Below are 71908 nucleotides of genomic sequence, written 5' to 3'. Positions count from 1 at the left end.
GAAATATGAGTCCTATCTTTTCTTTACAGAGATAACCTGGTTTAACTGAGTGAGAAACAGGTCAGTTGACCTCAGAAATCTTACGAACTATTCACATATTTATCCACACTATTGTTTGGAGCAATTTTGTGGAGCTTGAATATGGAAGAATTTACTGGATTGTTGGCTCTGGACAAATTCTTCACCATCCATATAAGCAACACACAAAATTATAAACCTGGGGAACACAGGTTGTTTAAATCAGAAGTTTTTCAGTGCCCAGTAACAAAGTTATGGACAGCACACAAGCAGAATCACAGATAAACTTTCTAGATAAAAACACATTAGCACATTCGACACTATGCCTAAAAAACACAGAGGGATTTCCTTAATTGCTAGAATTGTTCTGTGCCATTGGAACATTAATTGCTTCTCTACTTTCATATAATAACCAGTGTCTGTTCATTAACTTGGCTATCAAAGTTTATGTGCCATTTCCTCTTTATGCAGTCCTCTATTATAGCCCTTTTGGCTATCCTTTTCAGAAGTGTTAGGGCTGAGGTTAAGCATTGTTCCCTAACTACCTTTCATAAACTTCATTTAACAACCAAAGTCCACAAAAATGTTGCATTTGCCTGGATCATTGCTTTGCTCCATTTCTAGTCCCAAGGCAACTCTTTAAATATTTCTCCAGAAATAATTTGCCAGTGAACATGTTCAGAGTTTTTCAACAAAAGTTTACTCACTTTTGAATTAACAATTTACCTCTGTCGGTTTAAGTATACCCATCTTTGTCAAACCCAATCTCGCAGCACTTTTTTTCCAGGAAAAAAGGTCTTCTCTTGAAGAGAAATATAACAAACATGGGAGAAGTAGGAGGTTAACTTTCAATGTTAATAACTTTACTTTTAAGTAACTCAGACACAACATGGAATAATTAAATCCAGAAATAGATCAACAGATAATCATGTTACCTGCATTTTAAGAATTTGATTCAATGTATTTGGAAAAACCAAAAACAAACCCACCACCTTCTAAAAATAAATAAATAAATAAATAAATAAATAAATGTTTTTTATCTGTGTTGAAAACAATAAAATTTGTCAGCAGATAGTACTTATTTAAACTTAAAATAATAATAAATAATTATAATAAGAAAAAGAATAACTTATTTCTTTCTGTTTTTGGAATATTTGTACACTTTTAATCCTGCTCTGAATTTTCTTTCTATGAAATAGTGATAATAGTCCTTTGCCTGATTTTCAGCTTTTTACTATTGTATTTTCTTTGTTATGTGACTTTGCTGAAAAAAAATAATAATAATAATTTAAAAAAATCCCTCTTAATGATGTGGTAAAGTTTATTAAAAATCAAAAGATAGACAGACATGAGAAAATGCACTACAATTTTTTTTTTCTTATTTTTATTTTTTATTTTTAAGGGTAAAAGGGAGGTCTAGAATATTTGGCATTTGATTCATTCTCTTTTTAGAGTTGGAGGCAGCAATAAGGTCCTTCCTATTAAAAACAAAAGAAATGTCAAGTTCAATATCCTACATCCCTATGAAAATGACTACTGCAAAGAGATTTCAATTTCTGCTTGATATTTATGTAATGAGTATGATAAACCTGAGAAATCTGTCATTTACCTCCTTAACACTATGCAGCAGAAAAAAACACCCTGTAGATTTATGGCTAATTTAGTGAATTTAACTACTTGCTTCCTCCTCAGTATCTCTAGCTACTTGTTTTTTACTAAAAACAAACATACATGTGGAGGTATAAACATGTTTAAACATAATATCTAAATGACAAATCCATGAAGTGTTCCAAGAGTGTCATACAGACTCATGGAGTTAGGATTATAAACAGGATTCTAATAAATGCTGATAAGAGTTAATGTCTTGGTCAGTTTATGAGAAAAACTACATTATTCCTTTCTAATTCAGTTCAGATAGCCTCTTGTCTTATTGTCTTATTATATTATAATAATTCAAAGGACTCTAGTCTTCTAAATCATGTATGTGAGATTTTTAAAGAAATAATCAGACATAAGCCACACTTGGAAAAAAAAAATCCTACAATTTTTAATGATGATGTATCCATGTATCTTTTAATATTTTAATTTTGGGAGTTTTGTTTTAAAGGAAAAAAAAAAAAAGGTATAATATGAAAATATTATAGAGGGATATTTGACAGACACCTACAGTAAGTACTCCAGATTTTCAGGTCAGTTGTCTGTTGTTGAAGTTTACAGTTAATTGCTAGGCTGCTTTATTGCTAAGAAGAATACCCTTCCGGTTCATTTTAAAGAGATGACATTTCTGTTCTTGCAGATGTAATTAAAATGAGTTACCTAGGTTACAAGAGATCATTAATATGTGGAATCTAAATGATATTTTGTATTGGGTCATTAAGAACTGGGGCTTGCTGCAAATAACTCCCATAAAGTGCTTTTAGAAGGTCTTTTATGCTTTAGTCACCTTGTAGTCTATTAGAGTATCTCGAGGTTATGAAGTGTGACCTGTGACCATGAATTCAAAGTACTTTTCACAGGAAATCTACAACACTGAAATTAAACGCAACAAAATATATGTAGCAAATAAAATACAGTTACAGAAATTGTAGTGCATTATGCTAAAGACAGGTGAGAAAGGCTGACTTAAAGTAATTGATGTATATAATAAGATCAGATAAAGATGTTGTGATCATCAGAAAGTCCTCATTCTATTGACAGGAGTAGCCCTAGAATATGCTTCAGTCAACATATAGTGAACAGATGTACAATTTATTTTGGCCTGTTTTCACTTTTCCTTTTCATCTCAGTCTTTTCAAAGAGTATGATATTCCCTGGCAATCTATTAGAAAAATCCAAGAATGACATGTAGAAATCCTAAACTATCAAGATGGGATTAAGTTGGTAAAATTGTCCAGGCTCTAAAGTGAGTTTAGGGAAAGACAGAAATAAAGTGTGTATTGCCTGAAGGCTGGTTATCTTATTCTAAGTTAGGTATTTAAGTTATTTCAGGTGTCTAAAACCAAAAATGTGAAATTTCATTGCCTTGCTCCTGGAAGAGGCAAGTCACATAAGTGTGATTTGCATTTATTCCAGCTGAATGAAAATAATCTTTAAAATGAAAACTTGTCTCAGTGTCTCTGTCTCTCTGTTGACCTAGATGGCATAAGGCAATAGAGTAAAAATGCTGGTTTCACATTGATTATTCAACACTAAATCACTTCTAGCTTTTATCATCGTGGAGAAATAAAGTGATTTTCTATTTCAGTCATCTCTTCAGCTCTCCAATAACCAAGCCTTTATTTTTTTTACTAGTTATATTGCTATTCATGCAATATTTAATACAGAACTTAGTCTATTCCCATAGATTGGGAGACAGATATCTTCTTTATCCTAATGCTTTGCAGAAAAACGTATTTATCTCTGCTGGAAACTACAACAGTATATGCACAATGATGCTATTTAGGAATCCATTCTCCATTTGCCATACAGCATATATTTTTTCTTCCTAAGTTTGCATACCCTCTCTATCACAGGTGTTTTATTTCTTGCTGGGAAACCTTCCAAGATGTTCAATTTTGCTCCTGCTCTCTTTTTATTTTCAAAGGCTATTCCCTTCTATTCAGACAATGACATTTTATTGTTTTATAAACTGAGGAAACAGCAAAAACTGACCCTTGCTGAAAAAGTGGATATCTCTTTGTTTTCTATAACGTGCTGATGAGGCTGATCAACATTTGGCTTACTGGAGTTGTGACTCTTTATAGAAGCTGAGAGAGTCTTGAGTATGATTTCTGGTATCCTTTCAGAAAAGGATACGTATGTCTAGGAAATGTCCCAAAATATCGTATTTTGCAGAAAGTAACTCAAGACAATTTTAATTTAGAGAGTAACAGCTAACCATCATCCAATAAAACATTTAGAAATATAAGTTAATAACATACCTTTCCATCTGAAAATCTCCATTACAGAAGTGCTGTGATGTCCATTTTTCAGGCCAGAAGGTGACAGACCACCAAAGAAACCACTTAAGGCTTAAGTACTGATCCAAGGATTAATTAATTGGCCTACAATTAGTGTCTGTGGAACATATTTAAAGGTTTATTGGATTATGAAGATATGACAGTTGTAACTCAGTTTGATGTGAATTTCTGAACACTTGCTTATGAGGAACACAAGTCCAGATTTATTTATTTATTTATTTATTTATTTTGGGGTGGGGGGTTATGGTGAAATTAGTAAAGGGAAATCCTTAAGCTTTTATTAGTTCTGCAAGTTTTTATGAATAAATACTCTGTGCTAACACCAGCTGAAGGTAGTTACACAGATAAGTTTACATTCCTGGAATAAGCAAGTTGATTAGGTAGGATTTTATATTTATATATATATATGGTTATGGTAGCTTAAAATTTGAGATCAATGTTTTGTTTTTTCCTTTCTCACATGATCCTCTTTGTGACTGGAATATAACTTTACCAGAGAACAACATCAACAACAAAGAATCTGAGAGACTGTTACAGACATTTCAGCTGTTGTTTGAGACCTAAAGTCTGTCCATTTACAAGGACAATGGCCTAAAAGAACAGTTATTGTCACCTAATTGGTCTTGCAGCAACAAAGATTGTTTTTAGGGGAAAAAAAATATATCAGGAAAGTAAAGCACAAGCAAGAGAATATCTGCTCCCCTCTTAGTTCCTACCATCAAAACATCTGAAGCTATCTGTCCTTGCCTGGACAGTCCATCTGGAACAGAGGAAATGAGACTTGAATCATCAGCAAGTCTGATGTGCTCAGTTTGCACCCTGATAAGAAAATCTGAATGCATTGCAAGTGAAACTTGAGAGCTGACAGTTCCAAAATAATAAAAAAGCCTTTGTTATCACTTTATTTTAATGACAACACTTCCACTTTTCATTTGTCCATTAGTGTAGTGCAAGACTGATTTAATAGATATGTATAGCAATATATAATAGTTGTTTATAGCAGTCAGTTTTTATGGCAGTAGATACATGAATAAAGGTTTAGAAACACAGCCATGACTAATGAACAAGCAGAAAAGGGAGTGAAGGGGAAAGGGGGAGGAAAATGCTAGAATGCCAGTGTCTTTCTTTGTCTGTTCCTGTCTGATATGCTGGTGCAGCTTATCACCTTAGAGCACACTATTCTAACCATAGATCCTAAGAGCAAACAAAAAATATTCTCAGAAGAGTCAGTAGATCCTTCTGGAATAAAAAGCAATAATTTAAAAGCTATTATTCTATGGTGTGCAGCCATCATTTCTGTGCTCAGGTATGGGAAGCTTCTGTCTTATTTCATGAAAGTTTGGAAAAACTATTACAGTAGTGTTTGAAAAGTGTTAGTTCAGTTATTTACTTTCTCATCTTAAACCAAAAGATAATTGTAACCTTGTCAGCTTAGCTAAAACAGTGTCTAAGAACAGAATGGATACTCAGATGCTATGGATACTCCTATCCTATTTCTGGGTGCAGCCTTCAGCAAGGTGATAGAGCAGGCCTCCAAGCCTAGAGGAAAGAAGAACCAGTGTGTGGACCTCCTGCCTTCAGTGAATGGATGAGGCAAGTTTAAACACCTTTTTCTGTAGTAGACTTAAGGAGACAATTGAAAGTGGAGAGTTACAAACTCTTCTATGACAGGAACTTAAAGGGCTTTCTTCTTCTGATCCCTGTTCTCCAGTAAAAGGAGAGGCCACCTTCCTTTCTTCTATCATCCTCATTTGGGCATACACATTCATGTATACCAATAGACTTGCAGACAGAGCTGCCTCTAGACACAAAGGTCACCCATAAGTAAGGAGGGAATCATGAATCTAAGCTTTGACACCTAATAAGATTTCTGAACAATAAAATGGCACTGACATTGCTGTGTCTAATCAGCTGCAGAGAACACAGAGAAAGAACAGGCAACTCCAAGTTACCATGCCTTGGCTTAGCATTTCCTATCATAATGCATTTGCTGGGACTAGGACTGCATATGTATTCAGTTACTGTACGCCATCCTAATGTCCAGACAGTTACAAATTCAGTAATGTGGGTTATAAAGCAGATCTTTAGATCTACATCATCTAAGTTTTTTTTTTTTTTTTTAAAGTAATCTCATCATTTAAAGTGATTACCTTTTGTATTTTTTTTTTTTTTTCATGTGCATGCTGAACATAATGGTTGGATATGAACTGTAATCTTTAATCACTATTATATTATGTAAAGCTATACTTGTTTTGTTTTTCCAGATTTCTGGGTCTCAGCAACTTCTTAATGTGGCTCCTGTATGTGTGAAATAACTCTACTATGTTAAGAGCAGTAAATAGTTCACAAATTTAGGTTCAGAGTTAAAATGCTATTTTATAGTATTCCATTAACAGAACATTTATTTGCTTTATTAACCTGCTGTGATTGTTTATACAGCAAATTTTTTAAATGCCTATAATGGTTGGGATTCATTTATCTCACTCTGCTGTCCAAGACTGAAGGACTATTTCAAAAAAACATGGCTATATTTGCTTCTCCATGACACAGAAACCTCTCATCTTCTGGGGTCAGCAGGTTGGGGATTGTTGTAAACAGAAATTCAGACAGCACCACTGAGTCCAACAGTAATTATTAGACTTATATGAGTTTGACTCAATTTTTTCTTAAACCATATTTGCCCCTATGACCCACTGTGGCAGTGACCTCTGAAATTGAGTTTTGCATTATATGAAAATACACAGTTTTTGTATGCTTTAAACTTGTAACCTGATCATTTAGTTGAAGGATTGTTTCTGTGTTCAGAGGAAAAAAAATGTAATAATCTTTCACTTATTACCTTGTTGTAGCTGTCTAAGGTTACAGACTGAAAAGTCCTGACCCATTCAGTTTCTCTTGGATGAAAGCCACCCACAGCTCTACCTGTCTTTTTTAACTTAATACTTCCACCCCTTAAATTATTTTTGGAGGTGCAATGATCAGAACCACAACCATGAATTTACCCATTAAAAACTAGAAGTTTTTAAGACTACACATAAAAATATTTATTTCCTACTTAATTCCCAAACTGTCAATTAAACCTGTGCCTATGCAAACACCACAAAGTTCACTGTAGGACTGTAAGAGCATATTTTCTGGATGCTTTCATCTCCAACTTTCTGAAAATCCCCTATGCATCTAGTATAATGAGAACAGCCCTGGAAATTTGACAGGGTGTCCTGTCTTGGAGCATTTGGGTCATCTAAACTCTTTCTAAACTTAGCTGAACATAAGGAGCTCTAAAATCATCAGCTAAGGATTTTGAACTAAGAATACAGAAATAACTAAGATGAAAGCATGATTTTCAGGAAATTAAAGCTAGAAACTATTTTCTGCTTAACCACAAATATTATAAATTATTAATTTTCTGTCATGTTATGGGATTATATATTTTCAAATGCCTGTTTTTTCCCCATACATATTTATTTGCTATCTTTTGTACTTATTGAAGAATTGAAGACTACGCAGGAAAAAGAAACAGAAAATGAAGAAAACAGAACTTTGAAGAAAGTAAGGCAATGAAGACAGTTACTGAAAGCACAAATATCACATCTAGCCCACTGAAAAACATCTAAATAACAAAGAGGAAAAAAATAACTAGAAATTTTAATTAACAGACCTCATAGATGTTGGGTAATCATTTCAGTATTGGTTGGTTTCTTTGTGGATAGTTTTTCCAAAGCAAAGTTGTTCCTATGACTTTTTGTGTGCTTTCAACAGAAGTTACATTTTTTCATTATGGAATACTTAATTGGATCCTTCTTTGGGACAATCAGCTGGAAACAATGGGGAGGGTACTCAGCAGTATAGAAAGGGTAGCTGCAGAAAACCTCATGACACACAGAGAAAGTGAAAACTTCAAAGTAAATCAAATGCCTAAGTTATCCTAAGGGAATATCTCCCCCACCACAGGAAGAAAAAAAAAAAAAAAAAAGGAAAAAAATGGCAGAACAGAAGGGAGTTAAGTCTTTTAAAACAGTTTATGATAACTTAATTAGGTAATCTCTGCCTTCTTATAATGTCATGTCTTAATTCCTACCAGCACTGAATCTCAACATTCTCTTCAAAAAGGTGTGTTAGCCATGTAAACGAGATGATAAATAAACTAGAAAGCACATCTACATTTCTATCATGAATGAAAATATCTTCTCTCAGTGTAACAAAACATTCTAGATTATATTTGATTGTATGTGTGCTCGGATTTGCCATCTTGGTGCTATGTTACTAGTTTTCAAATTCAAACTATCTCATCCTCACACTTTGGTCTGTTTCATTATCTCCAATACCGTTCTGAAATGCAGAAACTTTTTTCCCTTGTACCCTTTCATTTTCTCTTCTTTGCAGCTTATATTTAAATTCTTGTAATGTCATTCTGCCATAAGATCTTAGGGAAAAGAGAATATAGTGGCTCAATAGCTGCTTAGGTTCAAAAATGTCTCTAAGATACTGTTTAGTTCTTGTTGTTTTCATTTAATCTTTATTCCTTAATAATTAAATAAAAAATAAGTTTAAATACATTTAGGACCTTACTGCTTTTGGTTATATTTAAGAACATAAAAATAAATTCAGTCCATAAAAATTCAGTATTTCTTACTGCTCTTACTACAGGAACTTGGGAAAGTTCAGCTCACTAAGTTTTCACTTGTGAAAAAAATCTCTGAACATCTATAGACAACTACAATATCTAATCAGCTTTTGGCAGACTGATATGCACAGTGGTTTTTGGTTGCTCTTAAGCATATGAAGATCCATGAACTTCCAGTTTATCATTGCATTTCAGATCAAGTTAAATTACTAGCTTTGAGAAGTATGTGAAAGATCAATTTTACAAGTTGTAAACGTGAGTGTGTATGTGGATATGTATAACGGAAGCACCAGATGCTGAACATAGGACAGGTGTAAATTCCTGAAGTTGGGCTTATTTTCATTTTTTGTTTATACAGACCACAGGACAATCCTAGGGTTCTCTTCTGTGGCTGGGACTTTCAGGCACCATTGCAAGACCAATAAATAACGGGAATAGACAGCTCTCCTAAGACTGCCTTAGAATTCTGTAGGATACTTGTTCTTCTCTGGAAAAGGAAGAATACCACTTCTAGAAGAATATTGTGGTAAATTTTAGAGATCCTCAGATAGTAGTGCTGTCCTGGATCAGCTCTCAAATTGCTGCAGGCAATGCCAAAAGCTATTTTAGACTTCTTTAGCCTTATTTCTTTTACTGATACTATGGCCTACAGCCTGGAAAGTTCTCATAGCAGCAGATCTCCACTAATCTATAAACTGTCAGACACACTTAGAAACCAACTGCATGGAAGTTATCTGCAGAGGTAAGGAATTCTAGCTAACTCTAGCAAAGGTATGACAAAATTGTGGTTCAAAATCTATTCTAAATCTAGACTTAACTATGATTTTAAAAAAAAAGGCTCTTTCAGTTTGGTTTTCTTCTTTAAAGTGTCTGGAACATTCACTTGGAATTTGCAGCTATTTAAGCTCCTTATAGAAGTTCAATAACTGTGTGTTTGTTGTATCAGGTATAATATATTAAGTATCCTTTCCTCCCAGAATGTCTCATTTCACCAAGGAGTAACTGTTAGAATTCTTGAGATTGTTATGAAGAATATGCTTATGATCAGTTCTTGAAACTCGGAGAGGTTGGCATGCTCTAAGGGTGTAGAATTTTTCCAATTTCACTTGTTCTAAGAAATTGACTGTATTTTTTCAAATGCTTACTATTTGGCAACATTTGGGAAGATGTTTGTGAACAAAACTGAGCAAAAAGACAATATAAAACACCACTATTTTTCTTTCAGAATATAGATAATTTAAATTATGATCAAATGGTGTCTTTGTTTTTCTCTTGGAGAGTGAGAGAGGTGAAGAGCTTGGGGTGTGTGTGTGTGTGGGGGGGGGGGTGCTTCTGTCTTTTGCTTCCTAGTTTGTTTGTTGTTGTTTTTTACATAAATAATTTTCACTTTTTTTTTTTTTAATTTTAACAGATTAATGGTTACTTAAACTATAAGCAAATAAATGGAGATTTTGTAGTGGGAAGAATAAGCAACAACAATAATGGTCATCATTGTCATCTCTACACAATTGTCAATAAGTGACCCTCTATGTAAATGAGACTGTATTAGTAAGAATTCATTTTTAGCACTTCCTTTTTGCATAGTAGAATCAGAATAGTAGCAAGATGACATTTGAAGAAAACTTTAGACTCTATTATTTAGGTCTGGAGAATACCAAAGAGTTTTTCTGTGGACAAAAGAATTATTTCAGCTGTTAAGAGGGTGCAAACTATTTAAACACCATCTCACAAACTAGATAAAGCTGGTATTAAGAGCTGAAAAAAGCAGTAAAATTGCACCAACTGTAAACTTTGCTAAACTTATCTGTGACTTGTGCACTTTCTAAATGAGGCTGCAATAGAAAGCTTAATCACAAAACATCTGTCTTCTAAGATGTAAGACTCTGCTGTCCCTGAAGTCTGTTTAACAAATTCTGATTGCTTTTTTCCTAATTGCAATGGAAAGAGTGGGACCAGATTGTTTCTATTTATATATGCCAAGGAATTGCATCTCTGAGGATAAGATTGTAGTCATGAAAAAGAAAGCAAAGTCCTCAAGCCTTCCACAAAATCTATTATTTCACCACTGCAGTGATTAACAGCCAAACTGCATGATGCAGTTTTGTACTCTGACTTTTAAGACTTAAATGACATCTTTAAAAGTGAGATTAAGGAAGGAGTCCAAGAGTGTAAGCTTAGCTCGCAATCCGCTCTTGGTATTCCTTAGTCATACTCCTTTTTCAAAATGTTTCACGGAACATTACTCCAAATGCACCCAACTGAAGTTTCAAACTAATTGAGATCTCAGTAATTCAGGCCATTTATAAATTCTGATATCTGTAAAAATAGTACTTTATATTGTTAAGTGGTGATTATGTCTCTTTTGTATGTTTGTTTATTTTATATATATATATTTTTTACCTCAGTAAATTACAGTGAAATAATTCACAACACACGAATATCAACCCTACTGTTTTATCCATCTCTCTTCATAATGTACTTTTACAGCAATAAAAATAATTTCACTTAAACATTACCTATGAAGATTTCAAACAACTGTGTGCATCATCAATATACGATCTAATGCAAGACACTATATTTGCTGCATAAGCAAGTTGTTGCATCTGTAGCACTGAAAAGTTTGCAAATTGCTTAATCTCATGATCATAATCCTTATACTAAGTATGAAATTCATTTTTTGATATAGAGTGACAGCATTGGTTAAGACAATGAACATTTTGCCAGAGTGATTATTTATTATTTGTGATTCTGGGTATTTCATATACTGTCATAACAAAGCCTAGTTAGCTGAGGCTCCTTAAACCTATATCATCTAGATTATGCACTTTTTTCTCCCTGTGGTTAGGTGAGAAAGGCTAAGATTATAAATTGGAATTATCCCCTTTATAGAATTGCACAAGTCTCTAATATCAATAAAGGACTACACAAGATTATATGTTCTGTGGCTCCTCTGTTCTGTGCTATGGGTACAAATGCTAGGCGTATACACCACTGAGTTAGCTGATGTGTAAAGATATGATAATTACTTATTTGATCATATGCTACCCTGAAATGTCTATCTACCTGTTGCTACTAATTTTGGTAAAAGACTTATCTGTAAATCCAAAGGCGACAATTAATTCTTTTCTTTACCTTGTCTCCCTTTATTTGCCCCTTTCAATACTACAAAAGTTTGTTAGTGATAAAAACTACCAGCTCCAAAAAGACTCCGAGAAATTGAACACAACTACTCTATCATTGGAAACATAAGACAGGGAAGACTTCCTAATCATTATCAAATTATAAAAATTCCAAAAGTTAGAGGACACCAAAGCTCAGCCCTGCAGAAACAAGAGTCTGCAAAACATTCTTGTTCTGTAATGGAACGGATGCGCATCCATGCAAACAGATATATGTTCCTGAAATTCTACAACTGCCAAATTGTTGCCAGATGTTTACTGTTGGATACTCACCTGCAAAATTAGGGAAATAAGAATTTGAAACCTCTGCAATGACATTCTCAACTTCAGACACATTTTCCAATAAAAGTTTACCAAAGGTAGTATGTTTCAATGCTTTTCTGTTGATCAACTGATCTTTTATTGATAGAAAATTATTTGTGAATTCTAAAATAGGAATATTTTAACTTCATTCTTTACTTTTCTTAACTATTACTGAAATTATCTTATTTTGGGTTACCAGCAATGCTAAAACAGCATGCGATCCTAGAGTGAATCTCTTAATGAAAATTAACAGCTGTCACGCCACGTCTGTATGTAGTTGTGTAAGGAGTTGAATGGGTTAGTTCTAGAATGGACAATGCTTGTGACCTATAGATGCAAGATTAATAATATTAGAAAAAGTTGCCTTTCATACTCTTTCCTGAACTAGTAACTGAGGCTTTTCATAGGAAATAGCATCTGGATCTACTTCAAACCAAAAAAAAAACCACACAATATTAACCAAAAAAAAAAAAAAAACTAAATATGAGTGAAATACGAATTTAATTGTTATCTATTACTATAACTGAAGATAAAAGAGGAAGGAATATTGGAAGTAAATAATACAGGGCTATACCTAATGTTTCATTTTTTCATTGCACCTGTGAGAGAAAATAGGTTCATTCATAAACCCTTCTTGCTGGGTAATACTTTCTTATGGTATCAGCTACAACATACTTACAAATGAATTTTTGAATAGAGAACTCAGAGATGGTAATTATTAAAAAAATAAGTTTTGTGTCCAAAGTTATACTACCAGAAAAAAATCCAACACATTCTCATAGTATTTCCAATTTGACATTTGATTTAATAATGGGATTATAACTGATGTAAGAAATTGGAAAGTAAGAAAGTCCCAAACTTGAGTACATTGCTCTAGTTCTCAGTATGTACTGGTGTGAACTTTATATGTTTGTGTGCCACAAAGAGGGACACTAACTTTTCTTGCTTGGTCACCCTGAAAAAAATTGATTTAATCTTTAAAAATCTTAATTACCATAACCTCACACAGCCTGTGAATTTTCTTGAAACTGTCAGACAGGCTCCTGTGCTTCTTACTCTGAGCTTTTAACCCAACATATTTTAACTATTTGTTGACCTTGCAATAAGGATTACATATCAATGGTTGCACAAGATCTTGAAATACTGCTGCCCTACACATCAAAAATGTTATTAAAAATTCAAGCTTCTAAGTAAATAAAAAAAAAAAAAACAAACAAAATACTGGTCCTCATGAACAATACTAACAAAGTAACTATTTGTATTAATAATGAAACCATGTTATTCTCCATTTACCAATTTTTATTTTTACCATTTAGGAAAGCAGAAAATGCAAGGAAGAAAACCAAAGCCATGATGGCTAAAGATTTAAGAAGCCAAGCCATGGGGAAGATTTAATGGAATTCCCTTTGGTGAGGTGATAGCTGACTGTGTTTATGCATGTGGATCAGGGGAGTGTTTGGAGCTTGTGGCTTGGCAGCAATACACCTGGCTTGTTTGGGACAGCACATTTATTATACATGTAATGTTTGAACCCCCAACTCTAACAAGTTATTTAAGCAGAATACTTTCTTCCTCCTCAACCAGCGGCAGGTCACTGAGATAAGGCATGGGGCTACAAGGGAAAGCTTTTTAAAATAAAGCAGCCATACTTTAGGATATAGAGTCTTAGAATCACTTAGGTTGAAGAAGACCTCCAAGATCATCAAGTCCAACTATTAACCTAGCACTGCCAAATCTAACATTAAACCATGTCCCTAAACACCACACCTACATGTCTTTTGAAGACCTCCAGGGATGGTGACTCATCCAGTTCCCTGGGAAGTCTGTTATGATGCTTCAGAACACTTTCAGCGAAAAAATGTTTCCTAATATCCAACCTAAACCTCCGCTGGTGCAACTTGAAGCCATTTCCTCTTGTCTTATCGCTTGCTTGTTGCTTGGTAGAAGAGACTGTCCCCCACCCCACTACAATCTCCCTTGAGGAAGTTGTAGAGAGCAATAAGGTCTCCCCTGAACCTCCTCTTGCCCAGACTAAACAACCACAGCTCCTTCAGTTTCTCCTCATAAGACTTGTTCTCTAGACCCTTTCCCAGCTTTGTTGCCATCCTCAATGTCCTTGTAGTGAGGGGCCCAAAACTGAACATGTATGACAAATACAGAGCAATCTCCAACTTACACAATGCAATTTCTTGAGTTTGGCCTGGTTTTACTAACCAATTAGAACAAAAAGGTAAAAGGGTTGATAGTAAAAACAAAACAAACAAACACACAAACAAACAAAAACAGAAAAAGGTGTGAGCCTTAACATGTAATGTAAGTTCTGAATTGTTATTGTTTGCCATGGTATTGCACTTGGAATTTGAAGGTACTTTGTATCCTCCTCCAAAGGAAAGGGACTGAAATATTTGACATAAAGGATGTTCTTTCCAAAAGAACTGGGCATTGATATCTTTTTTTGATAGCGTGAGTCCATTCTGCTGTACATTGGGTAGTTCAGTTTCACTCATACTTCCTGTGGCATCACTTGTTGGGTTGGATAAAATGTATAATATGACCTTTTGGAATGACTGATAGATGTGTTGAGGAGAACCTTGATTATTGTGTCTCTGGTGTTGTTGATGGTATTGCAGTTGTTGCCATAGTGAGATCTTGTTTGATTTTGTTTGCTGATCCATAGAAAATTCACTTTTAGATTGTTAGATAGAAAACAGGAATGAGGAAGAAGGTTTTTGTTTGTTTGTTTTTGTTTGTTTGTTTGTTTTAATATCTTCTTCCAGAGCAAGCTAAAATTCTTTAAGAACTTTTCTGTGAAAATTCAATTGCAGTATGAGATATGGCAAAGCCCAATATATATTCAATGGAATTTCTCCTTCTTACTCTAAGTAAATTCCAATATTGTGGCTTATTCAAATAAGTGGTCAAATTATTGGGGAGTAATTTCTTCAGTGAAGAAATTAATATTCAAAGAAGATGGAGAGTGTTGTAAGTATTCTTTTCAGAGCTGGCACCTGGGCCTAGCCACCTCCTATAACCGTGTATGAGTCACGCTGCTGCTCCTGCAATGTCCTGCTGCTGGAAATTCAATTAAACATGATACATCCAACTCCTGAGCTTCCATTTTGACATTCTTCCACATATATCTCTACACATTTAAGTTAATATTCAACAGATTTTCTCAAGCTCGTTACAATAGCATTTAAAGTCTTGCAAAGCGTTCCTAGAGGTCTAAACAGTTAAAACACTATTAAAACCATTGAGCTGAAGACATGCCACTTGCTTTTCGTTATGCAGAGCCAGTGATTTGTACAGCACCACTTATTGTTCCTCCACACAAAAGTTAGGGCTAATCTTAAGATTTCAAGTAGTATAAAACTCACTCTTGTCTCTGACAAGATTTGGGATTCTGCAAGTTGTCATTGTGCATTTTTGCTGCTCTTCTCTATGTTTACAGCATAGAAAAAAATCTTCTAAAACAATATATACATATAAAACGCAAATAAAAGTACAATAACAGAGAAGCATGACAATTAATAATGCATCTAAAATAGATTCTACTTTAATGTGAGACAGTAACAAGACATAAAGATACAGTATGTTTTTTCTTCATAAAACTAAGTTCATGCCCACTATATTACAGCCAGCTGAAGCTTCAAATTTAAACCATGTATATATAGTTCAGTGTTGTATTTTATACTCTGCTCAATAAAACAATGACATAAATCAATTGCACAGCTGCTACTGGCATTTCAGAAACAATTTAGTGACAAAATGAATCACCCAATCTATCCATCTATCCAATACCCATTGCAATAACATTCATCAGAATATTACTGACAAATCCGCTTCAGAGCTGATGGAGCAGATTTCTCTCTCTCTCTCTTATGGAAACACTTACTGGGAAATTCCTGTCTCTGCTCTGCATCAGAGGGACAATCGGGATTTTCCCCTGTGGCTACAAACTGTTACTGTGCATACTGTATTCTACTGCACAGAGAAATGTCCCTTTTCGACATCTAGCAATACTGGAGGATAGAATAGTTATCTTTTGGCTGTGTAACCAAGGTGTTTTAAGCCAACATATGGTTTGTTATTACTCTGGTTTGTTATTACTATCAGTTACCTGCATCATTATTTCACTGATTGACCAATAACTCCGTATTTCTAGCAGTGATGTTCATATCTTGATTGACTTAGGCTTTTTACACATACAATATAATATATATATTATATATATATACACAATATACATATACTCATATGGAAGCCTGCAAAGTGTTTGGAAGCAGTTTGCTTGTGACTGAAGTGGTGGAAGCGATACGGTTGTCCCTGTAGTCCGAAGGGTAAAATCCAGTTGGCCATGAGATGTGGCGGGTGAACAAAATACTTGTCTTGATTTCTCTGAAACAAAATGAAGTTATTGATAAGGCCTAATGCATAAAAACCATAATGCAAGCACAGTGACTGAGGCAAAATTGTACTGGAAGGGGGTTAATTCCCTATTTATGTTTTTCTTACCCTATGCCTGAATAAACTTAATATATTTTAACAATACAGAGATGTATTCTCGTGGAACCTGCTGCTGCTGCCGCCTCAGGTGAGCTTGGCACGTCCTGGCTGCCTGCCAAGCCCTTGGCACCCATCTTCCCCTCACCGTGAGCAGACTGGGGAGGAACGTGGAGATCCCTGAACAGACCCTGAGCGGACCCAACGCGTGGTGGTGGCCAGCGTCGGCTGGCGCTGCAGGCTCCATTACTCGCCACGGCGCTGGCCTCACACTAACACACATTTACTATTAAACGGGCCGCACGGTAAGCTGCTCGTGTGTTCGGAGCACGAAGGACACTGCCCTCGGCCCCACAGCCCGAGGCGGAGGGGCAGGGCGGTACCGCCCGCCTCGCCGGGCACCTGGGGACGGAGCCCCCCCGAGCCCCAACGGCTTTTCCCGCCGCGCCGTCACGTGACGCCCGGTGCGTGTGTGGGGCGCAGGGGGGTACCCTGGCGGCCCCTGCCCGGCCCCATCCAGGCCGCCCCGCGCCCCGCTCTCTCCCCAGCCAATGGGGAGGGCGGGTTTAGCCTCCCCCCGCCTTCCCATTGGGCCGCAGCAAGCAGCGGCAGCGGCATCGCGGCGGCACCGCCGGCTCCCTCCCGGCCCCCCTCCGCTGGAGCGCGGGGCGGGCGGGCGCGCGCTTCCCGCCGCCACCGCAGCAGCTCTGCAGTCTGCTGCCGCCGCCGCGCCGGGGCTCGCGCACGCTCCAACCGCCGCAGTAGCCGGCGGGGCGGGGCGCGGAGGCGGTGCGGTGCCCGCCCGCAGCGGGGATGCTGCCGCCGCCGCCCGTGAGGGGACAGCGGGCGGCCGCGGCGCCCGGCGGCGTGAGCGGCCCCCGAGGAGCCCCTTGGCAGCGCTAGGGCCGGGGAGGGGGGTGGGGGGGGGGGGCGGCTCCGGCCGCCACCTGCTCGGCAGCGGAGGCGCAGCGCCAAGGCGGGGGCGGCCGGGCCAGCCGCAAAGGGCCGCTGCCCTTCTCATCCTCCTCCTCCTCCTGCGGGCCAGGCGCTGGGCACCAGCCCCCGCTGGCGGGGAGGCAGCGGCAGGGAGGGGGAGTGTGGAGCCCCCCCGTCCCCGCCCGAGCCCCTGCGAGGCGCCGCCGGCATCGCGAAAGGGGCGGCCGGCTCTGCCCCACGGAGGGAGGATGCCCGTGCTCCGCAAGGCGCTGCGGGTCTCCAATCGTTCCATGCTCGCCTTCATCTTCTTCTTCTCCTTCTCCTCCTCATGCCTCTACTTCATCTATGTGGCCCCCGGCATAGGTGAGTCCGCGGGGCTGGTCCCCTCTGAGGGGAAGAGGCGAGGGGCGGGAGGGGAGGGATCCTTGGCCCCTCAGCAGCCCCTCGGCATCCCCTGGGCACCCCCAGACACCCCCAGCCGCCTCCCCCGGCTCTCCCGTGCCCACCCCTCGGCCTTCGGGGCGAAGCGCGGCCCCCGCCGCTGCTGACGGGGGCTCCCTGGCGGGGGAAGGCTGCGAGCGGCCAGCGCGGCGCTGCCGGCCGGCGTTAACCTTGCATCTTTGTTCTGTCGATTTCCAACGCTCTAGAAGATTCAGCTGCCGGCGAGAGGTAGGTTGGTGCTGCTCTTGCTCCCCCCAGGCCGGGAAAGTGAGGCGCAAAAAAGCTGCTCGGCGTTTCACCGTGTTAGGAGCTAATGGCAGGAGCCAGGGAAGAGCTGCAGAATGGCCTGCTGGAGCCGCTTGAATGCGTCTTTTAAGTCACGAGTGACTGCGTTCATAATAAAGCACACGTGAATGGAAATTGGGAATCAATTAGAATACTTGTCATTTTCGTCTGTCAGTGGGATCTCTCCTCACAGGCTTTGCAGTTGCTTAGCTTCCGCTTCTGAAAGCTCTGCTGCAGTGGGGAGACAAGCTGTGTAAGAAATGCCACATAAAATAATTGCAAGTCTGGGTCAGATTTAAAAAACAAAACAACAACAACAAAAAACCTCACACACATCACAATACACTAGTCAATGTGCTGTTTTCTTAGGCCAGTCTTTATGTTGTTTCTGGGAGGGCATCAGGCTTTTTCTCACTGAATGAGCCTTTCAGAACAATTTACTGTCAACCCTGAGATTATCTCAAGGATTCTGTGTGGTGCTGCATGTTTCACTGTGTTGTGTGTCTGTTGGCTAGGCTGTGTTTCCTCTTTTTCCCAGGGAACGTTGACACTTTCTCCTGCACTTCTGACTCCCAAAGTATCTGTATAGCCATCTCACTGTATTTCCTCAATGCTTAAAACTCCTCTCTGCAGTCATTGCAACGAAATGTCCACACTAATTAGGTAGCTGAATCCCTGCAGTAATTGTTTCCTGCTGGCTGCTGTTTAGCTTCCTCATGTTCATAATCCGTGTAGCTTGTAAACCACTTCAGGGTGCAGCTACTTCATCCGTACTTACTCATTCCTGTGATGGAATGATGCTGCCAGGGTCCATTTAGACATCTTAGTTCTCTGAAATGCTTGTGTTATAATAGACTGTAAATACAAGCACTTGGCTTATGATTTAGAAAGCAAAGTGCCATTTCCACATTTTTGTAATAAAACTATTAACAGACCTAATAGGTGTAGCTGGCGTTTTACTGCAGAATCATTTAAATGTTTCTTCTTCAGTGGATATTGTCTTAGCAGCATTTGTACGGTACCTTGTCCAGAATCAGAGCCTCTAATAACTAGGCTCTTAACTGACTTCATCTTGCTGTATGGCTATTGGGTTAGATGTTTGTTCAGTTTACTTTATACCAGCAGTGAAATGAAATCAACAGAATGCACCAGTGGAATTCTTGGGGTCAGTTACTTGGGCCTGATCAACATTTAAAAACAAAACACACCATACTCACTTAAATTGGTCTCTCTTGCTCTCTGAAATGTATATACAGTGGTCAGCCCTTACAAGCTGTAGTTTTGCAATACAAAAATCTTCAGTAGTTAGATGCGTTTGTGAGGTTACAGCTCTTTCCAGCTACTGTTCAATGGTGTGCTGCCTTGTGTATGCAGTTGTGTTGTGAACTCATCCAACTTAAACAAATAAAAACTCTGCAACATTTTGCCTCTGCTACCTCACATACAGTTCAGAATGCTGCTGTCCTATGCTGGTCTTACTGGGGGTAGTGAATATATAAAATGGTAAAGAAAAGGAAAATAGGAAATCTTACGCTGGTAATCTAAGTGTGTCAGTTTGCAGACATGATGGTTTCCCAGGGATTTGCTCCTGGAAATGTTGCTGTGTACAATAGAGAGAAAGAAGATCAAATACCGTCTTAGAATAAAACCAACAGACATCGTGGCAGTATTTTTTTGGAGGGGAATTGTGTGGGTCAGCAGTGTGCTGGAAAGTGGGAGAAGTATAAGTGGGTTATGGAGCAGAATGGCTTCCTGAAATGACAAAACTGAGTGAAAATTTGAATTCTTACTGGGCTGATGGAGTGGAATTCCCTCTGAGCACGCAGTTCATGGCTTATTAAAGGGAGAAAATGTCTGCACAAGAAAGTCCTTAGCACTAGGAGAGTTCTCCAAGAGGCTAGCACATTGTCTACGTTCTTCATGCTCGTTAGAAGATAGTATTGCTGCATTTGGTAATGAAACTGCAGTTTTCGTGAATTTGAAATCTGGCTAATTTGTTTAGAGGGAAAAATCTCAACTGCTTATTTTAATGTTTTTAATTATTTTAAATTTTTAAACATTTACGCAATCATTCTATGTATATCACTTTTCTTTATTTGTAGAAGGTTTGTGGAACATAAGTTCTTTGGGAAATAGAAATGTTTATTATCCTGTGTATTTCAGAATATGGGGAGAGGAAAAGCATTCAAAGCTCAGGTTTTCAGATTCTGTTGTTGGTTTTGAGACTAAGGCATATAATATTCCACATAATATAACACAGCGCTTACATGGTTGAGAAGAATTCATGTGCTATGTTGTTCCTGCACCTCCCTTCCCCTCTTCCACAAGAACAGAAGATGGGGTGTGGTAGAGATGGCTGCAACCTTACCTCAGCACCGCCTCTCTTGTTTTGGTAGTCAGAGGAGCTTGAACACTAAAGCAGATTGATCTGTGAGTGCTGATTAGAGAACTACTTTTTCCAAATGGATGTTTGAAAAAACAAAAAAACTAGAAGGATTAGATAGCAAAATGAAATGGTAGAAAAAAAATCTAAATGTTCAAAAATTATTAATTTCATTGTAATGTGTAAAGGAGACTTGTATGTGTTAGTCTCATGTATCTGATGGAAGAAACCGTCTCTTCTCCAGAAAGACCATTTTTTCTGACAGTGTTTCATCAGGGGCTCCTTCTCCAGTACTTGAAATAGAAGATACAAGCTGAAGTCACCGATTTTGAATTAATTAATGAAGATGGCATGTGATTCTGAAACTTCCTTGGAAGTTTCAATTATCTCTACATATTGCAAGTAGTCTGAAGAACCTAGCTGAGAGCAGGAATCTTTGGCAGCAATCAATTCTTATTCAGTGCTGCAGATACCGGTACCAATAAAAGCATCTTGAATAGTCAATGTGTGGTGCTGACAGCTATTCAAAACACATTTAGCTTCACATCATGAAATGTCCCCAAAGATGAGGAGAATTGGACAATGTTGGAAGGCCATGGTGAGAGCATTAAGAGAGAGCATTTACTGATCTTACTTCACTGCCAAGGCAATCTGAGAATTCACAGAGATTTTTTTTTTCTTACTATGCTTTTCAACATTTCTATCAGCATCATAACTGAAATCACACTGGACAATATAATTGATTTCAGAAAACAATCTCTCGTTACTGGGTTGTTTTTTTCCATCTGACTCCAGCAGAGGATTTTTACCAGCACCAGCTCTCAATATTGTAGTGAACTGCAGTCTTGCTTGGCTAAGTGCACACAGTAGTGCTTCTGAGGACTAGTTAGGAAGCAGTTCAGGGATCGGGGAAGATGCAGTCTGGTTTTGGCATCAGTAACTAGAAATCCTGAACAGTAGAATGAGACTGAGGATGAAAAAACAGCTACTGTTTTCTCTTTCTTGGTCTTCTGCTTATCTTACTGAAACCTTAATCCTTCTCTGGCAATTTTAACCAAGGAGCAGCTGTACTGGCTAGGTGGAACTTTGAAACATCTCCATCAGTTTCAGCTCATAAACTGATACATTTGATATCATTTTTTTCTTCTATTCTGTATTAGGAAATCATTTTTCTAGTAGGAAAAGATGATATCACTCCTTTTGAACTTAAGCAGAAATGGAGGAAAGAGCTGAAAATGCTTTCTGCAAGATAATTGGTAGCTAGTGCTTCCAGGTGCACAGCCCATAGATGTGGGCACAGACTCTGTGCTAATGTTCTTTTTCCTGGCGTCCGTGTCTTTTTTTTTTTTTTTTTTTTCTTTTTGATGTTTCCAAAGGCTTTCTGTTTGATCACGGAACAATTTAGATCGGCAGGGACCTCTGGAAGTCATCTGATCCAATCTCCTGCTGAAAGCAGATCCTATTATATCAGGTAGCTCAGGACCATGTCCAGCAGAGTTTTGCATATCTAGGAATGGAGATTCTGCACTACCTCTGGGCAACTTGTTCCAGTGTTTGACAACTCAGAGAAAATTGTATCACGTAACTGGAATTTCCCGTCTTGTATCTTGTGTTTGTGTATCTTTGTCTCTTTTCTCTGTGTAGCTCCAAGTAGTGTTCAGTTTCATCTTCTGTATGCGTTTCCACTACAGAGCCGAAAAATTCACCCTCCCCATAGCCATTTCTACTAATGACTGAAAAAAAACATTTATTTCAGTTTCTACTTGTATATCACATGCTTTCCTCTGGGCTTGCTCTGGTATGTTAATGTCTTTCTTTTACTGGAATCCCCAAAGTAGCTGCAATGCCTAAATATGGTTTCCCAAGTAGCTGAATAGAGGAGAATTGCTGCTCTTGAACTCGGGGCTATGCTGTTGTTTCTAATACAGGGCAGCACGATGTTGATTGTGTTTGCTACAGTGATGCACAGATGATTCTCACTTCTTTTTTAACAGAGCATGTGTTTTCAAGGCAATAAGTTTAATACAGCTCAAGGGCTGCACTGAAACAGGAATAATAGAGCTAGTGTGTTTAAAACAGAATAAATGCTTTGTTTGTCTTCTCTGTTTATGCTGTGTGAAAGTGTCATCTGATAAACGGATGATGGGTGTTGCAGGATGTGGTAGATGTTCAGATTTCCTTTTTTTTTGCTGCTGGCTCCTTTTATTACTTTCTAGGAAATCCTGCTTGTGGTCTCTTACAAGTTTCTTGAGTGAGTGAAACTTGTCTATCCCTTTTCTTCATAGTTTCTGCAGGAAAATGTCTGTGCTACAAACCTGGTTGTTTGGAAGCTATTTTTGGCTTTATGTAGGTTCATCTGTTATCAAAGGCTTCATTTTGAAGAAATTATTTCAGAATCACCTATTGAATTATTTTTAACTGGCTGTATAATCAACTAATAGTTTGAGATTGGAGAGTAGAATAACAACAGAACAAAGTATCCTGAGTTGGATGGGAACCACAAAGATCGTTGAGTCCAACTCTATCGCAAATATGTTAGAAGTGTTAGAAGTTGTGTTGAAGACTGTATCAGGTGTCACACTTAAAATACTGCTAGAGAAAGCTTAATTATTGTTTGTTCTTCACCCATAAGTGGCGACTTGACCAATGAGATTTCCTCTTACTGGCTCTAATAAGAGGTTAAACTGACAGCTATTCAATCCCTCGCAGCCAGAGGACTCATCCATTAGGCATATTCTTCATGGCAGTGAGTGTACAGACATTGTCTAGAGTATTAAAAAAACACTGCCACTAAAAACAATTTTGAAGCCCCTCTGCTGTAGTTGATACAGATTTGTTCATCTGCACCATCTGAACGATCTCAACCTCCAGAAACATCTGTAGCTGTTTGTGTTTCTGACAAATTGAGGTGATCTGCACCTTTCTAATACATGTTCCCTACAAGGAGGTATACGTACACAGACTCAAAAGCAGTCTCCCCATACCCATGAAATAAGTTTGGATTTATTGTTAAACTACAAATAATGCAAAATTGATTTTAAAGATTCAGCAATAAATAAAGTCAAAAATTGATTCCAAGGCATACACATTTTTGCATTTTTCTGATTGTTTCATGTGCTTTAAAAACTTCTGATTAGCAATGAACATTTAACAATAAATAAAATCTTATGAATTATTTAGTCTAAGTTGAACACTTCTACAGAATTTACCTATGCTCTTTGTAGATTTCAGTTTGTGAACAGGAACTAATTTCCAACAGTCTTATCTTACTTTGGTTATCCTCCTTTACTGCAAAGTTATTTATTAAATCTGCTTTAAGGTCTCTACTTCGTAGTTGTAAAAAATATTCCTAGAACCTAAATTCTTGACTGTGATGTTTTAGAAGCCATCTTAAGTTGAATTCTCCTTACTATATATTTAGATTAGTGTTTAGAATTTAATCTGAACCTTGAGATGAGAAGAGATCCACATGAGACTTTTTCTAGAAATGTTGCCATGAAATGATTTCCCATTTACCATTACTAGTTGAGATCTTTCTGTTAACCAGTTAGAATCCATCTCATTTTTTTTTGCAGTGTGTTGAAAGTGCATTTTGGAAGCCCTGTGAAAACAGGTGTTGACTAGCAGATGTGTAACTTTGCAGGAAATGGTCATTTGGCAAGACCTGTTTCCACAAAGCAGTGTTTATAACATTTTAATTTTTGCAGTGTTCCTGAATTCTCTATAAAGTATCCCCATCTGAGCTTTTCAGTATTGTTTTTTTTCTGAAGATCAGAGTATAATGTTGCTGGGGTTGTTCTGATCATAACCTTCTTGTATTATAAGTATTGAGTATTTAACTTTTTTTTTTTTTCTTTTCTAATTACTGTGGAATTGTACTTGAAATAAGGCTTTTTAAATACTTTATGATAAAGTTTATGATTTCAAAATGAAATGTGTAATCTCCAAGTCTGTTCATCTTTTCTTCTTCCGTATCTCGAAAGTCATAGTTTGTGGTCACATTAATGCTTTTCTGACTGTCTTGTTGAAATAATCATAGCTCTATCTTCCTCCTTCTGTTCTTCAGAATGACAGTCATTTGTCCATAACTTTTGATGACTGACCTGTGGAGGTGCATCTCTGATCACTGATGTAGATCTGGATCACTTGTCAGTGAAATCTTTATCTGAACTAGGTATGAGTTCATGCTCACATTGCAGTTGGATTAGGTGGAGCATTTTGTACAGTATTTGTTCCAAGGTATCCTGTACGGGCGCTGCACTTCTGCTTACCTTGTACATTGTGTGACTGTCTGGATTCTATACATTTCTTGAGTTAGGAGTGCTGTTTCTTGTTTCCTATGGACCATGTGCAGTGAAATAAGGAGAATATGAAGAAAATTTGTTGTGAGTGGTTACATTGTGAAATGTTTTGTTTGATTAGAACTGAAAATTTTACTTCCTGTTTTGTGCATGGTATTTCATTGTAATAGGCGTGGTGAGTGGTACAAATGTAGCAAAGTAATTGCAGAAGGAAATCTTCATGACAGCAAAGGCAGTGTTTCTGGAAGCCTGTGCCAAGCTCAGGGAGATAACTCATATTCACATACTACTGGCAATTGAAGAGGATTGCTGTGCAAGTTCTCAAACTGTAGTCCTCGGTATTCTGCTCTTGGTCTTATTCCCTTAACGTCCTTGAGGGAAAGACTTATTTTTCTCTGACATTTCTTGCTGTTGTAGTTTATCTGGAATGCTTTGCTGTCACAGCTGGGTGATCTGACACGTAAGCTATGCTCTTTTACGCAGGTCTTTGCTAATAGACCAGATTTATTTTTATGACTAAGTTAATATCTTTGATTTCACATGATGCTCTTAGCTTCTAAAGTAATTAATTGGCAACTCAAGCATCTGCTATCACTTGAGCAGCTGTTAAACAGCAATAGAATATTAAGTGGGTCAGGCAGTGGTAAGGTGCAGTGCTTTATCAGTTATGAGGCTTACTGCGTAAGTTTTCTTTTCCCTGCTCTGTGCTCCAGTGCATCCATGAATAGATTAGCATAAAAGAGAGACAGCTGGGATATTATGCTAAGATAAGGTGTTGCTGTCTACTGCAGACCAGCTATTCTGTTCAGGAGGACTGAATTATGAAAGGTACACTGACACACAGCTTCATTTTTCAATAGACGAGCCTCCTGTTACATGAGGGTGTGGAGGTTACAGTTGTGGAAGGCTAAGTGATCATAAATTTGATAGTGGAAACTATGGGCCCTGCCCAGATTTGTTGCAAGGAATTCTCTGGTATTAAGCACAACTGCCGGAGTAGTTTCAATTAGTGTTATCTTTATTATTTGTGGTAGAGTCCCGGGTAGCTGCTACAAAAGGTGTAGAGTAAGTGCATAGAAAGGAAGATACTGCATTGTGTTTATATATTTGGGTAGAAGATTATGGTGGTTTGGCAAACAGATTGGCCAGGAAGATGAGGTGTTGAATTGGCACAGACTCCAAGAATAGCTTGATTCTAACATGGCAAGGTTAGATCTTTCTATTAGCAAGTGCAGTTTAGGCCAAGGTGGCAGTAAGCTTTGCCTGGTTGTTTTTTGGATTCTGTCTTTTTATGATGCCTATTTTTCAGATAAATGTCTTTTCTAGCTTTGTGTGTCATAAAGGTCTGATATGTTTGTTCTCATTTTTCTCCTTTTCCTCAGAAGCAGCAAATTTTCCTTCAAAAAGTGGCTTTCAAAAAGGGGAGATGTAGGTGATTTTCCAGAAAAGGTTTTATCAAGGTTTGTCTGCTTTCTCATCTGGTCTAGAGTAAAGTTTCTGTAGGAATTGAGGGCAGTTATTATGGCCCTCTTGACTTTTTTGTGGACTTGTTCAAGGTCTTAGTCTTAGTTCTGTACTTAGTACTGCGTCAGGTTCCTAAAACTATAGCAGTAGTCTGTTAGGAAAATATTCCTTCCAGTGACTTCTTCAGTAAATATTTCCTTTCAAACAGGAGCAATGCTGGAGAATATGCTTGCTGACTACACAGTGTCTATAATTTCTGTCACTGTGTGTATAATAAGTGACATCCATCTGTACAACAGCTGAAATGCATGCAGTCAATGGGTTTGCTAGCAGCCTGAAAAAAAAATTCCCAAGGCTAATGAACATGTAAGTAGAAGTCAAAACACCAAGCATTCCTATTAGGAAAGGTAATATTCTTAGGAAGCTTGAAGGTAGAGACTTGTAGTGTTGCTAATGAAAAAAGGAAAAAGAAGAAGCTAGTGAAATGACTTATGGGCTGTCTGAAAGAGGTCTAGGCATAGAACTCTGGAGACATGCACTACTGAGTAATATATACCTATAAAAAGGCTCTTAATTTTGTCACAGCTTAGTAAATGGGTGTCATGGTTAATGCTATGTTGCCATGCTGCTTATGTTCAGACATTGGTCATAGGTGTATGAAAATACTTTTTCTCTTGTAAAATCATAATCTGTGTTTCATTGTTGTGGTGGTTTTACCGTGCTAGGCAGTTGAACACCACAACCGCTCTCTCACTCCCCCTCCTCAGATGAGGAGGGGAAGAAGTAAAGGAAAGAACAACTCACGGGTTGAGATAAGGATGATTTAATTAAAAAGGGGAAATATATATATATATATATATATATAATTAAGGAAATATTATTATTAATTAAACAATTCAACTAAAGGGAAAAAAGGGAAAGGGGAAAAGGGAGGGGGAAAGGGAATAACTAAACAAAACAAGTAAAGGCTACGTGGAAGTGCAGAGGAAATAAATTACTCTCTACTTCCCACAAATGAGCGATGCTTGACCACGTCCTTGAAGCAGGGCCTCAACGCATGTAGCCGGTGTTCGGGAGGAGGACAGACGTTTTTGCAATGAGAGCCCACCCCTCCCCTCTTCTTCCTTTTTCCACCTTTTATTGCTGAGTGTGACATCATATGGTATGGAATATCCCTTTGGTTGGTTTAGGTCAGCTGCCCTGCTGATGTTTCTTTCTCACTTTTTGCCCACCCCCTAGGAGGGTCAGAGAGAGTCCTGATGCTGTGCCAGCACTTCTCAGCAGCAGACACAACACTGGTGTGATACCACTGCTGTTCTAGCTACAAGTGCAGAGCGCAGCACTGTATGGGCTGCTGCAGGGAAAGTTAACTTCCCAGCCAGACCCAGTACAATTGTATAAAGGCGTATAAGGTTGCACAATAACTACTGTGCAGAAAAACAGTAGTTTGACTCTGGGGAATAATTCTGGGAATGGAAACTTCTGAAGGAAGAACTCACCAAAAGTTTGAATGTCTTGAACTCTTGAAGAGTATTGAGTTGTCTATTCTTGTATCTTCCAGAGGTATAGATCTAGCTTATTTATTTATTTATTTACTGTTGCCCAAAATATATTTAAGTGAATAGTTTCCTACTTGCAACAAAAAATGTTTTGTCTAGAAGAAGTATTTGTGCCTTAATAGCAGAAATACACCCTGATATGGGTCAGGTCGTACTATAATTCAGGTTAAAATTGTACAAAGAACAAAGTTAGATGTATCCTGATGTTCTGGGTCCGGCTTGGGTGGAGTTAATTTGTTTCATAGCAGCTCATATGGTGCTATCTTTTGGATATGTGACCAAAACGATCTTGCTGAACACCAGTGTGTTTTAGCTGTTGCCGAACAGCATTTGTACAGCATCTAGGCCTTTTCTGATTCCCATGCTGTCCTACCCCCAGCCAAGTAAGTTTGGGGTGGGTAAGAAGTTGAGAGGGAATGTAGCTGGGACAGAGAACCCATAGTGACCAAAGAGAGATTCCATACTATATAATATCGTGCTCAGGAACAAAATTGTGTCCTCCCCGCACTCGCCGCAAAGTAATGGTTGTTGACAGGACATTGGTGAGTTACTGTTTTTGCATAACTTTTTTTTTTTTTTTTTTTTTTTAATCCCTTCACTTTATTAAACTATCTTAATCTTAGCCCATAAGGTTTTGTTTCACAACTTCCTGGCTTTTGTCCTTTCATTTTTTTCCCCATCCCACTGGGGGATAGTGAGCAAGCTGCTGTTGGGGGCTTACCTGCCAGGCAAGATCAACACACCACTCCTGATAAATGTTATGTCTCTGTAAAACTGGTATTCTCGAGTGTTAGAAAGTCTTCCAACTTTCTCTCTGTTTAGGACTGAGAGTTGTATTGAGATCAGATTTGGAGCTGTGAATAAAGGGCTGAGACAAAGGAATATTTCATAATGTTGCTATGAGTATTGTAATTACTCAGAATGTTGATTTACTCACGCTTGATGCCTATAATAAATATTTCATATATAATTATCGAGCATTAATACTTTAAGATTGGCAGTGATTTGTAGCAGTTGTATACTGAAACAGTTGTTGGAGGTGAATAAATTGCAGTGCATTTTGATTGAAAGTTATGTTAACTAGTGAGTACAGGGGGATAGTTCTCTGGAACTAGTGAATTTCTGGATATTTTTTTCTATCCGGTATTTCTATGATGTGTGTACTAATGCATGTATGAGAAATGGATGGATAAGCGTCTCCATATGAAAACATTTTTATTGGTAAATTCAGTTGATTCCCTGCACTGATAGTTGCTTTTGGTAAGCTAAAGAGAAATGAAGGTGTCATATAAAGTTTATATTGACTTTTTATAATTTTATTTTTTATATAGACCTGTGACTGAGTTTATTGTATTCTCATTCTGTTGCTGTTACATTTCACTCTCTGTGGTTCTTGGAGGATTAATTTTCACTAGCCATGAATTGAGACCAAGTAGTAAATACTGAACATGTTATAAATGGATGTTAGAATAATTTGGAAATACCTAATTTTAATTCAAATTCAAAATTGATTTTTGTTTTATCAGCAAACACATATCTCTTTATGGTACAAGCTCGTGGTATCATGTTGAAAGAAAATGTAAAAACAATAGGACACATGATCAGATTGTACACTAACAAAAACACCACATTGAACGGAACAGGTAAGAATATTTCTTCTTTAATTTCATTTTAGAAGTGCTTTTTGGGGCGCAGGGGGGAAGCCTATACAAAACAAACCTTAAAGACATAGCTTGATTGTGAAAGCCTAGACCCAGGCACTACTTTTCAGTAACTGCAGAGAAGACCAAAGAGTTACTGTATATCAGTTCACTTCAGTAGGAAAAGTGTCATAGCTGTAACAAAGATACCTTAATTGAATTACTGTTAATGTGGTAAAAAGTTATTTAATCATGCTGCATGGACTTGGCTACTTACAAAGTATGTGATGATATGACATGATGATATGTTACAAAATCAGTGGATAACAGGTTTTTACAAAAATCAACTCTTCTTTTTAAGATTATCCTGAAGGAAACAATTCTAGTGACTGTGTCGCTCAAACAACAATGTATCTTCCAGAAAACTTCACTTACTCTCCTTACCAGGCTTGTCCAGAGAAGCTGCCTTACATGAGTAAGTTTTAAATTGACCTTAATGTTTATCTGGTAAATTGGATTGTACTTAAAACAAAATATTATTACTTAAAAAATAATAAAATTATGTAACAAAACTAAATTATTTCAATAGTAAGTATTTTAGTTACCCAACTTTGGGAATCAAATAAAAAGTTCTGACAATATCAACGGAGTAACCAAAGAAACAGGATGGTGATTGTACCAGTTGAAAAGTACATATAAATTAGTATTTCTAGGGACACTTTCAAGAAGTCTGGCAGATGAATTCTGCCAAATTAGTTAATTCAAAACGGTACTGGCTTCTGCTAAACTGTTCCTCTTGTGTGTTAGTTTACTGTCCAGAAGTGGAGGGATAAGGCAAGTCAGGTGTTGATGAGTCTAATTTTATTGCATAATCTTAAATCACTAATGCAAATGTGTTTGCACTGAAGTTTATTTGGAATTGCCAGAATAGGGACCTGCATTCTACTTTGACATCCTTCCTATCGGCCTCATTGGCTGTATGTAATTCTACCAGAATTTGCTTTTAGGTCTTCTTATTACTGCTCTCTTTTCCATCTTTTTTGGTAGCAATTTCTTCATTGGTACTTACTGTGTTGTGCTGAATTTAATGAAAAATCATACTTTTAATAAAAAGTAATTCACTGGATAAATTACCATACAGCAAGGAGATATATATCCCACCCTTTGGTTTTCATGCATCTCTTTTTAATATCTATATGTGTATTTATAAATAGAACTTCTTTCAAGATTATCTAATACAATGAAATGTTGCAGATGATTCTGAGATGGTCAAAGAATGCAGCTTCTTGAATCACATATATTTTGACCTACTCAGGAGTCTATGGTTGTTACACAGGTCAACTATATTTCTTCACATGACTAAATTCAATTTTCAAAATTTGTATCCTGGAATGAGTATGGTAAAATCATATTTTGTCCCAAGTACATGTGCTCTTAAAATATGAGCAGCTAGCAGCTTCTGTATGACTCAGTCTTTAAGGTTACCACACACTGGTTGAGCACTGATGTGCTGCTTCATAACTGGAACAAGATACCTCTACTTCAAGATAAAAGCAGTATGAAAGAATTTTTCGTGTCTTCCGTAATTCAGAATCAGCATAATTTTAATACTGGCTTGACATGTAAATGGAATGCAGATGAGTTGTTTCGGTTATTTAAAATAAAACTCTCATGTTAAGGTCATCTCAACTTTATACTAGTTTGCAAAAGTCACTGCAAGTATAAGACGTGGCTCTCAGTGAGCTCTAAGAAATATACAGATCTTTAGTATGATCACCTCAGTACCCTGGGATTAAATGTACCTTAACCGTTATAATAGATATTAGAAAAATCTATTAGTATTTTAAAAACAATCTTCAGTGGAAGTTCTCCAGAACTTATAGATTTTAGTGTTCCATCAAGTGAATGGTTGAGCTTTTCCTAATATTCAACCTGCAGTTATTCCCTTCTGCCTCCTTCTACTACCCTCCCCCCCCCCCCCCCCCCAAAAAAAAAAAAAAAGTAGTTGGATTTCTTCTTGGATCTCTTTGATGCTTGGAAAAGAGTTGGTTGCCATCTGTATAACAAAATATTTTGTTTTGGAAAAGAAAAAGTTTTTGTCGGTCTTCTCATTGGTAGATAAACCAATTCTTTTAGCCTTTCTATAGTGCGTAGTTTTAGAATTCTTGTCATTCTTGATTTTGTAACATAGACTTTCTCTAATTTGACTTCCTTTTGAAACATCATACCCAACTAAAGCCCTGGTAGGACTAGGGAAGCAAAACAAACCAATAATTACCTTCTCTGTCTTTCATACAATGGCTGTTAATGTATTCCAGAATGAGATTTGCCATTTTTGTGCAATTGCATTACAGTTTATTGTCTCATATTAATATGCAATCCATTATAAACCATCAAAATCTCTGTATGCATACTGCAGTGTGGCCAAGTATTTCCCGTTTTGTGTGTGCATATTTCATTTCTCTTAAAGTAACAATCCATATGCACATGTATATATTTAATTTCACTCTGTTGGTTACAATATGTATCTCTAATTTGTTTAAATTATTTTTGTTTTCTGCTTTTGTTCTTCAAAATGCTTTCTGCTTCCTTTGCTTTCTCTTTTTGTTTCTTTTCAGGTCTTATAAATAAATCTGTTTTTTATTGTAGCTTGACAGTAATGAAAGTAGTGAATATTAAATGCAGATATTTCCTTCTTCTGCCTCCCCTACCAATGGCAGTGAAAAACTACAGATTCACCTTTCTCCTGCGTACTTTGATAGTACCAATGTTTCAGGATCTACTATAGTTTACTATACTTTTTAAGCAATCTGGAGGGGATTTCATCACGTTCCATCAAATTAGGAGTGTCTGCCTTATCTAAATATTGTTTAACTGGTCCTGGCTCCTACTTTTTTAACATTTAAATATTTTTAAGCATCTAGTCATATCTAAGACTAAGATCTTAATACTTCACATCTTAGTACTTCACATTGTGTATTTTGTATATTGTTTGATTCCTATTTTGTGTTTTGTTTAATTCCTTTTATGGTGTAACAATTGATATTTATATATTTTTTTCTGTTAGATTATTTAAATCAGTTGCATGGTTCTTGATGTTTCTCTGTCTCTTGGTAATTGAAATTGATTTAGTAAATTTTTTAAAATTTAATTTGTACATGTTTATACTCTGTGTATTGGTCCTTTGATACTTGCTCGTGTTTCTACTTTTTGTATGATTTCTTTTTCAGGTTATTGAAGAAGTTTCAGTTACAACCATAATGATTATATAGGCTTTTTTTTTTTTTTTTTTTTTTTTTTTATAATTTTTTTTTTTAATAATAATTATTTTTTTTGGTTTTTTTTTTTTTTTTTTTTTTTTTTTAGACTGTAGGTTTAGCTTGTTCTGTGGTATTTTTATACCTAGAGGATCAGAGGTCAGCTGAAGAGCACCTGAAGAACAGTACAAAGGAATTCTAACCATGTCATCCAATAAAACACTTTCATTAGGGTCCCAACTTAAGTGCCTCTACATGAATGCAGGCAGCATGGGAAGTATACAAGGGGAACTGGATGTTCTGGTTAAATCTCAGGCTGATGATATCATTGGCCTTAGTGAGACATGGTGAGATGACCCGTATGCCTAGAGTGCAGGGATAGATGGTTACAGGCACTACGGGAGACACAGACAGAGAAGGAGAGGAGTGGTACAGGCTTGGGAAGGAGTGGCTGGAGAGTTGCCCAACAGCAAAGGACCTGGGAGGCTGCTGGTCGACAGCTGACTGAACATGAGCTGGCAAAGTGCCCAGTGGGCCAGGAAGGCCAATGGCATCCTGGCCTGCATCAGAAATAGTCTGGCCACCAGGAAGTGTTTGTCCCCTTGTTCATGGTGACAATACTTGCACCTTGCACTGGTGACAATACACCTTGGATAGTGTGTTCAGTCTTGGGCCACTCGCTTCAAGAAGTATGTTGAGTTGCTCCAGTGTGTGCAGAGAAGGGCTATAAAGCAGGTGAAGGGACCAGAAAACAAGAATTATGAAGAGTGACTGAGGGAATTGGGATTACTTAGTCTGGAGAAGAGAAGGCTGAGGGGAGACCTCATTGCTCTCTACAACTACCTGAAAGGCAGTTGCAGCAAGGAGGGTGCAAAGAGGGGTCTCTTTTCTCAGGTGACAGGTGATACGATGTAAGGAAATGGTGTCAAGTTGCAGTAGGGGAGGTTTAGGGCTCGATATTAGGAAGAATTTCTTCATAGAGGAGGTGGTCAAGCATTGAAATGGAGTGTCCAGTGAAGTGGTGGAGTCCCCATCCCAGGAGGTATTCAAGAGATGTGTGGACATGGCCCTAAGGGACATGGTTTAGTGATCGTACTCAGTAGGTCAGGTTGATGGGTGAACTTGATGATCTTGCAGGTATTTTCCAACCCAGATGATTGTATGAATCCACAGTTATTTTCAGGAACTGCCAGCTTGCCTTTTTCCTTTAAAAAAAAAAAAAAAAAAAAAAAAGATTTGTTTTAGATCTGCTTTTAAAGTATTTCCTTATTATGCTGTTCTTGATTCTTTTTTCCTTTCTATCCTTTCTGTGATTTTTTTTTTTTTTTTTTTTTCAGTTCTGTGTTATCATATCAAAAACTAAAATGGCTCTTGCAGTATCTTCTGTTTCTTGTGGTGGTTTCACACTGATGGCTAGCTAAGTTCTACCATGCTGCTCTCTCACTCACCCTTCTCAGAAGGACAGTGAGAGAAAATATGGGAAATGGGGGCTGTGGTCAGTCCATAACACTTTGTCTCTGCTGCTCCTTCACAGTCACTCTCTGCCCCTGCTCCATGTGGAGTCCCTCACATGGGATGCCGTCCTTCCAAACTGATCCTGCGGGAGCTTTCCATAGGCAGCAGCTCTTCAAGAACTGCTCCCACACAGCTCTGTACCACGGGGTCCATCCCGCAGGAGAAAACTGCCCCAGCATGGGTCCCCCACAGGCGGCAGCTCCCCCCAGGTCCCCTGCTCCTGCGTGGGCTCCTCTCCACGGGCTGCAGCTCTGGCCCGGGGCCTGCTCCTGCGGGGGTCTACATTGGCCGCAGCCTCCTCCAGGCCACATCCACCTGCTCCACCGGGGGCTCCTCCACGGGCTGCAGCGTGGAGATCTGCTCCGTGTGGGACCCATGGGCTGCAGGGGGACAGCCTGCTCCACCAGGGGCCTCTCTACAGGCTGCAGGGGAACTTATGTTGTGGTTTCTGGAGCACCTCATGCCCTTCTTCTGCACTGACCTTGGCATCTGCAGGATCGTTTCTACTTTTTCTCACCTCTCTCTCCCAGCTGCTGTTGTGCAGTTGCACTTTTTTTTTTTTTTTTTTTTTTTTTTTTTCCCCCTGTCTTTAATCTGCTCTCCTAAAAGCCCAACCAGTGTCTCTCCCTGGCCTTGCTCTGGCCAGCAGCAGGTCCCTTTTGGAGCTGGCTGGAGCTGTCTCTGATCTGACATGGGGCAGCTGCTGGGCTCTGCTCACAGAGGTCCCCCCTGCATCCCCTACCACTATGAAAACCTTGCCACATAAGCCCAGTCCACTTCTACTGAAACAAACAGTTATTTCTGGTATTCTCCAAAAATTTTAATCTTTCAAAAAGGTCTAGGTAGCTAGTTAATTCAGTGTCACAACATCAAGCAATTAGAAAAAGCTTTCCTTCTGGACACAGAAAGATCTCTTGCATGTGGTTACAGGGGAGAAAATGGTAGCAATTTCTTTCATCATCTTTAAAATTTCAACCTTTGCCAAAGACTTGAGTTTAAAGACAAAAAATAATGTTTTATGGTGTCTGTCAGATAGTTACTCTAAAATCTTTATTTGACGATCTAGTATTTTCTTGTAATAAGTACTAAACTGATTTTTTTGCTGCCATATTGTAGTCTGTATTCAATATCTTGCTGAATTCCGCTCTGATCAGTATCCATTTGCAAATACTTTTCCTGTTAGGCTAATCAATTCCATCAGTGGTAATTCTCAAATCTGTCCATTTGCTATAAATTGGTCTGATACAGTCAATGGTGAATTAATGGGTGAAGTCTGCATATGAAATAAATATCTAGAATTTAAATTTCTGCATTTAGAGGGTAGCGATGGTGCATATTCATTTTAGTAGAAGAGCAGGCACAGAGACCTAGACTTTGAATGTCAGTTTAGTAGTGCAGATGATTTGGAATTGTCAACAGTAGAAGTAAAAATGAAAGGTGACTATTTTTGTTGTTGTTAGAAGAGATACAAAATTGAAATTTTCATGTTCTTTGTCCTCTGAGATGAACATTTTACTTATGGGATTGAAGGAATTTTTATATTGACAAATTTATTCTGTAAAAGCTGAACACTATGATTTTTTTTTTCTTTTATCTATATTGTAATGTAAATCAAATTTCCTGATTCTATTTGCCTGTGATATAACTTTTAGAGTTAGATCTATTGTCTTAATTGAAATTAATAAATATAATTTTTTCCTCTATTTAGGAGGCCTTATTGATGTCAATATGAGTGAAATTAGTTTTGATGAAATTCAGCAGCTATTTTCAAAAGACTTAGACATTAAACCAGGAGGACACTGGAAACCAAAAGACTGTAAGCCACGATGGAAGGTGAGATGTTTCTTTACTTTTTTTTTTTTTCTATTTGTATTCAACAATAGCTTACCGTTGTAAGTACTCAACCACCTTTTACTGCTATAGTTTTATATAACATGCAGTATACTATACTATGTCTATTGTGCAGTGTTAAAGAAGACAGTAGAGCTTGTAGAAAAGCGTGAAATGGATTGCTTTGTAGTTATAAACTTTTCCAATGTTTGTATTGCTTAAAGTGTAATTAGAAGCAAATGATAATAAAGGGAAAACATATTTAACTTTTACTTAAGGACTTTTTTTTTCTTTTTTTTAATTGCTTGAGCAAAATTCCAACCTGATTTCTTAGTGGAAATGACATGTTGTAGAATACTGAGCCAATTTTAAAGTAAAAATGGAAAAGCTTGTGTAAGCCACAGAAGACTTAATTTGTGTTAAAACATTACAATTTAAAAATGTTAATATAATAGCTTGCTATAAAAATTTTTTAAAGGTGGCAATCCTCATTCCTTTTCGGAATCGCCATGAGCATCTTCCAATTTTTTTCCGGCATCTGATACCTATGTTGCAGAAGCAGCGGCTGGAATTTGCCTTCTATGTTGTTGAACAGGTAACAACACTTATTTGAAAAGTGACTCTGGGATTCCTTACTAAAAGGGATTTGATATGCTTACTAAGATTTGGATAAATCCAGAATTTAAAAATTGTTTCACTGCTGTTCAACTCCATTCCCAGGATTAGCCTATGGCCTTTTTTCAAATACAGGCTGGTATTTTATGGGTGATAGCATGGCCTCTTTGAATCTGTCGTCTATGTAAGTTTTCAAGGTAAAACAACAACAACAACAAATACACATTTAAGGATAAGAATTGGGAATGGATGATTAGAGAAAGCCATTTTACAGCACATGGTCACTGGAATCCAATCAAAGACAATACCTTTAAAGTCTATGCTATCCAGTTAATATACGTGAAATATAGTGGTGGTGTTGATCCTAGAAAATTATCAAGTAGTACCAGCTAGAGACTAAGAGACTCTTCATAAACAGAGAGGAACAATTATGTAGGAAAACAAAACAAAACAAAGCAAACACCACAAAAACAGCCAGCCAGAAGTGTCTGCAAGTCACAGTGAAGGAACAAAATAGTTCAGATTAATAGAGGAATTTGCACTGTAGTAGATAGATAACCTTCCAAAGAAATTGCTGGACTTACTTTTTATGATTTATCTTATGTGATATTTTCAGGCGACAAAGTGAAAAATAGCAGAAAAATAAAAAGATCCACTAAATTGCCATGAAAAAGTCATTTAAAATGCATTTGCTATATCAAGAGGTCCTGTAAATTATTCTGTCTGGTTAGTTCAAAATTGAAATGTGGAGATTTAAATTGTTCTAGATATAAAAATAATTTGAATTTAACTTCATAAAAATTTCTAAGAAATTGGAAGTTCTAATATAGGTTGTCATTAATGTATATATGTAAATGTTACGAAAACATTAAAATTACAGCTTGACTAAATTACAGCTTAACCAATTGACTAAAACTGCTTTAAGAAACAAAACTTAATATCTCTTTTTAGTTTGTATCAGTATTTAATTAACTGGTAATATGCTGTATTGATCTAGCGCTGTAAATTACTAGTGCTATTAAGTTTTGTGCAAGGTAGAAGGTTGTCTAGACTTTTAAATCACAAAATAAGAATTGATGTAGTTGGTGTTAACCAGAACTATTGCTCTGCTTAACTAGAGGAATAACAGACATCTTTGTCAATACTTTTTTAGTGTGGAAGATGATGTATTTCTCATAGTATTGAAATTATGTCTTTTTCTTCTTGACTCTTACAATTTCTTTTTTGTTTTCTGTTTGAAGACAGGTACACAACCTTTTAATCGTGCAATGCTCTTTAATGTTGGCTTCAAGGAGGCTATGAAGGATGTTGTCTGGGACTGCATTATATTTCATGATGTAGATCACTTACCTGAAAATGACCGTAATTATTATGGTTGTGGAGAAATGCCACGTCATTTTGCAGCAAAGCTGGACAAATACATGTACATGTAAGTAATTAACTTTATCCACATTGTTTCTTAAAGACCCGGAAACATTCTTGAATAGTTTATAATTTTCTGACAGTATATCCAGTAGATGAAACCCATAAAACAGCCTCTTATCATGCTATTCGTATAAATGAATAATAATCATTTGTGATTATTAAAAAAAAAAAAAAAAGGATTTAAGTTTACTGATTTCATTTGATATGTTATTATAGTAAAGATATTATTTATAATTTTCTGTGTTGTACTTGTTGCAGTGAGGTTGATATTAAAACAAACAGAAAAACACTATGTGAGCCGAGGGAAAAAACTTACCTTGTCATATTAGAAAGATTTTTGGTTACCTAAGCCTTTGTGGTAGCTGTTAAAAAAGACAAATAGATAATCTGCAACAAAACACCACAGGAAAAATTTCTTAATTTTCTCATAAATGTACAACATAAATCTGTTTTGTATTGCTTTTTAAACAGAAAATTTTCTTACTGCTAGACCATTTCATATCTTGTTTTCAATCTTTACTGAAACTTGATAAATGCAAAGCATCCTACAGTTTTGTTACCTCTTTGCCTTCTGTAATTTTACATTAATGATTTTTAGTACTCTGTGAATGCTGTATTATGACACTGTCTTAATCACTTCACAGAACACTGTATTTGCCATCCTTAAAATTTATGGCAGGAAGTCAACCAACCTGACAACCTGCTCAGCTGGACAGAGCAAAAGCAATGCATTGAAAGCACAACTGTGTGTTTGTACTTCAGGTTGGCAACCAATTAGCTGTCAAAATTTTCAGGATTTTAGATGTATTTAAAAATATACAAATAAATTGATGCGTTACTGATTGTTGATTTTTTTTTACAAATTGATAAAGGATTTTTCCAGTTGAATAGTGTCAAAGTACAACAGTTTGAAGGTTTTGCTTCACAGTTCTTTCAGCTTTGAGTCTAAATCAGCTATCTGAAATATGTGGTAGACATGTTTCATGCAATGATGCTGACATGAGCTACGGTCTAAGAGTACCTTTCATGCAAATCAAAAACTACTGCAAATATTTTATTCAACTTCCATTTGTATTACTTGATGCCTGTTATCTGTGAATTAGTTTCCCTTAATGGATACATTCCACATCTGTCCTTAATTTAGAGTTCTTGTTTTATTGAAAGGTATTGCTCAAAGAGAGGGCTACTTACCGAAGTCCAGATAATAATACAGAATTTGTCTTTCATTTTCAGTCTTCCATACAATGAGTTCTTTGGTGGGGTAAGTGGACTGACAGTGGAGCAATTCAAGAAGATCAATGGATTTCCTAATGCCTTTTGGGGATGGGGTGGAGAAGATGATGATCTTTGGAACAGGTGAGTGTTTGATGCTTATTATGTCTTTCTTATTGTTCTCTTATATCCACCATTTGAGAGCAAATAGGAGATTTTTGTTTTAAATGAACAAATTCTGTTATTTCTAAAGAATTCACTTTAGGAATATCAGAAAATACTGTGTAAAAGAGTAAGTACGACATTCATTCTACCTTCACCTCTTTTGGCCTGGGGACAGTTAACAGCCTTTTAAGAGAGAGGTCTCTTAACACATAACAGATATAAAAACAGATAACAGTATTAAGCATATTTAGTGTCATTCTTCTAGTCCTCTGTATGTTGCTTTTTGATTTTAATTTATATTTCTGTTGCTGCTAGCATTACAGAACAACATTTTACAGATTGTAGAGCAAGCATATTAAACATATTTATTTAATCTTTAATATCACAGGAGCAGTGTCTGAGTGATAGTTTAATTTGTAACTATATTGATAATCACAAATTGGATAACAGACAATGTTTGTTGTATTACTAACTGCACAGAGTAAACAATTGTAAAACCTTCCAGAAGAGTTCTTAGAATGGCTGTCTGCATGAGTTCAAAAGTAAAGAGGTTTTAAAGTAGAAGTTTGTATGTTTTTCTGTTTTCCTTGGTATATTCATTTTTTTTCATCCTGTTGTTCAATAAAGCAGGAAATAATATATAATTCTTTATATTTCCCATTTTATTGGTTTTGTCAGCTTTATTAGTTATTAGGCTAGAAGTTTTGTTTTTGTTTTTAATGGAGATAATGTCAGTAAATGCAAAGACTTAGCTTTAAGAGATCTACTATGTAATTTTCATTTTTGTTGTAACTTATAAAAACATCTTTTAACAGTTGGGCTTGATGATCTTGGAGGTCTTTTCCAACCTAAGTGATTCCATAATTCAATGATATTCTTTATAAAAATGCTTGTTTATTGTACTGTAGGGTTCATTATGCTGGATACAACGTAACAAGACCAGAGGGAGATTTAGGGAAGTACAAATCCATTCCTCATCATCACAGAGGTGAAGTCCAGTTTTTAGGACGGTAAGAAAGATTGAAAACTAATCAAATACTACAGCTAAAGATGTAAAGATTTTTCATATATATATATCTTCTGCACATAAAACGAGCAGTCAGTGCTTGTGTTACTCGCTCTTTAGGGCTAAACTCTGTATTTTCTTAAACATACTTATTATTATTATTATTATTATTATTATTATTATTATTTTAACCATGAAAGAGATAGAGTTTATATGTGAAAAGATATTGTCATTCTCTTTGGTCTCTTTGGTGAAGAAAGTTACCATTCTTTAATAGCTTGGGCATTAGCGCTGGGAGGGCTTCACTAGTGTATTAAATTAAATATTCTGCAGAAGGAAGCAGTACAGCTGGGCAAAATGACTCCTGTATAAAAACAGACTTTAGAACTTCTCAAGGATTGGTTCTTCCATCATATTTCATTGTCTTCTGAGATAACAGGTCTTCTTGTTTCCTGATTATATTGAGCTGAATTTTCTATTTTGTGATGCCTTTCTTTTGCTACAAAAATGCAAAACACTTTGAATGCACTAGAGTAGAATAGCAACCAGAATGCAGCAGCTGACCTACTGTTAAAATGTAATGTGAAGAACAAAATAAAGGGTTTGTGGTATGGGTTTTCAAGTAACTAGAAATACTGTTCAACTGTTGTAAAAATATGTATCTTTTTTTCTGGGAACATCATTATTTAACAGTTAAGAATAAAGCAGAAAATCGATGTGTACTGTAGACAAGAGTAAATACGTGATATGAAACTAATATATACATTAGTAATCCGTGAGGGAAAACTGCTTTTTAATCATCTCCAATTTGGATGTTTGCAAATGCAGTTGTCTCAAGGATGAGATGAAGAGAAGTTCAGACATTTTGCAAGTGTGGTGATACACTGCAAAAGTACCTGAATCTTCTCTTATCTCTATAGTGAGTTTTATAGGAAAAAAAAAAAAAAGGAAGAAATTGAATGTTCTTTAAAAATTATTTTAATTTGGGTCCACAAGAAGAATATATATAAATTGCCCAACTTGTTATCTAGTCTTAAGATGAACTTAGGTACATGAACATACAATGTAATTGTATTTAAAAAAATGGTGAAAGTGGCTGGCTTTTAAAGTTAAGGTAAGTAATATAGTAATTTCAAATGACTGAGAGGTACTTTCAGGGTTTAAAGAATGTAGCATATCAAAATGAACTAACTGTTACAGTGTCATGCCTAACATCAACAGAATGGTTTCTTGCAAATCTTTCTCATGTTTTCTTCTTCCAACTCCCTCTACAGATATAAACTTCTGAGGTATTCCAGAGAACGTCAGTATATTGATGGGTTGAACAATTTAATATATACTCCTAAAGTACTTGTCAGTAGATTGTATAAAAATATAACTGTTAATCTCATACCAGAACTTGCTCCTGTTAGAGACTATTGATGGAAATGGAATGACAAAGCAACCCTACTGGAGCAAACTTTTAACACTCGAAGATACTAATAGACAGTATAGACACTGTAAAACAAAACAAAATAAAAACAAGAAAAACAAAAAAAAACCCTCACAACAAACAGCAGCTTAGAACTAGGGATTTTGACCATTGGATGATGTGATGCATATTTGGGATGAGAAATAAAATTATTGTATGCACCATGCATTTTGTTCTGAAAGAAAAGCCAGCAGCTACCACTCAGATGTTTACAGCATGAGACAACTGTTCAAGCCTTCCTCCTTCATATTCTCTATAATAACTACACAACTAAATAAGTTGCAGAAAACAGACTTGTAGCTTCACTGGAAGTAGAGACAGATCCTTCTTCCAAGATTTTTTTTATACTAAATTGTTCCCTTCCCACCCCCGCATATTTAAATGAATGCTTTTGTTCCTTTTTAAAATGTGTTTTGTAAATATGTGATGTAAATTAATGTGTGTACATTGCTTTTAAATTGCTCAATATGCTTCAGTATGTATTTGAATGTGTTCTCGTTTGAATTCTATAGGAATGTTTTTATTAGCATGAAAGAACAAGTGTAAAATGTAAGTATGCTTAAAAAAAGGTTATACCTTATGTGAAATGAAGGAAATATTAATTGTTGGCCAGCTATGACTGTAAACTGTTATACTAGTTTTGAGCTCTAGGCCTCCTGCGTATCTATATAGAAGAATCAATTTCATATATGAACTTGCTCGAAAGAAAGCTTTTAATTTTATTTATTGCCAGCAAAACTATATGATACCCTGCTTGCCATCTAAATCATATTTATATACATATTGCATGTGTATTATGGAAAATCTTGAGGTTGTTGCATATTATAATCTACACGAACTCTGTTTCCACTTGTGCCACTAGTGTCAATGTCAGGGATTTTAATGCCTAAAACAATGTGTCTGGGTGCATACAGTATTTTGGTATTGTTCTTTTTTTTTTTTTTTTTTTTTTTTTTAATCCTAGTAAACAGCACTTTTATTCCTCCAAAATCAGAAGAGCCAAAAATGTGTCTTCATTGGAAGAATATTAAAGTTAGATTTTTTTAAATAAAATAATAAAACATAGTTCTAATGCTTACAGTGTGGGATTTTCAGAAACACAGTGTGGGCCAAATTGTTCCACTTACAGTGGCATAAGTGGAATTGTAAGTAGGCCAGTCCCAGGTGCTTTTTAAAATTCCACCCATAATATATCAATATAGCTATTTAAGGGGCTATTCTGGTAGAGTGCTGAATGCTTTTATGATGCACTAAGTATCCTCAAGTCTATGACTTTGAATGAGATTGAGGTTGCACAGTCCCAGTAAGGATTGGTCCTGTCTGTTTCTCTATTTTTGTGGTGTTAAATGTATGAGTAACTAGCCTCTCTCCTTAGCTTAGAACAAAAAACATATCTTCTTATTTTCTGTTTGCTTGTAAAGTTAAGCTACCTAATACTATCTCACTTGTAAGTATTATCTTTTCCTTTTTTTCTTTTTACATCCCTTGTTAATACTAAGGAAAAGGACTGAATCATTTATTTTCTATGCTAATGCAAAGAATACTAACCAAGATCTCCCAAACTGTTTTGTTTGTGACAGTTATTCAACTCTTTAGGAACCAAAGACTGACTTCTGCTCCCATGAAGAATGGAAAGCAGTATATAATAAGGATTGTTTATCCATAGAGTGTTCTGTAATAGTGTTGAAAAAGAATACTAACTCATTTCTATGTGTTGCTGCCACAGATAGTGTGGTGCTGTGTATATTTGAGTTTGTTTGCCATAAACACCTTTTATCTCTTTGACATCCCAGCAGCAAATTTTGCCCTTAGTCATTTTTAAGTAAGTTGCAATCTTAGTTGTAGACATCCCAAATATTTTGTAGAAATATATGATATAATGGAAGTAGATGAGAACAACTGTAAAGGGATATTTTAAACCTTATAGGAATTACCCTAAAATCTGCCAGTTAATATAGTATCCTTTAGCAACGATGCAGTGAAAATTGAAAAAAAAAAAAAAGTAAGTATAAAGTGAACAGAACATCCTTCTAAAGCATGCTTAAATGGTTTGATCACTTCCTGGTGTATTTTTCTATAACTGGGTATATAGAATATTCTGAAGAATATGGATAAGGGTAGATAATATAATATATGAACAACTACAGCTTCAAAATAAAATTGGTCTTATTTCATAACAATAACACAATTCTTCAAGAACTGTTGAATAAATTTTTAAATCCTTCATATAATTTTGAAGTGATGTATAGTTTTCAGTACAAGTTCACTTACGGTTTAACAGTTGCAATTATTAAACATCTTTTGGTACTGTAGGTCCTTGCCATTTTCTGAAGCATGCTTTGGTGCCCATTTGTTAGGCATTCTGTGAAATTAATGTGCAATTAAAAAAAAATTCTATTGCATATATATGTATTGATACATATATATATATACATATACTATATTACACATATGCTGTGGCTAAACTGATATAACTTTACAGCTGCAAGTGATTAATCATGTCTGGTCTTAGGAAAAAATTGATTTTAAAACAGGATGTGAATGGATTATGACATATAGCTGAGTTCTTAAAAAGTTTACATTTTGGTGCCCCAAAGTGATGGTTGTTATATTATGAAATATTAATGCTAACACTCCTCTTTAAATAACTTTGATCACTTTGTTGGGAAACTTTAAAAGTCACTATCTTAAATTACATCAAAATAGTGTTTGTATGCTACCTGCTTAAACTCAGTATTATTATTCTTTAGTGAATTTAACATAGACAGTGCCTTCAAACAAAATAAATGTGGTGCAGAACTAAGAGTTGTGCACATTCCTTTTGATATTTTCATAATTCTTGAAAAACATAGAGAGAAGCCGGTCACACTGGCTTTTGCTAATGGTTTTGCTGACCAGGCAAATTAAGGACGTATTCTCTTCAAGGAGCTGGAGGGAGAAGAAAGAGAAAGTATTTTTACAATATTCTCAAAGTTTTGCAAATTAAAAAGTAAAAATATTGCAGAAATATAAACACTGGAATCTGGTCAATATACTACGATACTCTTAAGCCCATTTCTCTATTTTAAATTTAAATAGGAGAATATAAAGTATAAAATCCATTTTGAACTAGAGCATATATTGAAAAGAAAGTGCAAAACGTCCTTTTTCTTGGATCTTGCCAGTCTATTTTTCTATTATGTTTACTAATGACTATGTTGTAATGAGTTACTAATGAGCCAGTTACTTAAAAATATTAAAAGCACCCATTGCTTATCAGCAAGAGGAAGTGTACTTAAAATTATTTTATTTGTAGAGGTGTGTAAGCTAGGCTTAATGAAAAATGCACTGAAACATATGCTGGGAATTTCCTGTGTACTATCATAATTTTTTGTTGTTGTTGTTCATGAAAATGTTTGTACTTTTTTATCATTGTCTTTTATGAAATATAATGTTCTAAAGATTGTGTTGGCTTGTTTATTCTGAGGTTCCGTGGAGAGGTATCTTTTGTGTTTTGTTTGCAGTCAAAGGGCTCATTTTTCTAGTGCATAATTCCTCAAAAGGACAACAAAATGAAAGGGAGTTTGGCCATCAAATAAATCAGGCTAAGCTGTGGTGGGATCGAGCCCTAGGCTAACCACTTGTTTTCCCATAAAAGGAAATTTATATTCCATGGTATTTAATGTAATTCCCTTGTAATTTAATGGTATTTATATGCTTTCAGCGCTTTTTTTTTTTTTTTTTTTTTCTGGGCTAAATGACTCAGCATTTTTACATACTTTTCCAAGAAAGCATCGCTATTTTGTTCAATTTCATAATGGCTTTTCTCTTGTTTAGGAGTAATGTTCTTTATATATGGATTACAAGAATATGAAATAGGATTCATCAATATTTCTCTTGGCATTAAGTAGAGAGATGGTTTTCTCAGGAACCTGCAATTTTCATTTGTACCTTTTCTTTTTTATCTTACAGTTATTAGAAATGTGTCTGAAGGTTAGAGGTATGCAAGTCTTTTGGGAGGAATACTTAAACTGAGGACAAAGTCATTTGCAGAACTTTGAGTTTTATGAGAACACACAAATATCTTCAAGTATGTTTGATAGATACACTTTTCTGCAATACTGGATATGGACTATCCTTGGAAGTTTTACTGGTTATACTATATTTAGAAGTAGGAAAGGAGACTTTTTAAGTACATGTAGCATCCTTACATGTTATTCTACCCTGCTGTCACTCAAATGCTGCTTTTGCTTCCATATTTTCAAAAGCAGAACTGGGAGGTGAGCATCGTGGGCTTCAGGAATACATAGATAATAGCAAGTGGTGGTTTGCATTTCCTGTGCACTTAATTACCATGAGACATCTTTCATGTGTATTTTGTTCACTTTGTTGGCGAGGAATGTAGTTTATTAACTTCAAGGAAGACTTCAGTCAATATGTTTTTTTCTAAACTGGATGAGTTCCTCTGAATAGTTTTATTCAGCAGAGTAATTGAAAACAAAGTCAGTACATCTTCCTAAAGTTAACAAAGGGAATAAACAACTTGACAGTTATTGGTAGTGGTTTACTGTGAAAGGTGCTATGCAAATTATAAACATTGTTACTATGGTCAGAAACTATGTTTTTACTCTTACCATTTATGGAAAATTTAGTTTACATATCTAAATGTTCATGCTTAATATCAGTTTCTATTCCACTGGCTCACTAACTATTGCTGTAGTTGAGTAAGAAAAGGGACTGAGGAGAGTAGCAATGGAGTAATGTCGATAACCAGCATCATTAGCTGTGAACACCACCTGGAAAAAGAAGAAACAAACACAAGACAAATAAGAATTGATCTCTAGTTATAAACCTACACCTAGATGAAAACATTGTGATTGTTTAATTTGACCTCCCCCCAAAAACTGGAAATATCTTCTCTTGCGGCCAGTGATCTCTCACTGGCCACATGTGAGAAGATGTGGCCAGTGATCTGTCACACACATATCACTGGTTAAATGTCCTTTTGTTAAAAGCATACATACCACTTAAAGTATATTATTTATGATTTTATCACATATTTATTATCCAAATAATAATTCTTATTATTAAAATAGTAATTTGTTTGTTGGTATTGATAAATGACATTTTTTTTTTTCCGTGAACACTGATTTTTTTTTAAGCTACACTTTCAAGTATTTTATTAGTTTTTGTTGTTCTTATAAAGTCCTAAATGTTGAGGAACAGGAAACAGTGCTACAGAAACTATCTTTACTCCAAAATATGAAGCAATGCATTTCTTTAATCCTACTTGAGTATCTAGTAGATATAGAAGTGTACTGCCTTTGGCCACAACTTGATAATGACCTTCCATAGGAGAATTATTTACAACAGCCCTTTTAGCATCTGCTCCATCAAGTCATGTTGCTTCAATTCCTCCCTATGGATTAGTAGGTTATTTTGTATTGAGAGAGAAAAGATGGTAGTCGGGAATATAGACATGAACGTTCTCTTGAGGTATAATCAATTCTATTGAACATTATGAATCTTGCATCTTATCTCTTGTTTCAGTTATCACAGAAAGCAACCTTCATTGTCATCTAGAATAAGAATTGCCACCTATTACCCATTTCAGGGAGGCCAAAGCAAAATTTAGCCCAGGTGCTTGCCACTTTTTCTACAAGGAGATGAGGAATGGCAGCAGTTGCAAAACTGTACAGCTGTGTTGGTGCTCACAGTCCAGCAAACAACTAATACAGGACTGCTGTTCTTACTGAAAGATGATGTGAAGGATCTGATACTGTGAAGGGGAAGAACACAGTCCCCAGTGAGTTCTAAACCCTGGAGCTGGCCTCAGTTGATACCTGGTTTGGACCACCATCATCTAACCAGTTTGTCTGTCTCATGCAAATTTTTAAAAAAGAAAAACTTGTTATATTTCATTCTTTTGTGAATTGAGGCATCCAGAAAACAATTCACACTTACATTTATTTAGAAATCTAAATTATAAACTTTGTATGCACCTAAAGAAATATTAGATCCAAAAGGCAGAAAAATTCTTTTCCCAGGAAACATAATAGAGTAGTCTACCTGTTCTCTCAAGTCTAGTCTCAGAACCATAGGTAACTATATAGCTAGAAGGATGGAAAACTTCTTCATCAGTAATGAATGAATCAAAGAGCAAATTGAGAGTCATAGGAAAGCTAGTAGGTAGATTCTCTCATGAGTGCATTGCCACAATGCTTTGAGACTGTAGATTTGAAGTGTTAATACTAAAATATTTTAAAGTGAAAAGTAAGTTTAATATGTGCAATTATTAATTGAATCCCACATATCTAATGTATCCTTTGCAACTAATGTACAGAGTAAAATGAATACTCACATCAGCATGTTGATAGAAGGGGTTCAAGCCCAGTTTCTTCCAGTAAGAGGCTGTATCAAGCTCAATCTTGTATGTCCCTGTTACAAATTGTTCTTTAGTTGTGAGCTCTCGGAGCTCTCCATTTTCATTGGTTTGTCTGTACAATGGGAGAAGAATGCACTTTTATATTTTGGTTAAAAGCCCTATAAAAATGTAGTTCTTAACAACTGAACTCAAGTGATGTTGCGTAGCTTAAGTAATGTGATGAATACCTCTATTGATCTGGAATGCCTTATGTCCATCTGTATTACGGATGCCTCACAGAGCTTATCTTGGCATTTAGTACTCCCATGATCACCACAGTGGATGGCTGCCTGCCATGTTACTACTAGGCATGGTTTGGGGGTGAGCCAAATGTTGACATTATTGTTTGTGGGCTCTTGGCAGAGTCTTAGAGTTAATTAAATGAACTCACATGGAAAACTTCACCATTACTGTAAGCAATGTGAAAGCTGTATGATGTGCTTAACTATGTAAGTAAATAGGGTCAACTCAACTGTTCCATAGCTTGCTTGCTTTTTTAAATATGTTGAGTTGTTTTATCAGTAGGAATATTTTTTACAGTCAGCTATTTGAAATCTTCAAACAGTAGTGACTGTAGGTCAGCCAACAGTGTAGCCTTATGGAATTCCTTGGTATCTGTATTAACTAGTTGGTTTTGCATCCTCAAAAAATAGATGCTTTTGTTTGACTTAAAGGTGTTATCAATGCTATCCAAGAGTATAGTACTGGCTTGAAACAATAGACCTTTGAACACAGACCAAAATCAGGGGCTCTAGAGACAATATTGAATACTGTCTCTCAAACACATCTCTTGGTTGAAACCTATTTTTGTGGAATGAGTTATATAAAATTAGGTATTTAATTGGGTAGGTTATTCACAAATAACTGCTGCTTGTATCTGCTTTTAGTAGTCACAAACTACTATTTTGTATTCCAGCTGCCAAATCCTTTTCTGAACATACTTTATTCGACTTAGATGCAGAGAAAAATAAATATTAGAATGTTATTTATGTGTTTGTCCAGTACACTATTTAGGATTTGTGCTTTAATATTGCATAGAACTATGAAGTCATTTGCATCTTGCAAGATTCTGTCAGTTAGCAGGTTTTTTTGTTTTATTTATTTATTTGTTTATTTATTTATATACATTCAAATGTCTCTACTTTTCCTTTGTCATGGCTTGATTATTTTTAGATAACTTTCTCTAATAAGATTTCTCAGCTAAAACCAAACATATATTTAATTAAGAAGAGCTATTTTAGAATCCCTTCCTAAACTTCCGATATTTATAAATTAATAAGACTGGAGAGGTTGATTTAGTATTATCACATCTTTCATATACCTCATCTTAAGGTTACTTTGTTTGTTGATTCAAACCCAAAATATGTTTTAAGGCTACGATCAATATCAAATTGTTCAGCTCAGTATCCCAGTATCTCTATAGAAAGCCTCTAAGCTCAAATTTTAAGGTATCTAACCTGAACACTCTCTTAATGGAAAATTACATACATTTCTAGGGACAGTGAATTTGTGAAGCTATCTTATTTGTGGGGCAGGAGACAAATTGTTTAGGACAACATGAATACATCATTCTTTTTTTGTTTGGTTTGCTTATGCAGATATATACAGCCTTCACTGTAGCTCTGTTTTTCAAAGACACATATGAGATCCCCGTTGGTTCTGCCAGCGCACTGCTCTACTACACCAAAGAGCCAGTTATGTACAGTTTTTCATGCACTTTCTACAAATGCATCTGAGTCTGGAATCATGCTAGAGAAATTCCTGCAGTATGTCAGCTTTAACTAGTATGAGCTCTTTAACTCTCCCCATCTCACTTTTTTTTTTTTTTTTGGATAGAATACACTGTTAATATACAGTTATATACAGAATATACAGTTTCGAACAAACTAGAGTCTTGTTCTGCCTGACTCCTTGGGTAATAATGCAGCAATTCATCGGTGGGTATTAAAAAGAAAAATGATCTTTCGTAATGAAATAACATTATAGAGCTATTTTGGTAGTTGAAACTGTTGTACAGTTAAAAGACAACCTGCAACAAGTAAAATGCTGTTCATTCAGTGTTGTGTCTTTTCTCTAACTAAAAAAAGACCTTCATTAGAGAACGTGAAGTTTTTTCAAGTCTGGCTTTCCCATTACCTTTTTCTTCTCTCACTCATTACTTTGGTATGACTTACTTTGAATTTAACAGTTCCCAAGATCCATCTGCAGCTGCTTTATATAATTTAACTGGAACATTTGGAGCTGGACTTCCTTGGACTGAATCCAGAATTTTTACAACAAGAGGATGCTTGGAATCAGAAGAGCCCTTCAGGTAGGAAGAGAGAATTTTTACATTGAAGAAAGGTAAGTCATCGATCATAATAAAGCAGTAAGGGACCTTATTCTTTAGCTTTACTGAGTATACCATCTCCTCAACAAGATCACTGTGCACTGCAGAAATATAGCCTGAAGGTTTCAGGGGGCTAGAGACAATGGAACCAGGGAGGAAGATGTCAGGGGTTGTAGGGGGGAGAATAGTCATGTACACTGTAGAGACACTGCAACTGTGTGAGAACACTTTTTTGTTTTCCCTTTGTGATGTTTCATCTACACATCATCTCCAGCATAAATTTTTAACTAAGTTGTGACCTGAACAGAAAGTAATTAAATTAACAGAAGTAGTAGAAATGTTTAAAAATCTCATAACTCTTCCTTCATATTTGGGGTGGCAGTTTGGCAAAGCCTTCTAAATTTGAGGGCTTCTAATGTACTCTTCTTGCCATAAAGTTATCTTAATTCTGCTGTTAACTTGATAAGCACCACATACTGAGTCTTTCCTATCACCATTTTAGATAAGATTTATTATCCCCTGACAACTATGCATGGGAAGAAGAGAAAAAGCTTTCTTCAGACATGGGATGGCTGTAGTTTCTCTCTGCACACATTCATTGCAAATGGTGGTCATGCCTTGATGTTTTCCATACTCAAAGGTAGAGTTGAATTAGGGCTATGACTTTCCATTGCCTAATTCTTCAGGTGAAAAGTGAGAAAATAGAGCTACATGGAAGATGCTAATGAGGGATGAGCTCAAAATAGCAATAATTGATCTCCATTTAATCATTGCGAAACAGATTGTGATGTAGATGGTGAAATTTGCAAGTTCTCTCATACATCCCCTCTTACAGTCTGTGATGTATCAAATATCCCATGGGCCAATAACCCTGCCCTGTGTCAGACAAATATATCAGCATGTATCTATACCATCCGTATGCTCTGAATCTTCAGGCTCACTTTCTGGAATGCACATGCTCCTTGCTACCGTTTCTTTTGAGGTAGTGGTGATGGGGTATGTAATGCCACCAGCTATTTTCCTGGCTTTTTCACCCTGTGAACTCAATGCAAATCCTGTTTTTTTTTTTTTTTTTTTTTTTTTTTTTCACAAGGTTGGTCAGATATTCACTTTCCCAAAGATCAGAGATTGAGAGGAATGAGTGGGAGGAGAGAGAGACAAGTACATTCTAGGAGATTTACAGGCTGAAGAAGTCTGGATCTCTAGCTTGCTTTGTTGGAGTAAATGAGTCCTCTGTAAGTGGAGAGAGGAGAAATGGGATCCTGGCTTTGGCTCTGCTCATGGCTTGCATTAATGAGTTGATGAATGGGAGCAGTAAGGGAGAGGACTAGAAAAGACATCACTCCAGCATGGATCTACTCAGCCAACGCAGCTAAAACCAACATGGGAGGAAGTGCTGGGGACCATAAGGAATACTACGCCTGCAGGACCTTGCCAGAACTGCCTTGAAATTCCTCACAGCCTCGTTCATTGTGTTATAAGGGCTATAATTGCTTTTTGAGTGGTCCAGTGCTTTTGTGGAGTGACTGTGATATTTTTTTCTCTTCTCTAGCACCCTTTTTGATGTAGTTGGTAAGTCTGATAGCAAGTTCTGCTTATCTAACCAGAAAGCTCTCTCAGTTATCACAACAGAAGGAGAAAGAAGGACCAGAAAATGAGCAGTAGGAGAGAACTACAGTCAATACATACCACAAAAACAAAGTAATTGCAATAAAATGTAATATTCTATTTTTCACTTACACAAATTTTATTAAAAAAAAAAAAAAAAAAAAAAAAAAAGAGCTGGGAAAAGGGCTTCAATCCTAAGACACTTACCTGTGGTGCAGCTTCAGAGAAAAATGCCAGGCCAGCTAAGAAAAAGAGAAATACAGAGTGAAAAGCCATTTTGCTTATCACTAGGAAGTCTCAGTGTCAGCAAGTACAAACTGTCAGAGTCTCTGATTTTTATATCAAGGCCTCTAAACTGAAGCTACTTATCAAAAAAACAACATATGGCTTTCAACATGCTGCTGATTCTTACTATTTACTTAGTAAATAATGAGAAAATAAGTAACTCATACAAACATGAACCTTGTCTGTGAAAATAAGTCTATTCTATCATTGCATGTGGGAATATAGTAGATGTTACCTAGCTCAACTTCAGTGATCTGTTTTCTTGGAAAAAAAAAAAAGTCTATTCTGTTTTGATTTTCTTTTTGTTGAGTAATAGTGCCATGTAATTGTCATATACTTAAGAGAAATAGAAATTTCTTGTCAACCTGGCAATTTCAGTTCCTATGAGAATCTCTCTGTGGGGCATAATTGACCCATCCATGTTTATCTGTTAAGGGATTTCTCTCTGTGGTAAGTGTATAATGTGTGAACTATCTAGTTTTCTTATGTATTCCCCTAGAGGGAAAATACCATCTTTGGTTTCCAGCATGTTAATTAGGTACCTACATACCCATTTCTGAAAGTACGGCTAAATAACCCCCACCAGAAGTCTCTATTTCAATTTTGGAAAATGTTATTTCCTGAAATGAAACTCTTTCTGATCTTTGGCTAGTCACATGCAAATACACTCTTACTATATTTACCCTGTCCTCAGGTAGATGACTACATGCAGAGTAGAGGTGTACCTCTTTTTTCTTTTTCCTTTTTCCTTTTTTTTTTCTTTTTCCTTTTTATTCTTTTTTAAAATTATTATTATTATTTATTTTTGATGACAACACCATGACTTCAGGAACGTATTTACGTTCTAATTAAATGGGTAGGCATAGCCTGCTGCAAATCAAACCTACTGATTTCAAAGCTTTAGGAATAGCAGGTTCCCATGAAATGGCATGCATGCCTCAACATGGGTGCTATTTTGAAACAATCTGCACTGTTTACTAGAATTGTGTAACTTTGTTGGAGTCCAGAAATCAGGGAGAAAATTAACTAAATACCTTGTGAATTCTCTTGGTATGCAGTCATCCCAGTAGGCTCTCAGTGTAGAGATCAGCTCCAAGGTCAGTGCAGATGAGTACTGATAGTTTCTGAATGGCATGAGTTCAGTAATGGCCTCTGTCATTTCCCATAATCCCATTAAACAATAATTCCTCTTCTTCAGGATATTTTTAAATACAATAGGCCATAAGTCTACAGAAATCACTGCTAAAGCCCTCACACTCTTGTGCCCATTTATCAACAACGTTATTTGAATCACAGTTACTCTACAGTTTGCCTTGTTCTGCTTCTAAAATTTTGAAGAGCATATTCAGGTGATGCTTCTATTTTAGGACTTTTTTTTTTTTTATGGGTAATGGCTAGAGATTTGACTTATTAGAGATTTAATTGGAATGCACCTGAATATGGTAGCCAACTGGGTTAAAGATCAGAGCTGTTAAAAATGGTGGTAATTGAAATTACTTCAGAACTTCCTAGATTCAGTGAGTAGCAACTCTTCCTCTTGAAATCAACAAAGTATGCCTTAAAGTTTCAAGTAAAGCTACATAGATTATATCCAGCTCTCTACATCTATATATTTTAACAATCTTTCTACATTGTTTGCTGCTAGATATTCAGAATTTCTCCTGTTAACCCTGTGACCTAGTTGATTGTGGGATTGTCTCTTCTGTGTGTAAACTATGAATAGCATAGATTATTTTATTATTTTGAGTATGTTTGGTAGATTTTTTTTTTTTTTTTTTAAGTAGCAGAACTCTAACTTTCTTATTCTAAGCCAGTTCATTTGGTGAAATTTTGTTTAAGGTACTGGAGGAAGATAACAGAACCAATTTCATTACTTCCATATGCCTCACACAGCTTCCAGATGCCCTTTGCACTTGAACACAAATTATGACACTTTATAACAGAATAAAACTTCACCAATAGAATAGAAATTGTTTTAAAGAAGTAACATTTTATTGACTTGTTTGAATTTTTGCCAGGTTACAAAACAAAACAAAAAAAAAACAAACACAAAAACTAATATAGCAAAAAGATATGCATTAGCAATAGAAAAACCCTTCCTCCTAAAAGCCTACAATAGTCCTAGCAGAGGTGGGTGTTTGTGTAATGACAGTACATGTTTATTCCTTTGGATCAGTGACAACAGCAGTGGTTGAATAAGAGAAAGGACTGAGGAGAGCGGCAATGGTGTAATGGCGGTGACCAGAATCATTAGCAGTGAACACCACCTGGAAAAGAGAAGACTTGTAATCACGATGAACAGCACACATTCAAAACTACCTTAACCTTTAGAATTAGGAAGCATGCTCTAGTTCCTGTGTAGATAATTTTGCTAGTTCTGTTCAATGGTCAAACTCCTTTGCAAAGGGTGATGCTCCCCATTAATTTGTTACACCTGCTGAAGACGGAGAAATTAGTGAGATTTGGACCCATGTCCACAAAAGCCTCACCTGTGGTGAAGCGCGCTGGAGACATTGAACACCTGAGTCAGGTGTGCGTATTTCTAGTCTGTGATGTGGAGAGGGAGGTATCTCAAACAACCAATAAGAAAGACAGAGAGGTGAAATCCTCTCTTAACTTCAATACAACATCTGTGTGAGGTGTCCATGCTCCAAGCAAGGCAAGCATTTGGAGCCCAAAGCCACTTTCAGTACTTCAGTGCCTCAGTGCTGTTTTTAACACAGCTGATGATGAGTCAGTTCTTAATGGAAGAGCTGAGTTACTACACTTGCAAGAAAAGGAAAAAAACCCTTGTTCTAAAATTTTCACATTTGCTGCTCTCCAAATCAGTTCTTGGAAGGTGAGACACGCAGCTCCCAGGAAAAGTGCCTTCAATTGAGCCACTTTCTATGGCTCTCTTTAGTCTAATACTTGAATTGTATTCTGAACTGTCAGAACTGGAGAGTTCCATCCTCCACCCCAGTCCTGCCAAGGTCTAAGCTGCCTAGACATGAGAACTGTAGGCTAGGATTACCTTGTACACAGTCACTGAACTTTGCCCACTTCCTAGGGTAATGGGGTGACTTGTAGATCATTACGTCAAAGGAAGGCATCCTAATAGCCTAGCTGGAACAGGCTCAACTATGTGCTTTTAAGCACCTTTTGGGGTGAAATTCTTAGGTCCCAGCAATTTTCAGACTTCCAAATGGTTAGGGAATATTTATGAGAATTGTCTATTTGACCTAAATCACTCAAGTTGCACCTCAAGCTTTTATGGATCTGGGCCTCAGTCATTTGTTTTCGTCTTGCACAGGTCTCCATAAATTAACAATTTAAAATATTCTACAAAATAATACCATGGCCATTCCAGACCACTGAATAGAATGTTTAGAGAAACTTAAATGGCAGCGTAAGCCTCAAGAATGTAAACAAAATTTTTAGAAGTACTAAGTAAATGCCATAGAAAAGAACACGCTATAAATCAATTTTGGCTGAAAGCAAAGGGAAGCATATGACATGATTAAACCCTGAGTTTGGAATTTGGGTATCAATGAAACAGCCTACTTTCATTTTCCCAATATGGCTATTTCTTTATCTTTTTATGCCTTTTTTTTTTTTTTTTTTTTTTCTCTATTGCTTATACCAGTACTGAGCATCATAAAAAAAATGCACACCAAAAAGAACATTTTTTTTTCTGTAATTAACAATAATACAAGAATTCAGGTGACTGGTATGAGGGAAATCCCCCTGAATAAAGAAGAGCTAATTTTCTATAAAATTAAGGCTTCCAAATGTGTATATTCCTTTAGCAACAACAAAAGGAGACTATGTTCTTTTTCTGTGTTTTTGGTTTTGGTTTGTTTGGTTGGTTTTAAAACACTGCATGCTTTTGAATAACATTGCTCTTTTTGGACAAAGGTCTCTACTAAACTAAATGGGCACAGCTCCTCTTTGAAGAGCTGTGTCAATTTGTACTTACAGGGAATTTGGCTACTTCCTCTGGGTTTGTTGACCATTTGACTGTTTACTGTCTTTATTTGCACAATGTTAGGTGGCAGTGAACCATTTGATTGCTTTTTCAATATCAAAGGACTGTATTTATTCTGTCCAGCTGATGTTGCTGCATGGTATATAGGTTATTAGGTATATTTGCAAATACTTACATCAGCATATTCATGGAATGGGGAAAGGCCAAGTCCTTTCCAGTAAGAGCTGGTGTCAAACTCAACCCTGTATATTCCTTCTACAAACTGTTCTTCTGTTGTGAGCTCATGGATCTCACCATACTCTGTGGTTTTCCTGTAATTATAAAATATCTACATAAATATTTTATATTGTCATTTAAATGCTAAACAGAAACAGTCAATGTGGAGTATTAAATAGCACGGGTGCTGTATAGCCAAATTCAACATTGAATGATTTCTAATAATCTGAAATAATTCTCTCCTGAGTAGCGTATGCTTCCATATTTCAGAACCTGTCCCTGCTACCAGCTTATTCACGTACATCACAAATTAAAGCTGACTGGCTTTCTTTGGTCATTTTTGTTGCTATGGCAGGGATTATAGTTAAGACCCCTGTTTTAATATCATGTTAAACTTGTACCAAGTGCCCTCTGGAACCAACTGTTAGTGGCTTAAGAAAAGGATTGTCATGATGAAAGGCAAGATGCCAATTTTCAAATTATAAATAGAGAAAAGAGATTCTAGTGGCAAATGATTTTATTCAGTAGTTATTAACACTGAAACTAGGTTTTACATCTAAACACTGATGTGTTTTTATGTGACCCAGTGTCACATATGCTTGGTCACATATGCAGTGTCACATATTGCTTGGAACAGCAATTTAGCCTCACAAGATTTTATTAATTCAAATTGCCATGTCTTGGTCAAAGAGCAGGGTCCTCTTCCACTGGGTGCCATGTAAATGAGCAATAGGAATTGCCGGGTCGGAGAGATTATATATTCAGCTTGTAACAAAATGCTGAGTGAATGGAATCCAGAAGCAAGAGGTAAATATAGCTGGCATTGCACCCTATTAGTCTTAAAAAGACCAAGCTTTGTTTGATAACTGTTTAAATATTTACATTTTTGGCTCCTAACTCCTTTATATGCCCTTCCCTCATTGTTTTATTTTATTTTTATTTCAATCTTTTTATCTGATTTTATTTTTTTCTACTGAAAATATTTATATAGCATTTCATAACCACTTGATGTATCTGAAGGAAAAATAAAGAAAACTTTGACTTGAAGAACTAGTCGGACTTGCCCAGCCTATGACAAGGATAGCTGCCTATGCAGAAAATAGAAATGCATGAAGAGGAATAGAGAGAGGAGAGAATGCAATGATCTACTGCTTCTTATCAGAGAAAGAATCAGTTGTGCTATTACAGCTTTTCTTTCTCAGCCTCCTCCTAGTACTCCATTTTGCTTGTCTTCTTTGGTTAATGATAGTGAATGTCAAAAGTCTGAATGATGATCTTTTGCTTAAATTAAGAAGTTACAAAATCAAAGATGCTGTGGTAGTGTTCAGGTTTTCTTACATTTCAGCTCTAGCACTTTGAAGACTAACAAAAGTCTCACAGGTCTAGTACAGGTGAAATCAGCTATATCCAGGTATTCTTTCCATATCTGTAGAGAATCCAAGCCATGATTGAAACATACCTCACAGGCAGTTTTTGAAGAAGCGTTAGTATTTCCTCACTTAACCTATCTTGCCTTTAGAAAAGGTAACAGGCAAAAGGCTGAAGATCTCATTGACAAGTGCTCATGTGTCCTTGAAAACATGAGGCAATTGCTGAGATTCTGCAGAATTGTTCGGGCTGCAAGTTAGCAATTCACATATATCTGCTTAGAAGCTAGATAGTTTTGACACACAGCATTTAAAAGGAAAAAATGGTGTGTGACCCAAAATCTTTGTTCACATAAAGAAATTTTAGTTTAAGAAAGACGTGGGTGCAGCTTGAATGGTGCTTTCTGTAATTAGCTGATCCAGAGTTGCAGATGTTAACCACCCAGAACAGCTGGGAAACTGGAAACAAGGGTTCACTTGAAGCCTTCTGTTCACCACCAAGAGTTAATGGCACTTTCTCTACTTTAGCTATTAACTGACAGCCATTCAGTGTTAGTGGTTTGCTTATAAGCAAACCCTTAAGTACCACTCTTGTGGTGACATCCAACAGGAGAGTGTGTGATTCATATTCTGGATGGAATTAGCATAAGGCAGAGCATTTCCTGCATTCAGCCGTGGTAGCAAAATGGTACAAGTGATTCTTTCTGAGCAGTACTTGTATTTTCTGTACAAGCACTTGTATTTCTATCAAATGTGCTGTGAATTTTTATTTTTCTTTGATGATGATTCACACCCAAGGTCACAATGTTTAGTGAATGCAGCTCTTGAACTACAAGGCCCAGATTTCAAAAAACACGTGAGCAGTGAGAAAGTCAAAGCTAGTCATGGGAAGAGCTCATAGAGAACCCATATCGCGTGCTTCCTAGCTCTAGGGCCTTCCTCAGAGTGCATCTCAGCTGTAGTTAAGCTTTTCTTGCATATTTTTGGCCAGATTTAATTTGAAATAAGCCTTTTAATAAAATCAGCTGTTATGCTAACTTCTTCTCTGCCTTTTAAATATTAGTATTTGAAATTCTACAGTTACAAAGTTTGTTTGCTAAATTCCCTAAAATGTATGGGCAAGGCTAAATAACAACAACCAACTAACTATACTAAAACAGCCAAACAAAACAAAAAGCTTTTATAGACATATGTACAAAATGACACGTTTACAGTACCTAGCAGAGGCATATGGAACTTCAAAATATTAATGTGCTGGGTGTAGTTACAGATTGTGATCCTTGATTACATTCAGATTTTCAACAGATTTATCACAAACTCTGGTTTTCCCAAAGGAAGAAAATTGCAATCATGTGTGAAAAACTATTTCAAACAAGTGCACTCAACCTAAGTCAGTGTTGTTACTGAAAACAGCCTTGGTTAAGATGCAAATCAAGGGAAGGGTCATAATATTTACCTGCAGTAAAAATGGTGGTTTAATGTTCCTTTATTGCCTTTCCCCAGAAAAATACTTCTCCTTTGCCTAGGGTTATTTTTCCTCATTTATTTATTTAAATAATTTAAATAAATGATCTGATTTTCTCAGACTTTCTATGTGACATAAAGTGTCAAAAGAACTTGATTAAGAAAAAACACAGGATTTGTTTCCTTGGGCTTGTTAAAAGCAGTGTTGCAAACTGAACAAGAAAACACTAGTATGCTCAAAAGGTGACAACATTAAACACTGATGTTATATTTATCTTATTCCATTGTAAATTATACTTTATATTACACATTCAAGACCAATTGACGAAACATTCAAAATAACCTGGATTTTCTGATCATGGCACAAATACTTGTTAAGAATAGGACATTATCACTGTCCCCACTTCTCTTGAAAGCAACTTGTCAATTTTTAGAGGTACTCTGTTGCTTGAAGTATATAAATCCATTCCAAGAGTCATTTGTTCCTAGATTAATTTGTTCCCCTTTGGGAGTGGAGGTGTATGTTTTTATCTCCTAACCTCCTTGTTTCCTTTCTATGGTGAAAGGTTTTGTCTTTTTGTTTGTTTTGAGTTTTATACAAAGAAACTGTTCAGAAAGCTATGTCTCTGCTTGTAGTGTTTTTCTCTTATCTCTCTACAGCTTTTATATAAATCATGTTATAAAATTTCTAGTAAAAGTCCATAGGATGCTGTAGCGGTTCCTGTCCATGCCTATGCTTGTTGTTCTGTACTTGAATATCCTCCTGGTGCTAGACATTTCTCTTAATTAAAAATCTGAATCAGTGAGTTGTTACAATGAAACTTAAGTGCCTGAATATCTCACCTATTTAAATTTTAGACAACGGTATCCCTCTGTTCCACATATTTTTCCTACAGGCTGAAGGTAATAGTATTTGCCTGCCTCTCAGTGATGTTCTGAGGATACTTTGAAAGTATTAAGCTGTCATAATAGCAAAAGGAATGAGAATCTGTAGATATGACAACAACAAAAAAATGCTGTGGCCATGCTTCTGTGTTTTGTTACAGTGGGATTCTTAAAAATCTTCATGTTAAGGACTTTCATACAATAAGCAAGTTTATTGCACAGAAGAGAACTAATACACTTGTTATTTGTATGTGTACAGATGGAGCTTACAGGAAGGATTTTGTATGTGACTGTTGAAAATAAAGATCTATATCCATTTCACATGAAGATAATAGGTTACTCTGGATTGCCTACAGAATTCTGGCAAATAGGCTTTATTTTTTTTTCCTTTTATAGAAAGAACAGGTATTATTGGAACTAGGAGAAAAACAATATGTATTTATTAAACCTGCTTAGACAAGTAGGTTTAGTAGGTAAGGTGAAATCTTTTTAATCAGAGCTCCATTCCCTTTATTTCTCATTTGTTTTTTTGTTTGCCCAAGGCAACTTGAAAATGTCTCAGTAAGACCACATAACTTACCCAGTGGCAAAGTCCTGCCAGCTTCCATCGGCGGCCTTTTTAAAGACTTTAACAGCTACATTAGCTGCAGGACTTCCTCTGACTGCATCCAGCACTTTCACCATGAGAGGGCATTTGGAATCAACGGAACCATGGGAGACCTTGGGGAAAGCAGGAGAGGTTATATAGGAGCTGTTCACTAGCCCTGCAAAAGCTTTCCTTCAAAGAGAAGATGATAGATTCTTATTGCAGAATTAACATTGGCTCAAAAACAAGTTCTTTGCAAAATCGTATTCAAAGCTAGTTCACAAATGCTTACAGAAGAATCTTTGATCTTTATACAGATCACTTTATTTTACATAAATACATATTCACAGTTTAACAAATATTTAGAGTTGCATGTATCGCTGGGAAGATGTTATAAAATATGCCTTTTTAGTGAGATCAAAAATAAGAAAATAGTAAATTATTTTAATTGGGAATGTTAGCCTAGGCAACCAACAAAGAAACACCTACAACATCACTAGGGGTGAAATTATGAAATAATATTTTTTTTATTATTATTTTTTATCTAACTTTTTTTTTTTTTTTTTCCTTTTAGTGCTTTAGGGAAGCACTTGTTTGGTGGAAAAGGCAAAGCTATCTCTATACTGAAGATATGGGATGTGAGTCACAAACTGACAGAAACAGAGAAAAATAAAATGTCACATCTATATCCCATACTCTTTCATAGTGTCCTGAAATAGATGGATAAATGGTGAAAGAAAAGTTTAAAGAACTATGAAGAAGATACATCCAAAAATGGTAGTAAAATAACATTTTATGGAAATCTAATGGTTTCAGCATTTCATGGTTGAGGAAGATGCTAGTTGTCTAGAAAATATAGATTGTCATTCCTGTAATGATTGAGTTTGAATAAAAAAAAAAACTCACCAGTGGTGCAGCTTCAGCAAGAAATACCAGTCCAGCTAAGAAAACAAAAAGAGCAGAGTGAAAGGCCATTCTGCTTGCTTTTAGTGAGTCCTGGTGCCAACAGCTAGGAGCTGATGAGATTTGGGATTTTATACCCAATCCTACAACAAAACAGGCTGCTTATTGGGTGCCCATATGACTCCAAATCTGCTGATTCTGATTATTTGCTTAGTAAACAGTCCAATCCTAGAGTCAGTCCATGAATAGCGCAGCCATTGCAGTCAATGGAAGGACTGCGGGATCACTAGAGTAAAGAGAATAAGTAACGGACACAAACATGACCCTTGCCTGGGGAGATTAGACTCGTAGAAAGCCCTCCACAGAGTAATGTAAACGACCTTTCTTTGCCCAGAATTCCAACCAGTTCTAAGAGATCTTCATTCCCTTGGCCTCAGGTTGTGCATGATAATGCCCCAGTGTTTTCTCTACATGTGCTCCATGTTTCATCTTGTTGGATTTAATGCTGTCTGAAGACTAATTCCCAAATATAGAGGTGGACTTCGTATAAGTGATGGAGTTTGTTCATTTTCTGTCTGAGGCAGCACTAATGGTCCATGCTTAGAGACAGATTCCCATGTCTGCATCTGCTTTTTTAAGAAGAGCAATGTTTCTTTTTGAAACCTAATTTAGATAGGATCTGACAGCATGCTGACTCTCACCAGAAGTTCCCAAGACTAGCATTCATCATGCCTAACTTTCACCTAGACACTGAGTCTTCCTCTTAGTCACTGGAAAGAGACCTAGTAAGTTCTGTCCCCTTGGGAAGGCAGAGGTCTAAGAGAAGTGAAATGAGTCCTCTCTTGCTGCATGGACACCAGCCAAATCAACAGATTGGTAGCTTAAGATAAGATCTGGCTAACAGTCTAGTTGTCAAACTCTTATCATCCTGGTAGAGTTACTGTTATGCTCTGAAATGTACATTTACATACGAGTAATTTCAGGGGTGAATCCGGCCCTAACCTAAGTTGGAAGGGAGAAGATGTCTCTTGGAGGAGTGGCATGGTATAGCTGGGTCTCTCCAGCTGTATCACATAAAAATTGTACTGCGCCCTGTGCTAGTTGAGTGAGAAAGAAACAGTCCTGTGGCATTTCTTTCTTCCCATGTCCTGAATAACCTTGACTTTATATTTCTGTTCTTTGAAGGTGGTACACTTAGTTTTTACCGTTTTCATAGTATTTAAAAAAATATGCAATTTTGCCTCTTAACTTGGATGGGATTATGGTGAAGGTCTTCGAGGTTACAGACAGTATTCTCCAGAAGCTTTTATGCCTTCAGACTGCTCTATGTAGTCTGTTCTCTTTTGGCAAAGCTGTGGGTTGGAAAAAATCTATATTACAGTAATCTCCTGAACTGGGATCACAGTGCCCTTTGAACTTACAGCAAAGCAGGCTAATAAGTAAGTAGCATTCTATGCTCATTTTGCATGCACATAAAAGTCAATTTGAGGTGCCCAGCAGTAACAATTCATGCTGCAATCTAGTGCTTGTGGGTTCTATTCAGATCTTGGAGAGGTAAACACTGCTTTTAGATCAGTGCATCAATGCTTTACTTCCTTATTTTGCTTTCATTGTTTATAAATATTTCTCTGAAGCAGTAAGGCTTTGTATGCCAGGAAGAGAAATTATCTGCATTTAAGTGCAAGTAGACTGTCTTCTCATTTTCTGTCAGCTGGTCTGCAAGGAAATAATGCTAAGGAGCTAATGAGCCTGCCTGCACCTGAAATTGCCGTCATATGGGAGAAAGACTTCAAAAAAAATATAGATTTTTTTTTCCCTAGGTTTTCTGTAAGATAAGTGTTTCTGAAAAATCAAGTCTACAGTGACAGTATGTTTCATCTGTCTGTATTACCTATTTAACTTTCCTCTTTCATAACATTGATCTTTTGTTAGCTGGCTTCCGAAGTGAATAAGAAGCATGGAAAATTCTACCCCCAAACTTTTTCTTTTTTTTTTTTTTTTTTTTTTTCCTCCTTCCCTTACAGTTCTTTTGGACTCCCCCTCCCAAACGTAATCTAAATAGGGATTCCTTGACTATTAGCAGGGTAACCATATTGGAAAGAAAATAGACTCTGTGTTTTATGTGAATCTTTTCTCACACATTTTGCTGGTAACTAGATTATTGTTGTAAATGATAAAATATGAGTGGACTCAGTGAGAAGGTAAAAGTCTTCAGTATTTCTCCAGTCTGGGAGGCCATAGAACATCTAGAATTTATATTGAAGTCTACTAAAATCCCATGCAAACTTAATGTAGAATTACTATAGCCTAGTGAATCCAATGACAGTTAGACCATTCTCCTTCCATTGTCAGTCTCAACTTACTAATATAAATATTGCCAATGAAATGCTTTTGGTAAAATACATGAGGGTCCAGGAATTTGGAATAGCTGGCTGAAGAGAACAAGGACTGGAGTATTAGCTGAAAGAAAAAGGCATCTGCTTGGAGTCAGAAGAAATGGTGACACCAAAGAGAAGATAAAGGTTCCTATCTAGATAGCTTTAAATAGAGAAGGATGCAGTGGTTCTGGAAGCGCATGGCTATCATCCGGATTGCGTGTGTTTTTGCTGTGAGAGTTTTTGACATTTGCATCCAACTAAGCTATAAAATTTTATAGAATGTACCAACCTCAGTGAATGAAATCTTACTATTTTGAGCAAGAATCAAAACGTGACTGTAGGAGAAAGAAGGAGACAGGAGATGAGTAACTGCTCAGCATGTAGCAAGTGATGATTGATTGACTGTTGTCTGTCGTTTTTAAACACTTTCTGTGTAAAGGGTGTCTGAAGTTTTTAAACTAAATAACTTATTCCAGATTAAATAAATAAATATGGGAAAGGTAAATGAAAAGGGGCTAAGCATTGAAGAGCAAATGTAGTTGGGGAACTCAGCCTTCTGAAGCCGTAGGGGAGCTGCCATGAAGAGCAGGAAACCGGGCAGCTCCCAGAGACTCTGCTAGGACGATACATGCTACAAGGAACGTAATGCAACACAGAGCATCAGGCACAGGATAGTACCATAAAAGCCCTAATGTAAAGAAATAGTTAACAGGATCACTGAAAACACCTCAAAAAAAAAAAAAAATCAGAATCCTGGTGTAGAAGAAAAGGATAGTTATACAGCTAACACAGAAATAGAAAGAGGCCATTTGGGCCTGGGGAACATGCAAAACCCAGAAGAAGGGAATAGCATCCAGGGGGTTAGAGGGCTGGAGAAGGGAAAGGGAAAGAGCCCCTGGTGTGCACAGTAACAACAGCCTTATGGAAGCCAAGAAATATGAGACCACCCAGCTATGGAAAATATTAGATAATCCTCAAATATGTAAATACTTTAAGGCTTATCTGAATTCCAAATCAGTTGAAGTTCATCTCTGAAGAATTAGAATTAAAGCCTATTTCTACTGAAAGCATGTTCTCTGCTTGGAAGCATTACAGTGTTCAGGTCAAGAATAAACATGTCCCACTAATGCTCTTGTTTATGTCGAGTTTTTTTTCCAACTGCTTTACAGTGTACCTTTCTTTCTCTTCCATATAGTCTCAGACACTGAAGTTTATTTTACATAGATAAGCTCTTTACTCTCTCCCCTGTTCTCTTATATTTTATTTTACTTAGAAAACCAACCATTTCACATGGCAAAATGCTCAGACATGCTGGAATATATGACTTTGACCATAAAACCCTGTAAGCTACTCAGTTGACATCAGCAGGAAAGAGACTGATCGATGAGCAGCTATTCAGTTATTTGAATAAATTTCCCTACACTTCTAAAGAATGAATTAATTTATGAGAAAACAAACAAACAAACAAAACCATAACTTTCTTATAGTATAGAGATCTCAACGTGAAACATTTTTTATTTTTATTTTTTTACTTTTCTGGAGTTACATTCCATTAGCACTTATAGGAAAAGACCTGAGATTTCCTCTTGACAAAGTTTGCCTGAACTTTCTGAACTAGAATCAAGAACTTTTAGTCCATGCCATCAAGAAGTTTTAGTCCACGCATCTGCCACTGAATTGCTGTGGCAGCCCTCTGGCACATTAGGGCACTGCTGAAGTCATGAGAGGTTTTCTGTTGATTCAGCAATTTGCTGATTATGTACCATTTTCCCTCTGCAAAGCTAGAGATAATACTTTTCTAATTAAAAATGTGCTCAGGGAAATTCATGTTTGAACTTGAATTTCAGATTGCAAAGAATTGCCTTAAAAAATAGTGGCATTTCAGAGGTGTGTGCTGAGTGCATGTTTGTCAGTCAGCTGTGCACTTTGACTTTGTATAGAGAGTAGGTCTGCATTTAGAATTTTAATGACCATTCTCAAACTGCCTTGTTCATAGGACTAACACTGGGTATTTTAATGGGAAATAAGGAAACACTACTGTTCTGACATAGAAAAATAAGAGAACCATCCTTATCTTGTACACTATATCAAGAATGGTTAATCTAATAGAGGAAATGTAAACTGTTAAACAATTTAAAAGACAGGTGGGTTGGGCTGGGCTTCAGGTACAAAATCGCTGTTTTTGATCATTTCAAGCCTATGTTCAAGGAGCATCCTGAGACATAGCCTAAATTTGAAAAGAATGAAACATCTAAATAGATGATTGTTACTTGGAGTTTTTGTAATCTATGAATTCACTTGGCACCTTCTCATCTGTGCAGACTTTCACATTGAAGTGTTTCAACTCTAGTTCATTAGCTATCCTGGTAGTCCCTGTCATTCCTCTAAAACAAACTTCTGTTCTTCAACTTCAGTATGTATTCATGTCTACATACTAATCCATCACTCTAGACAAGCGAATGGACAAATAAATAAATGTATAGACAAAGCTAACTGAATAACCCTTGTGGCAGCCCTGGTCCCTTAACTTTTCATATTGCTGAAAAATGCTTTGAACCTGCCAGGTGATAAATGTTTTTAAAGGTCAATTTCCTTGTTAGCAAAATGATGAGGTAGTGAATATTATTGATTTACTTTTGCACCCTTCTTACAGTAAGAGGTACACAGTAAATCCACAATATGATGCAAATGTTTCTATTAGCATAAAAAAATAACAGAGAACACAATTTTCAGGGGGCTTTGTCTAGGCAAAGCATTTAAGACAATCTCCACATATACTTGATGTATTCTCAGCAGATTACAGATGTCAAATGAATAATTAGATCAGACACTGTTGACATTGAAAATCTTCCCCTAGCTGTTATGACAACTAAAAAGGTTCTGTAGGGTTAAATTATAATCTTTTCTTAAGTTACATATGTATTTGCTGAAGGTCCTGTGTCAGCTAGTACAGCTATGTACTTTGCTCAGCATCTTGCTGTTTAAGATTGTAAAATGCTGAGTCTAAGGCTTTGTTCCCAGACACTTCATTCTGGTACCTGAATACAAATAGGTGTGTGGAAACGCCTGTTTTTCCAGCATGCAGATCCACCTGGGTAGTCTTTTCAAAAGCTTCTTCAAATTTACACAGTGCCAAATTAGCCATTGGTTAATGACTAATCATCCTATAATGCTATTTAAATGACTCAGTTCTTTCTTCAGTGGAGGTCAATATAGGGAGATCTCCACATGGACTCATCTGGATGCAGCTTTGAAGTGAACTGTAACTGGAAACCCTGTGTTTGCATTTATGCTCTATCATGTGTTCAGGGCTGCCCAGCTCCTCTAGTTCACCTGCAGATCTGGAGGACTGCAGGACTAAAATCCACATGGCATACTGTTGAGCAGGGAGCTGCAAAGTTACAGAGATTGTCATGTGCATGCCCATCACACATCCATACCTTTCATTTTAGTAATTGAACCGGTGCCTGCTTCCTGCCAAAAGCTTTGGGGAAATGCTGTACTAATCATTTTATCTCACAAACTGGGTGTCTGTATCTTTCATGGGCTTCACTGAATATTTACATCAGCTTCCAAGTACATTTACCAGATATACTGGTCTGGCAAAAGCAGATGTGCACCACATTGAAACGCGTCTGAGAGGAAGCAACCCTGTATCTCTTTTTGGTGAGGGGAACAAAAAAGGTTCTCAGAAGGGCAAAAGGGACAGATTAGGAACCTTATGTATGGGTCAGTAAAAACTACTGGATTTTCCTTTTTTTTTTTTTCCTTTTTTTTTTTTTTCCTTTTGTTTTACTCTTCCTCAAATTTTAAGAACAAGAATAAAGTATACTATAACATCTCAAGGAGAAAAACTCCTGGAGAAGGACTAGGTACTATTCTGCGCTGTAGAACCAGCAACAGCTGATGCATAAGCAGAAGAAAAGCAAAGGAAAAGAGCTAATAGCTGTTGTAGACCAGCCACTGCTCAAGCTTACCTGACCCAAAAACTGTCACTTGTTATGTCCATAACAAATGCAAAAGCTAATTCTGTGAGCAAAGTAGGAAATATGGGGTGAAGGAATACTACAAAAATGTTGAGTAGCTCTGGGATTCCTAATGCTTCTCGCCACATCACCAGTAAGTAGAGCTAGTTTTGTATTATGCAGGACAAAATCCATTTGTATACTTTGAAATACGGGTTACATGAGTTAGCTGGAGGTTGACCGAAAAGAATGGCATGGAATATTGTAAGGGAAAATGTAGCGTGTGTATGTTTTCATGTACGTAAACACAACCTTTTACCCATGTGCATTCTGTCTGAAATGCTGCCTGCCTTACATAATTGCAAACACAGATTGCTGCTTTAAATGGACAAACAGAAGCTGCATGTAAGTGTTTTTTTCTGATTAAGTCCCCGTGCTTATAACCCCTTTACCTACTGCCAGCCAAGTTGGGAGACTGAATTCTAATCAGGTAACACGTACATGCTCAGGTTTATAGAGTGCAAACTTGTCAATAGTTTAGTGCAACACTTGCTAAGGGCAAAAATAAGTTTAATTGTTTACCATCTCTAAACTATGTTCAGAACATGTCTTGTAGCACATAAATAAAGTATAAAGCTGCTGAGGCTGCAACTTAGCTGTAGGCATGGCCGTTGCATCACTGCTCTAGACCCTCAATCACTGTGACTATGTTTTTTGCACTTGAATATTCATGTTATCCCTGGGGTAAAACGGGGATTATGTTGGGGGGTGTATACCTTCTCTTTCTTGGTCTGCACAGGGCACAGGCCTGCCACCATATCATTGCTGAGAAACTGTTCAGTCACTAGACTTGTTTTACATCCAGGCATGCTTTATCAATAACAATAATGAAGCAGAGGCATGGTCTGTGTTCAAGACAAACACAAACAGAACTGCAGCCACCTTATCTACCAGACCTTCTACGTGCCATGCAGTATGTAGTGCCAAGGGGGTAAAATAATAGCTGGCATAAAGCACCTGTCAAATCTCTGCTTGAGGTATGAAAAGAGACGATGGCCTGTAGGCAAATCAGAGAGGCAGGCAGATTTAGTTCCTGGCTCCAACAGCTTGTTTTAGAAACCCAGAGCCCACATGGTGATACTAAATATTGTGTAAAAAAGCACAGTGCAAGCAGAGTGATCCACAGCAATGGACGAGCATGGGGAATATGTCAGGGTGTTATTCCCACTGACCACTCTCATGGGACATGGAGATCTCAAGTAATTTTCTGTGAAGGCTCCTTTTCCTTGCTTGCAGCAATTCAAGCTGGCAGGAGAGCTGTCCAAAAGATCATTTGATGTTGGATGTTTGTCCACAGAATGCTATATGCCAATGACTTAACTTCAGTATAAGGCCACATGTCTCTCACATTCAGGCAATTAGTCTAAGCTCTCAACTGCTTGGCTCTAAAATTGATAAAGCTCTATAATGCAGGGTATGCTTGGAACTTACCAGTGAAACATGCCTAGGTGTTCCTGTTTTCCTGTTTGGGACATTTTTTTCCTTCAGAGGTTGACTTTATTCTTTTAAAGTCTCTGAGGAATTCAGCGTTGCTTGAATAAAGTCACCCAGGAAAACCTGCAAGTCATTCTAGTACATACTGTGGTTGTTGCATATATATACAACCCTTTTAACAGCACAGACCAGGGCACTGCTCATGGACCACTCCTGGCCAGCATCTCCCCAGCGTTCCTGCAGAGCTGCTCTGGGGGCAGCACCAAGCCACCTGCCCAAAGCCATCTATCTGCCAGGTGCTGCCCCCCCGTCTGTCCCTTTGCTACGATGTGACACAGTGCACAGCACCCCACGCCTTCCTGAACCTGCATCACAAACCCACAGCCTTGCAGCCACTGGAAACTAGCTCAGGGAGATACATACTAGTAAAATAAGTTCATTTAATCCCCTTCATCTCTGTGATTTTCCTCTCTGAACAAGTTTCAAAGGAATTTTAATCCTCTTTCATGTAGGCCGGAGAGAACATGGGGGCTGGAAGCTTGTGTACACCTAGCAGAGTAGTTACCACACTTGGCATTCACATACTGCCTGAAGTAACTGTCAAGTGTAGCCGAACAGACAAGTCCTCTGGATCACTTGGGTCCCTCAAAAAGTGTTGAAATATCAGATTGAAATCCTTAGCAACCCTTGCTAGATAGCATTCTCCTTCAACAGAGGGCAAAAGGCTTATTCAGCTCTGGCTGATTTCTTTACTTTTCCTCACACAATATGAAAGATTCTGTCTCACCTCAGCATTAGACTTCTCTGCACTATTGCCTATTGCTTTACACTGATGATTTCCTCTGAGCTTGACATCGTTAGATATTGGGCTCCTGGTAAAGGAAGAAGAAGCAAAGTTGAGATTCTTCATTAAAGATGATCATCTGCAGTAGGTGCTTTATTATTATTATTATTATTATTTAAATTATGAAAGTAGCATAGCCTAAGATGAAAAAAAAAAAAAAAAAAAAAAAAAAAGACAGCAAATAGCACCAGCCCACGAGTATTATCTGGGGAATATTTAACTACAGACAGAATTGTAGCTCTTTTCTTTATTAGTATCATCTTGATGAGTCTATTGAAGCTCCTCCGCAAAGTACAAAGAGTCACATAAAAAGAACACATGCTATTTTTACTCCTTCTTTGTACCATTATGTGAGGAAGGCTGTAAATAGCAGAAGTGTGTAATCGCCAGTCACACTACTTTCTGTTGCGCAATTTTTCTTTTCCTTTTTTTTTTTTTTTTTTTTTTTTTTAACCCAGTGTTGGCATGCAGAAATTGGGAAAAAAACTCAACTCATGAAAGCCCAGAACTATCCATGCCTTATTAGACACACACACACCTGTGCACACACATGCCTGAAATGGCATGCACAACTGCATGCTGCATACATGTCTGGCTTGTAGACAGAGTGTTTGCCACCTGCACAAGTCTGCGTGTCCTCTAGTAACATCTACCAGCACAGAAACAATTGCTTTGTGAAACCACCCCTGGGGCTCTTTTAAAAGCCAGATTTCCTTTGGCTGTCCCTTTTGGCCAACCTCCCAGCCCCCCCCAAAAAACAGTGGAGGCAAGGCAGCAGAGTGCCTGTTTCTGCCCTTCACATTCACCTGCCCTTCATCTCCTTCCCAAGGGGACCCTGCCACTGGCCTGTGGCACCCAGCAGTTGTCAAGCTCTGAAGCCCTGATGGCCAGGCACATACCACCACGGTTAGTTTGGCCTGGGAATAAACAGCTCCAGAAATCTGGAGCAGAATCATGTTTTGCATTAAACAAGGTTCATGCATCTGGCATGGACAGGTCTTGGCTGCTCAGTTTTGGAACAAAACTTCACTGTAAAAATTTGAAAAAAAAAAACAAAAAACAACACACGTCCTTGACTGAAGATAAACAAACCTGGCAAAACAAAGTTAATCCTTCTAAAATG

At 36.8% G+C, this 71908-nt stretch overlaps 3 protein-coding genes across 4 annotated transcripts; 1 reads left to right on the top strand and 2 right to left on the bottom strand.

Annotated features, from left to right (window-relative positions):
• Positions 1-17722: 17722 nt before the first annotated feature.
• B4GALT6 (beta-1,4-galactosyltransferase 6) lies at positions 17723-45536 on the top strand. Its single transcript, XM_035317369.1, has 9 exons — positions 17723-17885; positions 29482-29598; positions 29957-30070; positions 36076-36200; positions 36676-36792; positions 38054-38241; positions 39471-39593; positions 40523-40624; positions 41895-45536. Exons 1-9 carry the CDS (start codon positions 17771-17773, stop codon positions 42040-42042), a joined length of 1149 nt encoding a protein of 382 aa, XP_035173260.1. The 5' UTR covers positions 17723-17770; the 3' UTR covers positions 42043-45536.
• Positions 45537-46703: 1167 nt separating this feature from the next.
• LOC118161750 (transthyretin-like) lies at positions 46704-52774 on the bottom strand. Of its 2 annotated transcripts, none has more exons than XM_035317371.1 (4): positions 52639-52774; positions 50669-50799; positions 48432-48567; positions 46704-46866 (listed from the first exon to the last, which is right to left on the bottom strand). In XM_035317371.1, exons 1-4 carry the CDS (start codon positions 52705-52707, stop codon positions 46759-46761), a joined length of 444 nt encoding a protein of 147 aa, XP_035173262.1. In that variant the 5' UTR covers positions 52708-52774; the 3' UTR covers positions 46704-46758. The 2 variants fall into 2 exon arrangements, with proteins under 2 accessions (XP_035173262.1, XP_035173263.1); XM_035317372.1 differs by lacking the exon at positions 52639-52774 and adding an exon at positions 51735-51876.
• A 1998-nt stretch (positions 52775-54772) lies between these two features.
• On the bottom strand, positions 54773-62240 carry LOC118161749 (transthyretin). Its single transcript, XM_035317370.1, has 4 exons — positions 62108-62240; positions 61196-61335; positions 56859-56994; positions 54773-54983 (listed from the first exon to the last, which is right to left on the bottom strand). The coding sequence occupies exons 1-4, from the start codon at positions 62174-62176 to the stop codon at positions 54876-54878; spliced, it is 453 nt and encodes a 150-aa protein (XP_035173261.1). The 5' UTR covers positions 62177-62240; the 3' UTR covers positions 54773-54875.
• Positions 62241-71908: the final 9668 nt, after the last annotated feature.

The sequence above is a fragment of the Oxyura jamaicensis genome, chromosome 2, assembly GCF_011077185.1.
Source record: "Oxyura jamaicensis isolate SHBP4307 breed ruddy duck chromosome 2, BPBGC_Ojam_1.0, whole genome shotgun sequence".
Classification (NCBI taxonomy): Eukaryota; Metazoa; Chordata; class Aves; order Anseriformes; family Anatidae; genus Oxyura; species Oxyura jamaicensis.
The sequence above is the reverse complement of the archived record's forward strand: the minus strand, read 5'-3'. Positions and strand labels throughout refer to the sequence as shown.

What these genes read in the sequence shown, in the direction of transcription:
- LOC118161749 (XM_035317370.1), bottom strand. Translation starts at nt 62,176, where the DNA reads ATGGCCTTTCACTCTGCTCTTTTTGTTTTCTTAGCTGGACTGGTATTT. An exon ending in TTGCTGAAGCTGCACCACTG is followed by an intron (nt 61,336 to 62,107) that starts GTGAGTTTTTTT and finishes GCTTTCCCCAAG; the next exon opens with GTCTCCCATGGTTCCGTTGA. An exon ending in TGGCAGGACTTTGCCACTGG is followed by an intron (nt 56,995 to 61,195) that starts GTAAGTTATGTG and finishes TTATAATTACAG; the next exon opens with GAAAACCACAGAGTATGGTG.
- LOC118161750 (XM_035317371.1), bottom strand. Translation starts at nt 52,707, where the DNA reads ATGGCTTTTCACTCTGTATTTCTCTTTTTCTTAGCTGGCCTGGCATTT. An exon ending in TCTCTGAAGCTGCACCACAG is followed by an intron (nt 50,800 to 52,638) that starts GTAAGTGTCTTA and finishes TCCTACCTGAAG; the next exon opens with GGCTCTTCTGATTCCAAGCA. An exon ending in CCTTCTATCAACATGCTGAT is followed by an intron (nt 46,867 to 48,431) that starts GTGAGTATTCAT and finishes TTCTTTTTCCAG; the next exon opens with GTGGTGTTCACAGCTAATGA.
- B4GALT6 (XM_035317369.1), top strand. Translation starts at nt 17,771, where the DNA reads ATGCCCGTGCTCCGCAAGGCGCTGCGGGTCTCCAATCGTTCCATGCTC. An exon ending in CACCACATTGAACGGAACAG is followed by an intron (nt 29,599 to 29,956) that starts GTAAGAATATTT and finishes CTTCTTTTTAAG; the next exon opens with ATTATCCTGAAGGAAACAAT. An exon ending in CTGGACAAATACATGTACAT is followed by an intron (nt 38,242 to 39,470) that starts GTAAGTAATTAA and finishes TTTCATTTTCAG; the next exon opens with TCTTCCATACAATGAGTTCT.